General features: G+C 34.6%; 4 protein-coding genes across 8 annotated transcripts in view; 2 read left to right on the top strand and 2 right to left on the bottom strand.

Annotated features, from left to right (window-relative positions):
* Positions 1 to 24,963: 24,963 nt before the first annotated feature.
* LOC130230045 (ermin-like) lies at positions 24,964 to 33,417 on the bottom strand. The gene is made up of 2 exons (XM_056458990.1): positions 33,301 to 33,417; positions 24,964 to 27,633 (listed from the first exon to the last, which is right to left on the bottom strand). The coding sequence occupies exon 2, from the start codon at positions 27,614 to 27,616 to the stop codon at positions 27,248 to 27,250; it is 369 nt and encodes a 122-aa protein (XP_056314965.1). The 5' UTR covers positions 27,617 to 27,633; positions 33,301 to 33,417; the 3' UTR covers positions 24,964 to 27,247.
* A 4,366-nt stretch (positions 33,418 to 37,783) lies between these two features.
* On the bottom strand, positions 37,784 to 45,891 carry si:dkey-276j7.2 (cytohesin-interacting protein). Its single transcript, XM_056459368.1, has 8 exons — positions 45,718 to 45,891; positions 44,354 to 44,394; positions 44,213 to 44,267; positions 43,954 to 44,020; positions 43,743 to 43,833; positions 41,153 to 41,219; positions 40,861 to 40,927; positions 37,784 to 38,143 (listed from the first exon to the last, which is right to left on the bottom strand). Exons 1-8 carry the CDS (start codon positions 45,889 to 45,891, stop codon positions 38,067 to 38,069), a joined length of 639 nt encoding a protein of 212 aa, XP_056315343.1. The 3' UTR covers positions 37,784 to 38,066.
* Positions 45,892 to 48,040: 2,149 nt separating this feature from the next.
* On the top strand, positions 48,041 to 65,756 carry c6h7orf57 (chromosome 6 C7orf57 homolog). 2 transcript variants are annotated; one of them, XM_056459629.1, is made up of 8 exons: positions 48,041 to 48,102; positions 48,607 to 48,680; positions 48,841 to 49,017; positions 52,313 to 52,400; positions 55,718 to 55,832; positions 58,777 to 58,859; positions 61,412 to 61,515; positions 64,876 to 65,756. In XM_056459629.1, the coding sequence occupies exons 2-8, from the start codon at positions 48,644 to 48,646 to the stop codon at positions 64,926 to 64,928; spliced, it is 657 nt and encodes a 218-aa protein (XP_056315604.1). In that variant the 5' UTR covers positions 48,041 to 48,102; positions 48,607 to 48,643; the 3' UTR covers positions 64,929 to 65,756. The 2 variants fall into 2 exon arrangements, with proteins under 2 accessions (XP_056315604.1, XP_056315603.1); XM_056459628.1 differs by having other exon boundaries at positions 55,715 to 55,832.
* A 2,992-nt stretch (positions 65,757 to 68,748) lies between these two features.
* Positions 68,749 to 72,089, top strand: part of pkp4 (plakophilin 4) — a 96,850-nt gene continuing 93,509 nt past the window's right edge. For 2 of the 4 annotated variants that reach the window (XM_056459622.1, XM_056459621.1), the window contains exon 1: positions 68,749 to 69,178. The gene's annotated coding sequence lies outside the window, so the exon portion shown is untranslated. The remainder of the gene's footprint in view (positions 69,179 to 72,089) is intronic. The other 2 variants (XM_056459626.1, XM_056459623.1) reach the window with 1 other exon arrangement.

Here is a 72,089-nt window from a genome sequence, read left to right as displayed (position 1 = left end):
TGGAGTTTTTGACCAGTCTGTATTTGGCATGGGACGATAACCGGTTTCAAGGTTTAGCGCGGTTTGGAAAAGTCAAGATTTTAAAACCGCGATAAATTTCTGCTATACCGTTCCTAAGGTATATGTAAAGATTTTTTTATGTGTTGTAAAGAAATCTGTGTTTTTTAAACTAATGAACGTAGCAGAAGTCAAAGATTGGGTTTAGTTATTAAGCCGGACATGTTTACTGTAATAGTACCAAAATGTTATAAATGTCAATTGTAAATTGAAAAATTGTAAAATGAAATACTGTATATTGTGTTCAATGTGGAAAAAATGTGTCGTTTTTTTACTGAGACATTTAAAAAGAACTTGTTTTAGAGCAGTAATCACAATACCGTGAAACCGTGATATTTTTATCCAAGGTTATCATTCCATCAGAATCTGCGTAGTCTGTATAGACTGGAGTATTATTCAACATTTTGTCTCATGTACTGTATTGTGCCACTTTGACATCTTTTCATTAACTGTACACTGTATTTGCATATCTTCTACTTGCATTTGAAACAACCAATGAAGCATTGGAAGGGAATTGTAGAGAATCGCCACTGTAAGACTTATTTGTATGTTGTTTGTTTTATTCTCTTGGCATCACATCAGCAATCCATCCAAAACTACTCATATTTGTACAGTATACTCATTCTCCTAAGATTTTCTCAGTTCTTCTTTAACTGAAAGGCTCCCAGTTTGTCTCCTTAGTGAACACCAGTACACAATCTTTAGGTGTTTTATATTATTAAGTTCCTCTGTATTTTCACCTGCAGCACAGAGACTGAGAATGATAATGTGCTGAAGGCTCCACATTCTGTTCTCAAGGCCTAATATTTTATTGCATCTCATTTCTTAAGAAAAGATGCTGATGCATTGTACATAATACTGCCTTTATATAGTACTGGTCTTAGCATTGTGCAGTATATTATTTTTAAGGATTGTTGACTTTTGTCGCCATTTGTCTGTTATTTTCTTTATGTGTGCATAATTTCCGTCCAAACTGCAAGCATTGACCACGTTTATAATAAATTTTTTGTTCAAATCTCAAGTCAAGGCAAATAACTGAGAAAGCATCAATCTGAGACCGCATTTTTTATGATGTCATCATGTAGACTTCTTACAAAGTATTTTGCAGTATTTTAAAAATACAAAAATACAAGACACAAAAAGTATTTTGAGACCGATTATAAACCCATTTTCAGAAACTATTCTGCATATGAAATTGTTAAATACATCAATATACAAATACAAAAACAGAAGAAGCTCTGTGAAAATAGCAGCGTTTGGACGCCATTTTAGCTTTCTCTGCTTTAACATTACAGCGCCTCTGGCCACACCCCTTCGCTGCACTGGGTATATGCGTGTAACCTGAAGGGTTCATCATCGCATTAACTCTGATGTATTTCTTTGTAGTCCCCAAACTTCATTCGCTGTAGGCTTTGCTAATCTAACTCTGTAAAAGCCAATGTCTCCCTTTGCATTGAACTTTAAGCTTATTACATTCCGAAATGTTGTTTATGTTCACACAGCTACATTACACATCAACTGAAGTTTAAAATATGAAATCGTAGTGGACCACCTCTTTAAAGTCCCAGTGAAATAAAAAATTTGCTTAGTAGCAATATGTTAGTCTTAAAGTAATCTATAATCTAGTGTGGTCCAATAAAGTGACAGAATTCACATTTAGAAGTTATAAACATTCAAAGCTTTAGGTTTGTCACTTCCTCAAATGAATCAACACATTTTGTTACATCATACTTCAGTTTCTCATTTAATCTTCTGACCAATCAAATGCTCTCTAGTATTTGATGCACCCGCCCCCTTCAAGACGCTATATAGAGGTGTAATTCTTTGTGCCAGAAATTTTTTCTTTTTTTGCATTGAATATAGTTTTGAAAACTCGTAAATCACACCATATAATATCCCATAATCTCCTTCTCGGTGTCTCCTTCACTCCCATTCAGGATTCTGGCTTCGTTTCAAATGTATAGGAGAAAGGGGAAACTTTATTACCAAGGGTCTGATTAACCCCATAATTGGCTGGTTTCAAATCTGCCAAGCCAGTCATATCCAGGGAATATGGGCATTAGCATGATTTAATTAGGTTTTATAAAGGGGATTTGGGGGTGGGCTGCTCAGGATTATATCCTGGTAGAGAGAGGTGAGCCGGGGGCTGATTAGGAGGAACGAGTGCTAACTCACTATCCATTACAGAGCACATTTCCTTACATTGTGTGTACGGAGAAAGGCCAAAAATACAACAATAAGACTGCAGGGCACAAAGACACATTTTACACATCTGTGTTGCCACATATTCCTACATGATCAAGAAGTCATGACAACATATGTTTTTAGTTAATTGCAACTTATTAAGTTAATCATGTTCCAACTTAAAGGTGCTGTATGTAAGTTTTTGACTCTTCTAAAGCATAAAAATACCGTAATATGTTTGCTGACATTTAAGAAACATGCTTAGTGAACATACTTGTTTATCTGAAAAACAATGCTGAAGTCAGTTATTCTGATTTGAAAATGTGCATTATGTGCTGAAACTGGTTTCTTTGTTTTGGATCTTTTACCCTGCCCACTGCCACTGTAGCCAATTATATTTTAGCACCCCAGGTTGCCTTTGCTGGAAAACCGCGTATTTCATTCGTTCAGTCAGAAATCTTTGGCTCTCAATGCATGTGTCGTGACTGAAATGCGACCTCCGGTGGACAGAAGCAGACTCCGAGATGAGACAGATTCAGAGTTCCACATGAGGTTATTAATTAGCAAATAATATAAATATTACGAATGTAAACATTAGGTGAGCAGGTTACATTGTAACCCCATGTCCTAACTAAATGCTACCTGATGAGATTTGCAGTGATCAGCTATTCAGATATTTGCACCAGACAAAACATGACAGAAATTTAAATACAGCCATTCAGAAGAATATGCACTCACTCACGAAATGGTAAGGTTTATAATCTTATTAATTCATATTAAACCTCTTTAAAATTATTAAATGTAGATGCTGAATCGCTGATATGTGTTGGCTTTGAGTCTCAAGTTCAATATTTTAACCAAGTTTATTTTATTTTTAAGATCTGAGGTGAACTATCTGCTGCTGCTTTCAGTAGTATGGCAATAAATATCATGTAAAATGACATTCAAACTCACATTGTTAGCATTTAACACTGAATAAAGCACATGAGGTGTACCTGAGGTAAACAGCACTGTCAGTTTATGCTGTTGTTCAGTTGCAAGAAATAGAAGCCGTTTCTAATATATAAATTCAAGGTGTTGGTTAAAACAAAACTCCTTTTAATATGGAAAATGTTCCTTCTAACGCGTGCCATTGCTTTTATTTAGAACACGATTTAAATCAGCCTTAGGCTCAATAGTAAGGCACACACATTCCTGTTGCTCCTTAATCTGGCAACCTTGCATGTGTTTTGATCCAGGAATGCACTTTCAATTTTATGATTTACGCAAGCTGTTTTAACTCAGTTTAATATAATATTAGTTCGAATGAGTCATAAGGTTAATTTGATTTAGCTTAAAAATTTAAGGCAACCAGTATTTTTTACAGTGTATGGATACTCAAATTCTGAATCAAATGATAATTTATTATTGATTAGAAATGTAACAAAGATAATGGTTAATTTTATTTCTTAATGTTATTATCCTGTTTTGCTGTTTTAGATTCTTTTTGTGGTCTATATCCTGCTTTGATTGATTTCTAACCCAGTGCTTCAGTAGTCTTCACTTTTTGAATGAAAAGGTGCATCTACACAAACAAGCGCTTGCTAATAGGTCTCTCATCCTTTTGATAACAGCTCTTGAGCACACTTGTTAATTGCCGCCATGCTTTCAATGCTAAAACCTTCCCTTTTTTAATATGTTATATGTTTAAAAACATGCAGCTGTTCTTTCTTACAGCGTTTTCCCAAACAGATTGGGCTCAATTCGAAATATTTGAACAGACATATATTAAATCAGTGAAAGGTTATGCTGAACTGATGAAAATGATTGGCACATTTTATTATGTAAGGCCAATGTGTACAGTTTAAAAATTCGACTAATTGAGTCGTCCATAATCCCACAATGCCTTAATTTTCGAGTCCAGAACAACAGGTCATTGTTTCCTGTGGGAAATGTCCATTACGTCTATATTAACATCCTCATTAACCTGATCTCTGTGCAAGATCACCTCCCCCATAAGGCCAATTAAACCACACACACACACACACACACACACACGCACGCGCACACACACACACACACACTTGTTGGAATCAACTGTGTGGCAATCGTCAAAGGAGTTCAAATTAAATATTAAACTTCAGAGTCCATTAAATAATCATTATTAATAGCTGCTGTTATTTTATTTGTCAAAAAATGTAAAAATTATAATAAAGAAGAAAAAAAATGCATTTCTTTAACAGCATTTCAACCAAAAACTGTGATTCTACATTGATGCAGCGAATAAAATTTTTAAACCAAATAAAAATAAATAAAAATAATAAAAATAAAAAGAATATTTTTTTAATTAACCATTCCCAATGTCATTCATTACTGCACACATACTTATTAATATTAATAATAACACTAATAATGATCATTTTAAACCAAGAATTTAGGAATAATAATTTATAAGAAATTCACTTCACTTTTATATAACAATACATGCAATACATAACTGAACAAATCTGAAATATTAATTATAAAAGATGAATTGCTGTTTAAAACATTGAAAATTAACATTTTAAAATTATCTTTGAGCAAATATAACTTGTCTTGGAAATTATAACTCGTATATTATATAGGTGTGTGTGTGGGATTGCCTTAGTGTCCCACCAGTGACGATATACAGCCATATCGCACTGCTACGAGTGTGATATTGCATTTATACAACAGTTCGATGGCATAATCGTGCATATAAAAAAGAAAATCAAACACGGACAGTCTAAAAACCCTTTTGTATTAGAAACTACTTTCTTCTGCCATTCATTTACTTCTGCAGCTGATGTCAGAACAACAGAAGCTGTTACTAATTCACCAACGTCACTTTAGAGCTAGTGTTTGAAGCTCACATTTTAAGATCATAAGGAGGAACGGCATGAAATACCATCAGTCTAAAGACATTACCCAGTATTTGCCTATTGCAATTGGGATATCACAATAATTAACCCCAAAAAGCCAAAGCAAAGCAAACACTACCAGAAACATTTCCAGACTATGGTATAAATACAGCACTACAACATTCAAAAGAGAGAGAGATTGACTTAGTTGTCGACTTAGAAGTCACTTACCTGTTTCAATATGATTTGATCCGCTGTAGTACTTATTATGCGGTCTCTGTCGACATCTTGTGGCGCAACGTCACCCGTCTTTGCTCTGCTCAGTATGACAGACTGATGGATGGCGATGCGCTGTCTCTCAGAAATTATAAATATTTAAAAATGGGCACTATCCTTATAAATAAACTAGATAGTTGCAATCTAAACAACTACATTCACGCGTAAAAAATTCTCAAAAGTACATTATGTTGTCCAACAGCTGCAATATTTGCAAACTGTATTAATCTGCTGTCACTCAATGTGGGCGGAGAAATACAGAAGGGTGATGAGACTGTAGGAGTTCTGATATTACAGAATATTGCACTGCTATAAGCCAAATCAAATCAAATTCGAGAACCAGACAAAACTTTTGTGCATATATATATATATATATATATATATATATATACTGCGCAACACTTGGAATATACTGAATACACAATCAAATTGCTGTAGAAACAATATTCAGTTAATTTCTGTTAGTTCATTTCACAAATACAAAGAAATAACATGCTGGATATTTTTAAAGTAAAAACTAAAATAGTATTTTATTATAAACATACTTTTATTATAAACATATGGTGCGCAGTAATATTTTAATTATAGGGTTTATGTCTAATTACACACACTATATATATTGTAACTAAACCCTGCACATTATTCATTCATTCTCTTAATAATTACCTCCAGAATTGTTAGGCTCTGCCTTTCTACAAAATTACGAGCACAAAAGCCTGGAGCTGCCATAGCAACCTGCAAATACACACATTTAAGAGACTTATTACACCAGTTTTCTCTTGCCGGCTTTGACTTGCTCAGAATGTGAAGGGTTTTTATCAAGCCTTTGCCAACAGCAGCATCAAAACAAAAATACACATGACTCTCTTTGCATGTTCGTGGCCTATTAGACATGTAAACTTTTTGTGAGTCTGTAGTTACAATTCACTGTTTTGTATATTTATGTGGCATCTCCTATTAAAGAAATTAGCTAATTTAAAGCCTGGCAAAATATCATGCTATAAGAGAAAACAAAAAGTGGTGTATATTATTAGGTCAAATAAACACCTTGTTATGAAAAGGTGGATATTACAAACAGGACTGTATGAGAGGTAATTAAAAGGAAAATGACAGAGAAATGAGAGGTCCAGGATGGGTCTGTCCCTTAGGTCCTTCATGAAGGACAGAAGATGATTTAATACTGAAGGACTGAGGGGTTTAAATGCCACCCAGAGGCCCAAGCAGAGATGAGCTTGGTTGTGTGTAAATATGGTAAATACCACTTCCCCGACTCTCAAACAAATATCCCTCTAAAACTGACAACGAAATTGAGGCCTGTCAATTGGGGAGATGATTTGGAAAAAAAGAATGAAGCAAACTTTGCATTTTACTTATTGCAGCAATACAGGTTTTGGCTGCGATATAAAAGTTTTACAGAGAGAAATATGAATAAAAATCAGAAAAGAAGGATAAAATCACAGGTGAGAAACAAAGGCTCAATCCCAATTCAATTTTTTCCCCAATTCAGCTGGTGTCTGGTAAGCGCACTGGTGCTATTGTCCTGTGGCTGCCATCACATCATCCAAGTTAAACTGCACACTGGTGGAGGTGAGGAGAGAACCCCTTACATGATTGTAAAGCACTTTGGGTGTATGGCCATACATGATAAATGTGATGTACAAATGCACATTACTTTAATGGCATTTCCCACTATAGGATTTCCTGGTTTTCTTTCTTTCCCGGTTTCCGTGGAAGCACCTGCTGGACTTTTTTAGAGATTTTCTACTGATCACAGAACTGGGCATCTTTGACAAGATATGGATGACAATCACAGCTTTTGCTTAATTATGATTGCGATGTCATCTACCACTAAAAAAAAACCTAGCGATCTCCATAAATTATGATTAATTATTAGAAATATTAATATTTATAAAGTAAATATAATGTGATAGTAAATGTTCTTGTCTTTCAGACAAAACTACATGATTCACACACAGTGAGAGTGTGATAAATGTGATTTTAAAGACTTTATTTTCTAAAAATCTACAGTGCCAATTGTGCCAAATACCATTAGGGCCCATCTGAGTTTGCTGAAGAGATGATGCCACCCATTGCTCCAAGATCTGTGCTCAGGCTTGTTTGAACTGAGGAAAAAGTCTTTATCTGTATGCTGATGTCAAAGTCAGGGTCAGGTTTTTCCAACATTCATTGAATATTTCTAAAGAGGGCATCTTTATTTCAGATCTAATCTAGATGCATAACCAAAATATGTCAAAGCTTAGTTTAAAAAATATTTAAATGCCATAATCTAATCAAATTAATCATTTAATATCATGATATACAGTGCATCTGGAAAGTAATCATATCACTTCACTTTTTCCACATTTTTTTATCTTACAGCCTTATTCTAAAATGCATTTAATTAATTTATATCCTCAAAATTCTACACACAATACCCCACAATAACAATGTGAAAAAAAATATTTTTTGAAATTGTTGCAAATTTATTAAAAATAAAAAACCCTGAAAAAACACATGTACAAAAGTATTCACAGCCTTTGCTCAATACTTTGTTGATGCACCTTTGGCAGCAGTTACAGCCTTAATCTTATTATGAATAGAATATGATGCCACAAGCTTGGCACACCTGTCTTTGGGAATTTTTGCCCATTCCTCTTTGCAATACATCTCAAGCTCTATCAGGTTGGATGGGAAGCAATGGTATACAGCCATTTTCAGATCATTCCAGAGATGTTCAATAGGATTTAGGTCTGGGCTCTGGCTGGGCCACTCAAGGACATTCAGCGAATTGTTGTGAAGCCACTCCATTGATATATTGGCGGTGTGCTTTGGGTCATTGTCCTGCTGGAAGATGAACCGTTGCCTCAGTCAAGAGCTCTCTGAAGCAGGTTTGCATTCAGAATGTCTCTGTAAATTGCTGCATTCATCTTTCCCTCCATCCTGACTAGTCTTCCAGTTCCTGCTGCTGAAAAACATCCCCACAACATGATGCTGCCACCACCATGCTTCACTGTAGGGATGGTATTAGCCTGGTGATGAGCAGTGCCTGGTTTTCTCCAAATGTAACACCTGGCATTCACTCTAAAGAGTAAAATTTTTTCTTATGGTCTGAGAGTCCTTCAGATGCCTTTTGGCAAATTACAGGTGGGGAGTGGCTTCTGTCTGGCCACTCTACCATACAGGCCTGATTGCTGGATTGCTGCACAGATGGTTGTGCTTCTGTAAGGTTCTCCTCTCTCCACAGAACGCTGGAACTGAACTCCAATTAAGCTGCTGAAACATCTCAAGAATGATCAGTGGAAACAGAATGTACCTGAGCTCAATTTAGAGCTTCACGGCAAAGGCTGTGAATACTTATGTACATGTGATTTTTCAGGTTTTTTATTTTTAATAAATTTTTAATACAATTTTTTAATAAAAACCTTTTTCACATTGTCATTATGGGGTATTGTGTGTAGAATTTTGAGGAAATTATTGAATTTAATCCATTTTGGAATAAGGCTGTAACATAAAAAAATTTGGAAAAAGTGAAGCGCTATGAATACTTTCCAGATGCACTATACAATCCCTGAAATGAACGCTAATATATTATGCTAAAAAATATTTCCTTTTGAGGCCAGTTGGTCATTCTTAATGCCATTTATTTAAACAGCCTTTGAGAGAATACTGACAGACCAATAATCAGTTTCATCCTGGTCTAACGTGAACCTTTTCTCTCTCAAAGACAGAGATTTTAAATCAAATTTTAATTTTTGAGAGGTGATATTAGATGATAATCCATCTTCTTACAGCACATTGAAAACTAATTAGAGAATGTGAGAGGAATGATGCTGCTGGAATGGTGGGATTTATCTTAAGAGCGAGACATTGACCATTGAAGTACAGTTCCCAATCAACCCAGAGTCATCTGTAATCCTGAACCGGATCACTCGTCAGGTTCTGCCGTCAGCCAAAATTATGAAAACAGCAAGACGGTTGGCGAAGCGATGATTAACTCTTGATTTGATGATGATCAGATTGCTTTTGTGATGTGAGACAGCTTTGTCTGGAAGCAGACGGAACAGAGAAGTTACAGAAGAATGCTTATGAATGAAGAAACATTGAATCCAGCAGCCACAAAGCTGGCCTGAATGAGGTGGTCCTCCAAAGTCTGATATCTTTCGCTTCTCACACTGCTATATTTTCTATTACTTTTTTGTAGCACATGAGAATTCACTATTCCCATCTTTCAAAAATAAAATTCCCACCATTCCTTGAGCTGAATCTTTTGTCTGTCTCTCTAGTGTCTCGTTTTGTTTGTTTCTCACCCATTCTCTGTGTGTGTGTGTGTGGGGAAAGTGACTTTAAACAGTAGGCTCTCTGTGTTTTAGCATCTCTTTTGTCACTATTTTTCCCTGACCGTTTCTCTGCCTCCAGGCACACAGTTCATAATACTCTACAGTCCCTTAGACAGCAGTGGGAACACTACTGAAATATTGTCATGATTTCGATTTCGAATAGGAATAATTGTACACCCACAAAGGTGTGGAGAATATAACCACATTGTGTGCGAAAAGGAGAGAATCTGTGGGCTTGGGAACCATTACATTATGAAAAGAATTGAGCAACACATGCCTGTTTTTCTATGATGGGAACTTTTATTTGACTACTAATGTCTGTTGACAGTTAGACTAATATTTAATGCAGAAATGGGACATATTAAACGTTTTATAAGAATGAATAATTGTTAATGCATCTATTATGAATATTCAGATGCAGTCAGTGTGGTGTTTTTTTTTTTTTTAAAGCCAACAAAGCAAAGTTGAGATAGGCTTTTTCCCCTATGGTCTTCTTTTGTGGCAATACAGCATCCTTTTTTAGTCTTTTTTCTTTTGAATGACAGATACAAGTCCTGTACAGTGGCCAGCGAGATTTTGAGCCATTGTTCTTGCAGAATAGTGGCCAGGTCACTAAGTTATGCTGGTGGAGGAAACCAGTTTCCTGACTGGCTCAATAATATTTAGGTCAGGTGATTGTGGAGGCCATGGGAGATGTTCAACTTCTCTTTCATGTTCATCAGATCACTCTGCCACCAGTCTTGCTGTGCGCATTGGTGCATATACATGACCCTAGTTGCATTCCAGATGTAAAAGCTACGTTGCATGGTGATTTATATAAGATTCGATCAAAAACACACACACACAAAATTGTCTACATAAAATTGTTCTGTATCATCAGCCAGAAAGTTGTAGTTCAAGTAGACTGCAGGCTGGATGCAAGGGGTCAGAATGATTTTCTGAGCCTCGATTCCCAATCCGGAAGTTTACAGTGGTTAGGCAGGGGGCAACAATAATCCTCTCAGAGTCTTCAGATGTCTGATTTAGTTGGCTGAACCAAACCACACAGAAATAGACGTGCACAAGACAGACTCAACTGTGGTAGAGTATGTTGAGCTTCCTCAGCTAGAAAAGGAAATACTGTATACTCTGATAGGCTTTTTTCACTATGGAGTCAATATGATTGTCCCACTTCATATTGTACAACACTGATGCTCACGAAGCATCATAACCTTGCAGTTAAACATCTCTTCCAGAAGATGCTTTTAATGTTGTTGTGTTTCTATCATTAAATCAGAATCAGAAAGGGCTTTATTGCCAGGTATGTTTACACATACGAGGAATTTGTTTTCGTGACAGAGCTTCTACAGTGCAACAGGATAACAGAGACAGGTCAAAAAACAGATAATAAATATATATATTTTTTAAAAATAGACCACAGGGAAAGCACTCACTGCAAGCCTCACAAATACCTCTTTCCAAAAGCCAACTAGCTGTCCCAGGACACAACAAATCTACACTGTAATTTTTTTTTTTTTGTAAAATGTACTGTAAAAAAGGCAGCTGTGGTTGCCAGTATTTTACAATTAAAAATATGGTGCAAATTATAAAATATATGTCTAATTTTTATATTAAACTACCATATTTCATGAATTTATAGTGTTAATACACCAATGTTTTGAAGTACTACATCTAAACTTCATATCTTTTGTTACACAGACAAAACTAAACACTAAAAAAGCATATGGTGATGAGAAAGTACATAACGAGCCAATGCTCATATCAAACCACTTTTCCCTCAAGCAGAGAAACATGCTAATATATAGAAGGTGCTCACAAATATGATAATGGTAACAGAAATAAAATTAATCAAATGCAATCAAGATGCTAAATAAAACTCTAATGTACATAACTGGCAGAAAAAAAATATTTAAAAAACATAGTAAGATCAACATAAAAGCATGAAAAGGGATGTGTTATGCAGGGAATTCTGGTAAAGTCAATTTATGGTCACTCACCGTATATATTACGGAAACTTACTGCTAACTAGGTTACGTATTTTTATAGTAACATTTTTAAACATCTTTAGCATTGAATCACAGGTATTTTTTATGGGGCCAACCTTGCTTAGCTTCAATGGGTGACCCTTCTTAACGAGTGTTGTGGCTGCAACACTGAGATCCTAGACAAGATTTTTTTTCTCAGATTGTCAAATGGGATAAATCAGAGATAAACAGACCTAAACTACTGGAGTGTAAAGCCGGCTTAGCCACAGTGATTTATGACCTCAGGTAAAAAGTGGTGCAAACCCGGCTTCTTAATTAAAGTGCGAAACATTCCTATATATGGTGTTAAAAGCAGTATTTAGACCAAAGGTAACCCAAGGTTAAGTTGCAGAATAAAAACACTCTATTATTTAACTGGAACATGACTTTTATTTTGTCCTTTTCTCTGAGGTCCGATTATAGTTATCAGGATTTTCCAACGCTATCTCACGGCAATTCTTAACTTTTTGATTTAGTGGCTAATTCGTATGAAATCGTACAATCTCATTCGTGCATTTTAGTACTTATTTGCTGATCCCCCCAATGATAGTTGCGTTTAGGGGTGGGGTTTGGTGCCATACCTCCTTTTAAAATCGTACATTTTCGTATGACTGAAATCGTACAAATTCATACAAATTAGCCACTAAACTGACAAAACGTAAAATAGTTACGTTTCCTCGTAAGTTCGAGCTGGATTTTCACAACATGAATGAAAAGTTATAGGGTAATTACAGTCCTGTTAATAATGCACTGTTTGAAAAGGTGTAGACTCAGAAGTAAACTCCCCTCTGTTATGATTGGTTAACAGTTTTGCATATTTAAACATTTTCACAAGTTCTACAGTTGTAACAAAAGGACAGCTGTGTGCCCCCAATATGAGACTCTCGCATGAATGTTTGACAGCCTACATCCTGCACTGATGTGATTTAGGTTTGCATAAATACTGAATACATAATAAAATGAATAGTGCAATAGTGGCCACATAATAAAACAGTTACTCACACTTGTGTGGTTTAAAATTATGGTAGGATTCAATATTGTCACAGCATTGTATTTTTTCCAATCTTTTTGAAAATTCTTAATTGCACGTTGATTGTAAATGAATCTGCTCTAAAATGTATGGGACCAATGTCTTACGTATGCTGTTTGAAGCTTCATTCAAAATAAAGTTCATCTACACTGTAAAAATATCTGTTAATTAACAGTTTCTGTATTTTGTCACAAATTGCATTACGGGACCTTGATCTCTGATCTGTGTTCGACTTTTGATGTTGAAAATACAACTCTACAGTTTAACAAAGTGACTAGTTTGAAATAATATTGTATATATAAGAAATAATATAGAGAGAAATTAGTCTGTAAAATAACAGAAAATGTAGGAGTTTATTACAAGATTTTTGTACCATAATATACAACTCCAACCCAGACAGTATATCACTTTAAACTATTAAAAATGTTCATAAAAGTCCTTTTTTCAAGGTTAAAAGTTGTTGGAAAAAAGATCAAGGTCCTATAATGCAATTCAAAAGCATAAATAAATGGGGGAAAATAAAAACATGAATCGCAAAATATAGAAAGCTGCTTATTTACAGATATTTTTAGTGTACTTTTTAGTAATATTGAGATTGTAAAGAAGGTGACTTGGCACTGAACTCTTGTTGTCTTTAGATCCATCTTGATTGTTTGGTTTCTACGTAGATTATATATTCAAAAGGCGGCAACACCAAAGCTTCAAAAATGCAAATTTATTAAATTAAAAAGGCTGACACAAAGCGTGTAACGTTTCGAGCACACGGCTCTTCATCAGACAGTGTTCATCACAGTAAGGTGCTTCTTTTTGTACACTTCCAGATCACATGATCTCCTATTATCTTACAACTAGAAAAAACGAAGAAAAAAAACCCCATATTTTTAAAAATTTTTGAAATACAGAAGCTCTCTCCCCCCGCTTTAACTTATCTTATTATTTACTACTGTTGGTGAGCAGGGCTTAACAGGACGTGATGTAGTAGTTGGTGCTAGCCTTCTTCATGGAGGTGGGCTTTAGCCACATTATTGTGCAATAAAGTGGCACATTCCTCCATTTCGGCAAAGTTGTTTCAGTATAAGCTATTTTAAGACTAACGAGAATTTTCTGAAACAGGATGTTTTTATAATACTATAAACCATGATATGTCAAAAGGTCAATGGAATTTTATTCATTCATTCATTCATTTTCCTTCGGCTTAGTCCCTTTATTCATCAGGGGCCGCCACAGTGGAATGAACCGCCAATGAACTGTTATATTTGGTCATTGAAAAGACTTAAAATACACACTTAAAATCACAAATTCCAGGATTCATTTTCTGATATGCATAAACTTACTAAAAAAAAAAAAAAAAAACACCCCAACCCCAGGCTGTAAGTATACAATACAGTGATAATCAAAGCAACTTTTTAGTTACAATACATTGCTTTGGGGATAAGAATTCCCCATGAAGTGACAAAAGAAAGGGCCCCAAATCTTTTGAAATTGTCCAATGTTACCTTTTAAAAGATATGTGGTTCGTTCCAGGTGCAGAGTAGATATCAATTCCTCAAACCATAGTTTAGCAGTTGGAGGATTACCATTTTTCCAGTACAATAATAACAGCTTTTTGGCTGTTATCAAACAATATGTAAGGAATTTCGGTCACACTTTATTTTGATGGTCCATTTTCTGAATTTAAGTTACATTGCATCTACATGCCAACTAATTCTCATTACATTACAAGTAGACTGTTAGGTTGGGGTTGGGCTTATGGTTAGGGTTCGGGTTAGTTTCTTATAGTCAGTTAAATGTCTGTAAAGAAGCAGAATTAAGCAGACAGTTTGCTTATACTGAAATGGACCATCAAAATAAAGTGTTATCGGAATTTCTGTTGTGCATTGCTCACTGAATTTGTATAATCACAATATCCTAATATAATAAGCACTGGGTCAAGATCTACAGTTGAAGTTAGAATTATTAGCCCCCCTTAATTATTAGCCCCTTGTTTATTTTTTCCCCAATTTCTGTTTAACAGAGAGAAGATTTTTTATGTTTAGAAACACATTTATAAACATAATAGTTTTAATAACTCATCTCTAATAACTGATTTATTTTATCTTCGCCATGATGACAGTACATAATATTTTACTAGATATTTTTTCAGGACACTTCTATACAGCTTAAAAAAATTATCTTAAAGAGGCTAATAATTTTGTACTTAAAATAGTGTTTAAAAAAATTAAAAACTGCTTTAATTCTAGCCAAAATAAAACAAATAAGACTTTCTTAAAAAGAAAAAAAAAATTATCAGACATACTGTAAACATTTCCTTGCTCTGTTAATAGGGGGGTTAATAATTCTGACTTCAACTGTACATGTAGATCAAGAACATCTGAAAGCACTTTAAAAACCTCATCCCAGAATCCCTGTATTTTATAGCAGAATACAAAACTATGAGCTAAATCGCCTTCTTCTGATTTTCACTTATCACAAATAGGAGATATATTGGGCAAAATCCTATGTAATGTCTTTTTGAGAAGTGTAGTCTATAGGACCTTGAACTGGATGAGGCATAATCTACACTGTAACACCCAACAGTCAACTTTATCAAATGAAATGAGTGTAGTTCACTCAAAATTTACTGAAAGTTCATTCTACTCATTTGAAAAGAGTTTTGAACTCAGTGTTGAAGATAATGAGTTAATTAAATGCCTCATTACTGCAACTTAAATGGAGTAAGTTCACAGTACTCATATAGATTAGTTTTTAACTCAAATGGTTTGTTGCAATCGGTTTCCTCAAATGGTTTGAGTTGCCTTAACTTAATGGGTTTTACAGTACTCAGTTGGTTTGAGTTCTCTTCATTTATCGGGTTTTACTGTGCTCAAATTGCTTCATTTACTCAAATGGATTAAGTTCACAAAACTCATTAGGATTAGTTTTTGAACTCAAATGGTTTGCTGCAATCGGTTTCCTCAGATGGTTTGAGTTACCTTTACTCTTTAGGTTTTACAGTGCACCGTAAAATATCCTCTAAGCTATTCTGCCAAATCTCTTCTGAAATTTCGATTGCATACACTACGGGCAATTTCGTTTATTCAATTCACCTATAGCGCATGTCTTTGGACTGTGGGGGAAACCGGAGCACCCAGAGAAAACCCATGCCAACAATGGGAGAACATGCAAAATCCACACAGAAATGCCAACTGACCCAGTCGGGACTCGAACCAACAACCTTCTTCATGTGAGAAGGAAATGTCAAGGGAATTTCGATTTGACTTATTCACCAACAAAAAGTTAATTGAGTGCTCATTAAATGGTTAATATGTTTATTTAGTAAACACCCTGTTGGCTGATTTTAGATTTGACGATAGCTTTGTTGGATTTGTCCCACTCTCACTCTCTCAACTGAGTATATCTCTGACTTCACACTCCGTGACCTTGACTTGAGCCAGTCATCTTATACTGGTCTTGGATTTCCACAAAGCAGGATGGCTGCACCGGGGAGATTAATGAATTAGAAATTAAAATGCTGTCCTCTGGGAAACCCGTCTTGCTCCCTGCATAAACTCTTCTCCACCCCCCACGTCGGGCGGTCCGCTGTCCACGCTCCTCACAGCAGTTATCAAACACCTGTGCATTGTGTGGCCAGTACAATCACACTTCCTCTCCGTTCAACCTCTCCCTCCTGGATGGAGACGGACGACTTTGGTGGTCGTTTGTTGGGAGAGGCCATCCTTATTTTATGCACCGAGGACGGCCATCTCTTCAGACCGTCCCTGGTTTGGTGATAAGAATGGATATAAACCAGAGTGCAGCAGTTCATGGGCATCACAATGGATGCCTGTCACTCACAGCTTAAGGAGACCCCAAAGGACCACTCATCAGGAAAACCTCCTGTGACCCTCCGCTACCCTGGGGTCACCCTTTATAAATCCCCTCCCCCAATCTCGTTCTCTTTATACATATGTATAGATATCTCTATTTCTTTGTTTCTGTTTTTTTTTTTACTCACACATCTTTATATTATGGTAAATTATACATTAGAGAAGTCTACAGTTAAATTGCCTAATTGTGAGCAAATCTATTTGTTTGTTTAACATTCTATAATCAAAAAGATATTCAGTAAAAGCAATAATAATGTATTTTCCAGTCTGTATGTCTTTAATTTTGGAATAACTTTGGACAATATTTTTGATATATACTGATATATAATCAACAGAAAATATTTTGTAAAAATATATTTTCATGATAATAGAGATGTGTATAATATCAGCGTTTTATCCTCCCTCTTGACTTAAATTACAGACATAAATACACCCTTTTAATAATACCAATAAAATAAAGAAAAAATATATAATAAGAATTCATAATAAATAATTTCATATTAATATTATGAAAAATACATATTCAAAATATAATTTTATACAGGCGTGAAATAATAAGTGTGCATGTGTATAACCATTTTTATCCTCTTTAACCAGCAAAAAACTCTCCTTTTACATAATAGTAAATATAATAATCATGATTGATTTCATATTCATATAATGAAAAATATATGTATTATTCAAAATATAATTCTTTATAGATTTGGAATAAAAAGAGTGTGTATATAACCATTTTTATCCCCTCTTTTAACATGCAAAATGGCTAATTTTTGATAATAGTAAATATAATAATAAATCAAATCATAAATAATAAGAAGAAATCATTTCATATTAATATAATGTAAATATATATTCACAATACAATTTCATACAGGCTTGGAATAAAAGTGTGTGTTTGTGTGTATAACCATTATTTATCCTCTCTTTTAACTTAAAATACAATCATAAATACCCCCTTTTAATAATAGAAATAATAGAAAGATTAATAATAGAAAGGGAAATATATAATAATAAATCATATAAGAAATAATAATAAAAAATAATTTCATATTAATATAGTGAAAAATATACGCTTAAAATATAATTCCATTCAGGCTTGGAAAAATAAGTTTGTGTATATAACCATTTTTATCCTCTCCTTTAACTTAAATTACAGGCATAAATACCCCTTTTAATTATAGTAATAATAGAAAAGGAAATATATAATATTAAATCATATAAGAAATAATAAGAAAAAATAATTTCATATAATATATATAAAAAAAATATATATATATATATATATATATATATATATATATATATAATTTAAAATATAATTTTAGGTTTGGAATAATAAGTGTGTGTATATAACCATTTTTATCCTCTCTTTTAACCTAAATTACAGGCATAAATACCCCCCTTTAATAATAGTAGTAATAGAAAGGGAAACATATAACAAGAAATCATATAATAAGTAATAATAAGAACTAATTTCATATTAATATAGTAAAAATATAAATATTTAAAATATATAGTTCCAAACAGGCTTGGAATTATAAGCGTGTGGGTGTGTAACTATTTTTTATCCTCTCTTTTAACCTAAATTACAAACATAAATTTAAACAAAAATTTCATACATGCTTGAAATAATTTGTGTCTCTATAATCATTTTTATCCTCTTTTTTTAACAGGCAAAATACCTTCTTTTTGATAAATAAAATAAGAAATCATTTCATATAATGTAAAATATGTATATTTAAAATATAATTCCATACAATAAAAGAAAGGGAAAAATATAATAATAATTCATATAATAAATATTAGGAAGAAATAATTTCATATTCATATAATACAAAATATATATTATTTAAAATATAATTCCATACAAGCTTGAAATAATAAGTGTGTGTATAACCATTTTTATCCTCTCTTTTAACTTAAATTACATGCAAAAAATGCCTTTTTGACAATAGTAAATATATTAATTAATAAATCATAAAATAATAATAAATTCATACTTCATATTCATACTAATAACTTCATATTCACACTGTAAAAATTATATGATCAATTAGTCATGACAGCATATGTTTTAGTGCATTGTAACTTAAACCAAGTTAATTATGCTCTAACTTAATTTGATAAGTTATTAGTCAGTTCAACTTAATATAAGTTTATTGGACTCATAGGATTTTTTTACAGTGCATAATGAAAAAATAGATATATTATTTAAAAATAATTCCATACAGGCTTGGAATATTGTGTGTGTGTGTGTGTGTGTGTGTGTGTGTGTGTGTGTGTGTGTGTGTGTGTGTGTGTGCGTGTGTGTGTGTGTGTGTGTGTGTGTGTGTGCATATAAACATTTTTATCCTTAAAATAAATACCCCATTTTGATAATAGTAAATAATACTTTACAGCTTTTAATAATTAATATGAACTTTTTTTTAAATGTAAAGTCAAAATTTATCAGAACGTGACCAAAAATTAAGCTTAAGATGTCATAAAGTCGTTTGGAACCCATTTGGTTTAGTGCGCCACAAAAAACAACTGCACCAAGCAAAAAGAGCTCTGTATTATTCTAATGGCTGTTCTCTCTCAGAATTCCCCCTAAACGATCAGAGACGTCATCAGCTGTTGTGCGTGTTCACGTCCGTTGTGACGCCACTGGATGTGACCTGAAGAGAGACGGGCCAGAGGAACAGAGCAGTGGCCTCTTCTGACACCCGGCCGGTGTTTACCACCAGACGCAAGCTTCTCTATTGGCCTCAAACTCCAGCGAACCACTGAAAAGTTTCCAGCGGAGCCTGAACACTCGCATGCTTTGTGAAGGGAGCACTTTGATAAGCTGCTCTTTTTTTCTCTCATTGTCTCTGCGTCTTGAATATTTTCCACAGCAGCTCTCTTCCATCCTTCACAAAGCTGTCATTGTGGAGGTTTATGGCGTGAGGGGGATCATGAATGTCCTCCGTAGAGTCAGGCCACAGTGGGCCGCTCTCACAGCACACAAACACTGACGATTGAATCGCGCTTCACTCGCAAAAATCAGCATTTATTCTGTCCACCAGACGCGCTGAAGATGCTGAACGTGTCGGTATCTGTGGAGTCATTTGTACAGGGTGGAATGAGGAGGGATTTACTGTGTACAGATCTCAAATGGTTTCTACACACTATTTTGCTGTCGTATCGTGTTTTTACTTTCACTGTATTTCATGTGGCGGCCCAAAAATGTGTTAGATGTTTAAAGAGAGACACTGCAGGCAAAAACACTTTCTTTCAGTGCATGTAATTTTGAGATGGTGGTTTTTTTGTGAAGTGCTTTTTCAGTCTAATGCAAAGAGAACTTCTAAAAGTGTATTTTAATTGTTTCTTTTTATTGCTGTTCATCAATTTGTGTTTGTACATAAAATGATAACGTAAATTCTCAAAATTAGTTTTTTTTCTTCATAAATCTCCTCTTCGATAACACTTATATTACATACAACATCATATTCATATCTGCATTCTGAAGGGGGATACATTCATTCATTCACCACAGCGGAATGAACCGCCAACTTATCCAGCATATGTTTTTACGCAGCGGATGCCCTTCCAGCTGCAACCCATCACTGGGAAACACCCATACACTCCCATTCACACACACAAACTCTACGGACAATTTTTAGCTTACCCAATTCGCCTATACCACACATCTTTTGACTGTAGGGGAAAACGGAGCACCCTGAGGAAACCCATGCGGAGAACATGCAAACTCTACACAAAAATGCCAACCGACCCTGCCGAGGCTCGAACCAGCAACCTTTTTGCTGTGAGGCGACAGCGCTATACCCACTGTGCTACCACATTAGAAAAGTTTTTTTTTTTTTTTAAATGATGGCTGTTCATAGTATTTTCTGAATTATGCAGTAATAAAAGATGTCCAGAATCCCCTCTTTAAAAATCCTTATTCTAATATATCAATCAATCAATCAATAAGAATTTTGAACCTGATGTTCAGATTTTGGTGTAAAAATTCATTTAAAAAGTGGTGCAAATTTCATTAAATAATGTGTCATCATTAAATATGAAAGTTGAGTAATATGGAATATTAAAATCTTTAACTTTATTTCAGGTTTTTTCCCTCTCTTTTTTTGTTAACAATATTGACCCTGACTACAATAACTATAGACATTTCAATGTGGCCTGAGAAGGTCATGTTTGAGCTTTTTTTATTAAATTTTTTATTTATTAATTTAATTTTAATTAAGATATGACTCAAAATGTATGTGTTAGTTGGCATGGTGGCTCAGTAGTTAGCACTGTCGCCTCTTAGCAAGAAGGTCACTGGTTCGAGTCCCAGCTGGGCCAGTTGGCATTTCTGTGTGGAGTTTGCATGTTCTCCCCGTGTTTGCGTGTGTTTGCTACGGTTTCCCCAACAGTCCAATGACATGCAGTATAGGTGAACTGGCCGTAGTTTATGAGTGTGAATGTGAGCGTGTATGGGTGTTTCACTGTTCTGGGTTGCGGCTGGAGGGGCATCCGCTGCGTAAAAAATACAGTTGAAATCAGAATTATTAGCCCCCCTTTGAATTTTATTTTATTTTTTAAATATTTCCAAATGATGTTCATCAGAGCAAGGAAATTTTCACAGTATGTCTGATAATATTTTTTCTTCTGGAGAAAGTCTTATTGGTTTTATTTTGGCTAGAATAAAAGCAATTTTAAATTTTTTAATTTTCTAAATTATTAGCCCTTTTAAGCTATATAGAAACCATCATTATTCAATAACTTGCCTAATTACCCAAACCTGCCTAGTTAACCTAATTAACCTAGTAAGCCTTTAAATGTCACTTTAAGCTGTATAGAAGTGTCTTGAAAAATATCTAATCGAATATTATTTACTGTCATCATGGCAAAGATAAAATAAATCAGTTATTAGAAATGAGTTATTAAAACTATTATGTTTAGAAATGTGTTGAAAAAAATCTCTCCATCAAACAAATTGGGGAAAAAAGTTAACAGGGTGCTAATAATTCAGGGGGGCTAAAAACTCGGACTTCAACTATATGTCGGAATAGATGACAGTTCATTCCGCTGTGGCGACCTCTGAAATAGAGACTAAGACGAAGGAAAATGAATGAATGAATGTCTATGGTAATCGTTCTAAAATACATTAATTCTATATTTGGTTTTAGTCAGCAATAATGACCCTGACAACAATGTCATAACAAAAAACAAACTGAAAATTACATGTTTTAATTAAATGTTGTAAACGAATCTGATTTTTTAAAATTTAAATACTGTCATTTAACAGATAGAGGACTATGCAGAAGACATCGGCAAGAAAATCAAGGCAAAAACTAGTGTAATTTTGTTATAAATTTGATTGTTTTGTTTTTACTGTAATAAGTTCATTATAAAATATTAAAAAATACTCTATTAGTTAATGTAAAGCAATTCCTTCCAGTAATTTTTAAACATTATTAAATAAATTAGGAAATTACTCCACCTATATTTACTTTTGGCCCACTAGCATCAATCAAAATTAGTTTTTGGCCCTTCATAAGAAAAAGTTTGAGCACCCCTGGTCTGTAGAAATATATTGATAATGGCCCAAAATATCCCATTAAGCATTTTAAAAAAAATGATGATGAGTTGTTGTTTTTTTGTCAGCGATAGTGACCCTGGTCGATAACATGGCCGAAAAAAGTCCATGGTGAGCTTTTTTTTTTTTAAAGCCAATTTAATCCTGTTGTAATCAAACTATTTAGCCTAATGTGTATTTTAGTGTGTCTTTGGTTTGATTGTAAGAAAAATACATCATGCTCCAATTTAAAAGAAGAAGTTGTAATCCATGCATGGCGTGTTTTCTTTTAATCTGACGCAAAACCAATAGACAAGCGACTGGTCCGTACTGCGTAAACATGCCTGAAACAGGCAAAGAGAGCCAGAGGAAGTCAGAACGAGCTGCGTAAATGCCTGAGGCCAATGGTGGCATTTCAGCCCACCGTGATGCAACCTGCTTTCTGGGGAGACAGAAAGAGTGAGAGCCACAAAACCAGAAATAAAGAGGAAACGGCAGAAAAAAGGGATGGAGAGAGGGAGAATAAAAAGCCGCTTCACTGTGTCGGGAAAGGTCAGTCATGACCCTAAACCACAGGGGACGTGTGTTGCCCAGGAAGTGCCTCTCGACCCCCGGCCCAGAGAGAGCGAAGCACAACAGTCACAAACCTCCCATTGCCTTGCCAACATGACATTTGCCACCATTCAAATGAGGCCCGGAGCTCAATGAAACAAACCAGGCCAAAACGCCTGCCTCGCTTTGCCTAAATAAACCCTACGGCTGAATTATCCACCTTTATCCTACGCCCCATAATGCTTTGCATGAATTATTGGAGTAAGTCCTGTTAAACTGTAAACAATTGCTGAAGTGTTTTTAAAAACTGAACAATGAGGTGCTCCTCACTGTTTATCTGTGAAAAAATAAAAAGCAACTTACATTAAATTATTATTAATTAAATTAAATTGATATTAATTTCTGGGCTGCACGGTGGCGCAGTGGGTAGCACAATCGCCTCACACCAAGAAAGTTGCTGGTTTAAGCCCTGCTTGGGTCAGTTGGCGTTTCTGTGTAGATTTTACATGTTCTCCCTATGTTTGCGTGGGTTTCCTCCAGGTGCTCTGGTTACCCCCACAGTCCAAAGACATGCGGCATAGATGAATTGGTTAAGCTAAATTGTCCATAGTGTATGTGTGTGAATGAATGGGTTGCAGCTGGAAAAGCATGCGCTGTGTAAAAACTTATGCTGGATACGTTGGTGCTTCATTCCGCTGTGTCGACCCCTGATGAATAAAGGCACTAAGCCGAAAAAAATGAATGAATGAGACCACGAATGACCTCAAAACAAATCTTTCCACGGCAATATTACAAACATGTTGAAGAGAAACATAATATGGATGAACAATTCATAAACGTTGGCCACATATGAAACTATTTAAAATCAAAACAAAGCACAAAACCATCTCACTTGTGTATTAATCCACAAATAAATTATTTAATGACATAAAATGATTAGTTTCAATTCTTTTGAATGGAAGTTTCCCAAACCGGAAGTGAAACCTATCATTTATAAGTAGTCGGAGAAAAAACATTCAAGTCACCTGGTAGGCCTACATTACGTGGCTGGAGGAATAGGGAGGAATGGAGGTGATGTTCATAAACCTCCTGTAAATAAAATGCAATTAGTGGCATTTGTATAGTAAAGTTCAAGCATTGATGAAGCTAACAGAGGGAACGACAACAAACCCACACAGACTCCCAATAAGACATTAGAAACACAGATGCATAAATAAAAAGAGTCCGTCGGGTCATAAACAACCAAATTAGACTAATTACTGCAGTCCCTATCTCATTACATCGATTATACTTACATTAGATGCCACATAACGATAATTAGCAAGGCAATGGTGAACAGTTTGTTGATTCCTCTTATATGCTAACTGAGCTGCGGTCGAAGTTTTGAGTTCATTATCTAGCTTGTCATTTTATTATGATTGTATTATGCTAGATTGGTTTATAAAGATTGTCTGTTTTAAATTATCCGTGTGATTTTCAGTATTTTGTTTATCAATTATGTTTTAATTCCTATATGCAACAGTACACAAAACAGTAAGAATAGTAGACTACTTAAGCAGTCACGTGATCACGGATAAATACTGAAATCCAAAAGCGATGCAAGTTACAAAGGTAGACAGTCCTGTCGTGTAAACCACTTTCCTAACCTTTCAGATTAACACAAAACAAAACAATGTTGCCATCTAGTGGTTAAGAATTTAATATTATATTATATTATATTATATTATATTATATTATATTATATTATATTATATTATATTTATATTATATTATATTATATTATATTATATTATATTATATTATATTATATTATATTATATTATATTATTGTGTTTTCTTATCTAGGTTTAAACAGATGTATACAATGTTGCCAGCTAGTGGTGAGGAAATATAAATTTACACTATGTTCAATATCTAACTAAATATATACAATGTTGCCATCTAGTGGACATCAGTAGGCTAAATTTAAAAACACTTAAAAAATAATAAGATACAAAGCCATGCTTATTGAACATCTTTTATTAGTCCTCTATAAATGGAAAAAAATCAGTTTGTTCAGTCACAGTGAGAGAAAAGCATACAGACTTGAACAGATTATGCAGTTATTGATATCTTAGATATCAATAAAGTTGTCATAGGCATTAGTTGAATTTTATGATCACAGATTATGCAGATCTGAATGTGAAAATGATAAAAAGTCTATATGACTAATATGTCTATTATTGTATTTTAACATATTTGAGAATATAGACAGAAATTATGTAATCGCAACATTATTTGTAGATTTAAACCAGAATACAAAAATGCCCTTCATACTCGTTAAAGCCTACTGTAACTGTAAGCTCTCCCAGTAATTCGTTAATGGAAAGTTGGCACTACTGCCTGCATTCAAACAGATTGCATGTTAGCCGGAGAAGCCTTTGTGAATGTAAAATCTCATTTGTAGACAAATTATTTTTCCAGCTTGCTGCCAGATAAGAATTTGCTTAAATTTCATCGGGGATGACCCAGCAAATGTTCTGGAAACTTCGAAAAACTTTCAGGCAAGGCTCTCACCAAGTTACAAACGTCTTTATTTTTTTTTAAATGGTTGAGAGTTTTTAGAGCTTAATAATGCTCTCAAAATGCTAGGACAAAAACATTGTTTATGCTATACATTGTTCATTTAACGTTAAGTCCAGCCAGCGTGTGTTAAATATTTCAGATTTTTTTTAGAAAACATTAAAAAGCAAAATTTTCAGATAGTTCACTTAATGATGTTTCCTTAGTGGCTTTTGCTAACTTTAAAGATTGGTAACATTACAAAAATAGTACATGAACAATGACTTACTATTATTTAGACTAAATATTACTTTATTATGAATTAATGATGAGTTAAGGCAACTAACCTTGACTACAACATGAGTCACCTGAGTTCGTGTGTAAATAATGGCTACCTAAATTACTTGTTAGTACATGTTTGTTAATTAAAAAATAAACTTTTGATGTAGACAGTTACATACTTAAACACTTTAGTATTGTTTTTCAATGTAAACATGTACTAGAAGGACACACACAACTGTTTTAACATAGGAGTTCATGAGTAATTAAGAATGAGTTAATAATAATGTGCACCTCAAAGTAAAGTCATGACATAAAGACACATTAACTGTATGTTCTTTACATATAGCTAAAACTTACTTACTTACTTACCTACGTAATTACTCACTGACTTACTTACTTACTTACTTACTTACTTACTTACTTACTTACTTACTTACTTACTTACTTACTTACTTACTTACTTACTTACTTACTTACTTACTTACTTACTTACTCCCAGGGTCATTTATATTATAGTTGATATTTAACTGCACCATGTTGGCGTTTCATAACATCAAAGGTGGTTGCCCTATATAGCTAAAACTAAAGATAATTAATAAACTCATGAACTCTTGTGTTTAACATGTTCATTTTGATGTAGACTGAACACTTTAGTATTGTTTTTCAATGAAAACATGCACTAGACAGACAGTTAAGAATGAGTTAATGATAATGTGCCCCTCCAAGTAAAGTCATGACATAAAGATACATTAATTGTGAGTTCTCTACATATAGCTAAAACTTACTTACTTACTCCCAGGGCCATTTATATTGAAATTGATATTTAGCCGCACCATGTTGGTGTTTCGTAACATCTCATTTTTACAAAGTTGGTCCCCCTATATAGCTAAAACTAAAGATAATTAATAAACTCATGAACTCTTGTGTTTAACATGTTCATTTTGGATGTAGACTGAACAATTTTCTATTGTTTTTTAATGTAAACATGCACTAGGGAAACATTTAATAATGAGTTAATGATAAAGTGCCCCTCCAAGTAAAGTCATGACATAAAAATACATTAACTCTATGTTCTTTACATATAGCTAAAACTAAAGATAATTAATAGTCATGAACTCTTCTGTTTAAAATGTTCATTTTGATGTAGACTGAACCATTTTCTGTTGTTTTTCAATGAAAACATGCACTAGACAGACAGTTAAGAATGAGTTAATGATAATGTGCCCCTCCAAGTAAAGTCATGACATAAAGATTCATTAACAGGTCATGACTTCATGCTGGTTACATTTAGCTAAAACTAAAGTGTTAATTAATATATTAATTATCAAACATACAATAACAAGTAATTAAAGTAGCCATTATTCACACATGAACTCATGTGACTTGATGATTTGGTTCATCGTTAGCGCATACCTTAATATAATGGAGCAACATTTAATTTACATATTACTACATCATTATTTATGTACTGTTATTGTAAAGCGTAACTCAAAGATTACTACTGATTTATTAAAAAAAGTGATACAGATTAGAACATTGAAAGGAATCTGTCATAAAATACTGTTCATGTGATTGTGTGTGAGCACGTGTTACAGCTGTTAACTATTACGTTAAATAGAGGTTTATTATCCACATACTGAAGCAACCACATGAAAACATTCATGATTTCTTACAGGTCTCTGGTGACCTTCATCACTGTTATACATCCAGAATGGACTCAAACTCATCTATTCTCTGTTTGGTATTTCCTCTCTTGATCTTCCTGTAACATACGGTGTTGTATCTGCAAGGAGGACGGTTGTTTTCATCCTTCTCGTATCTCTGGCCTAACATCTCAACAGAAGCGAAACCATCCTGATTTATTTCATCCAATCCATCGTCTTCCTCTTCCTCCTTTGCGTCTTCCTCTTCATCTTTATCTGCATTGTTTTCATATATTCCTTCTTCATTATTATCAGAATCGTTCTTGTTTACGTTCTCCAGATCTTCAGATGTTGTCGTCTCTTTAGGTGCTTCATTCGTCTGCTCTTTTTCAGCATCTATTTTGGCCTTGTCGTTGTGCTCCATTGATGTCACTTCCTGTCCTTGGAAGAGTTGTTGAAAATTATGTAAGAAAGGACACACATGTTAAATTTGAATGTCAATGCATTTACCATAAACAAAGAGACTTTTTTAAACTGACAGGAATAGTAAATGTGATATATAGGGACAGTTTCACAGATAGCTTTAAATTAAACCAGGAGTATAGGCTTTGATCTGTTAACAATTTTCTTTAGAATTTACAGTAACTTACTGGCAGCAGTTTGCCAGTAATTTACTGCAAATATGTTACAGAAAAAATACTGTATTTACATTTACAGCACCATTTATTGCATTTATTATATGCATTTACAGTATTGTATGTATATCTTTACTGTAAAGCAGTGGTTCTCAAAGTGGGGATCGGGACCCCCCAGAGGGGTCGCGGGACAATGAAGGGGGGGTCGCCTGGTGATTCCTAAAAATCTATTTACTCTTATTAAACCATAACAATTACCATATTTTATTCATGACCTATTGAAGAGAGAAAAGTTTCATTTATAGTTACTATATACAATATAGTTACTATATAGTAGTTTATGGTTAGTAGTTCTATTGGATTGCGACCCCAATAGCATTATATTAAAGACACAGCAATAGCATCAGATGCAGCAGACTGATTTTATAACACCAGGTTAAACATTCTGGCACATTTACAACACTGACATACATTTACAAAAAATTAAACGAAGAATAGACTTGGGTTTATTGGTGTGTGTGTGTGGCATTGCATGCAAGCTTTCTGTGTTTTTAACAACCTCTGAGGATATTGGTGGTCGCGAGTCACTGGCATTGTGATTTTGGGGGTCGCGGGCTAAAAAGTTTGGGAACCCCTGCTGTAAAGCATACAGTAATTTTCACAATGCAACTATAATACAGTAACATACCATTTACCATACCAGTACCAGTAATACACTGCATACCAGTCCTACAGTAAAATACAGTTGATATTAGAGTTAAATACTTTGTAGTTTACAAAAATCGTTAACAGTGTAAAATAATTAATCATGGCTTTAAAAGTGGCATTTTAAAACACAGATTAAGTACATTATTATTATTATTAACACCTAGACTATGGAGTTCTGAATTAAAATAAACTTGATTCATTTAAAATCAGAGCAGATTTGAGGTTGCCAACATGGAATGAACCAAGAAAAGATTAGAATTGTATGCAACTGAGAAGCTAAAGGCACTTGCAGCTGAAAAGATGGTGTGGTCAAAGAAATTTTGTGAACATGAGATGGTCTTTTATGGCAAATAGTTTCAAGGCATTTTGTTATTGAAAATAAACTGCACACATCAGCTCTTGAATCAAAGAAAAGTGTTGCCTGGAAATCTATTTGTAATGTGTTTAACATTTTGACACCTATGTGGTTGGAATGTTTAATGGGTCATGTGATCAGCTGTTGAATTCAAATCTGCTTTCAAACAAATAACATTTACTTTCAAGCAATATTCTATCATGATCTTCTCTTTCAAACTGATTACACACACTGTAAAAATGGCAACGGTAAAACGGTAAAAAACTGTAAAAATGCTACAGTAAAATCTGTAACCTGGTTAACAGTATGTTTCCTTAATATATTCGGCGAATAACCGTAAATTGACTTTCCCAGAATTCCCTGCATGGCACATCACTTTTTATGCTTTTTGTTGACATTACTATGGATCTTTTTAGTTGTTTTCCCATCAGTGATGTACATTAGAGATTTGTGTTAAATCTAATGGTGATAAACAATGTTTATTTCATGACTTTAATTTTATTTGTGTTACCATACTGGTGTTTAGGAGCTGTGTGAATGACACTGAGCATTTCTATACATTGATACATTTTTCTGCATGTGGAAAAAGTTGTTTGTGATGAGCTGTGGTTCAACATGTAACTTTCTCATCACCACCTGCACATGGCTGTGTTAACGTGTCTAACTTTGTAACAAAAGATGTGTAGATGTTGGTAATTCAAAATGCAGACATATTACATCTATAAATTAATGAAATACGGTAGTTTACTGTAAAAATTAGAAATTACTTTTACAATTTGTACAATTTGTATTTTTAACAGTAAAATACTGACAACCACAGCTGTTTTTTACCGTCAATTTTCATTCATTCATTCATTTTCTTTTTGGCTTAGTCTCTTTATTAATCCGTGGTCGCCACAGTGGAATGAACTGCCAACTTATCCAGCACGTTTTTACGCAGCAGATGCCCTTCCAGCCACAACCCATCTCTGGGAAACATCCACACACACACTAATTCATTCACACTCATACGCAACGGACAATTTAGCCTACCCAATTCACCTGTACCGCATGTCTTTGGACTGTGGGGGAAACCGGAGCGCCCGGAGGAAACCCACGCGAACGCAGAGAGAACATGCAAACTCCACACAGAAACGCCAACTGACCCAGCCGAGGCTCGAACCAGCGACCTTCTTGCTGTGAGGCGACAGCACTACTGTTTGAAAACAGTAACTGTGGAGTGCATACACCTAGGACACTTATGTAAAACGAATTCTTTCAGATTCTGTATTCCTTAAAATCTGAAGTAGAGGGACACTTATTTTATTTTCAAGATCTGAGGTAAACTATCTGCTGCTGCTTTCAGTAGTATGGCAATAAATGTCATGTAAAATGGCATTTAAACTCACATTGTTAGCATTGAACACTGAATAAAGCACATGAGGTGTACCTGAGGTAAACAGCACTGTCAGTTTATGCTGTTGTTCAGCTGCAAGAAATAGGAGAATTTATAAATTCGAGGTGTTGGTCAGAACAAAAACTTCTTTAAATATGGAAAATGTTCCTTTTATCACGTGCCCCTGCTTTTATTTAGATCTTGATTTAAATCAGCCATCAGACTTGCTCCTGTTGGTCAATCTGGCAACCTGCACTTGTGTTTGTTTTGATCCAGGAATATTATACCTAGTTCAACCACTGGGTGTCAAGCCTATATACCTTTAAGCCCCTTTAAGGAACTTGTAAAATGTGCCTATTAAAAAAAAAAGTGCAGTGTTCCTTTAATAGGGATATGTTTTCCGTCTATGCAACCTATGACTCGTAAATACCCATATTCATAGCATATGACCAGATAGCGTGGGTTGTAGCATCAGAGAAGTTCTGGTAAATTAGTATGGTCTTAAATCACAAATGGCCCTGCATAATCTGTGTATGGCTTTACTTTTTGGTTCACTGACACCATATAAATCCCCAGTTTCTTGAAGAAAGGCATCACATGCCAATAATGTTAATGTTATGAGCACCCCTTTTGGGGTCACAGATGAAACCCTGGGCTCTGGAAGTGAAATAATCTGCAATGAATTTACTTTATGCATGCACAAACAATCTCAAAAACATATTTCATCAAAATGTTACAAATGGTTCACTTCTGTCGCTAAGAACTTGTCTAGCTGGTGGTACGCTGTCTTCATTGACTTAGTTCACCCAAAAATTAAAATTCTGTCATATTTTACTCTCACTCATTTAATTTTAAATATTGATAAGTTTAGTTCTTCTGTTAAACACAAAAGAAGATCTTTTGAAGAATGCTGATAGCTGGCACCCTTCAACTTCCATCAACCCAGGGCTCATTCTGATTACATACAGCTATATACAGTACATTTCTGGAGAGAGCAAAATACGTCCCAGGAGCAGTTGTTTTTTGCAGTTTTTGTTTTTGCGAATCCACCAGAAGCAGCTGTGTATGCTTTTTCAGATCTCAAATTTCTCTTGCATGTGCCATTTGTGCCTGCTCTTCTCACGTAAATCCACCAGAGGCCGCTGTCAACTGACTGACTGACTGACTGACCAACCAACCGATACCCCCACCCCCACCCTCCCCTTTCCCTAAACCCAACCAATAGTGTTTTAAAAAGCACAGACTGACCCGCCCACCCACTTCCTTAAACTCAACTTATAGTGTTTGCAAGAGCAATCCAAAAAAAAAGGAAATCCCTTGTGGCAACCTGATTTTTACCATGTTTTCAGATTTTACCACATTCTCACAGTGATTTACTTGTTTATTTTATTTTTTAGCTTTTGCTTTTATCTATCTGGAACCGTTCTTCACCGGACTTGAACTTTATTGTTGTGGTCAACTCCGCTCAGCATCTCAAGTCCGCCGACATACATGTCAATCTACCTTACAAACTGGTAACAGCAGAAAAGCCGTCCATACGGAGGTAAGCAGTGAACTGGCAAGCGAGAAAAAGAAAGGCGTCATACCACCCCATATTGTTTGTTTTAAAGATTAAATACAGCCATACGTAGCTCTGGCTACATAATTCAAGATCTCCAGAATGTATATAGGGCTACGTTTTCAAAATAAGCCTATGTTGACTTCTATAGTAGGAAAATAAATTACAATGAAAGTCAATGGGTACCAGCTACCAGCATTTTTCAAAATATCTTCTTTTTTGGTCAACAAAGGAAAGAAACTCAAATAAGTTTTGAACAAGTGAGGGGTGAGTAAAGGATGAGTTGGAGAATGGAGAGAGTTCCAGAGCCTTGGGGACACAGCACAGAAGGCCCACTCATCTTTAGTCATCAGACGAGTTCTGGTGAATGGCTGAAGGTCTTTGCTAGAAGACCTCAGAGAGCAGCCACAGGATTGACCATATGTAAGATCTTGTGTATATATGGGGGCCTGACTATGCAGAGCTCTATATTTAATTACCAGAATTTAAAATTTTACTCTAAAACTAATAGGAAGCCAATGAATTTTCATTTTTGGGTGAACTTCCCCTTTAAACCTCAATGTGGTTTTGAAGTATTGTAGCTCTATTTTTTCTCCAAGAAATCAGCTAATTAAAATATGGCTAGACCAACTCCGATGACAGAGAAAAAATATTTCAGTTAATCTAGTTTAAAGGGTCATTTTAGTCTAGGACTAGGCTTAATCTCGCTTTCCGAAAACCACCCCATAGAACACAGTACCATCTAGAGTACAGCACACTGTAAGTGGACATTAAATACACATACACTCAAGAAATTACATTTGAAGTTTGTTCAAACTACTTATTAAAAACTATTTTTTTCACTTAAACTAATAAGATAACTCAATGCCTACATGTTGTCCCTACACAAATCTATTTTTTACACTGCATTGTAAAACAAAGAGTAACCGTTGTTCCTGCGCAATATTGGTATTCAGCTTTCGATTAACACAATGGCTTGTCGTGTCTATATCAGGAAAGGGCTTTTGTTGAAGAGACTTGACAAATGATGCAAAGTTGTTTTGAGGAATTTTAATTTAATTTGACTAAACAAAGTGGCCCACTGCTGTAATGGAGCCGCAAGCACACAATTCTTCCTGTATGTTCTGACAACGAGAGACCTTGCATAACAGATTTGGGAAATCGTGCCATGCTGTTACATAAACGTATACAAATCTCATTTAACCACGTCTAGATATCTTTCAGAGTACATTTGGAAAGTATTATTGCTTTACTTGCTTGATTTATCTTAGCAGTAGGTTAGAAATATCAAGATGAGTCTTATCTCATCATAAAACAACAAATAAACCAATCAGCCAAACCACCTGAATGTTAAAAGTTAACTCCATCAAAAACCAGTGACCAGTCTATGGTGGAGATTTGCATTGTCAGAACAAATGCAGGAACTAAAAACCACACAATGCAAACTGTAAAATCTCTACTCAGCAGCATATCTTACCTTGTTCTTGTCGGCTCAGTGCTTCTCTATAAGGTTTCTTTGTGGCTGCCTTTGTGATTTGAGAAGAACAGATGACCCTGAAGGAGAAGATGCTCAGCAGTTTCTGGTGGTGACCGGTCTGTGCATGACTGTGTCTTTCTGTCCCTCCCTTTACAGCTCAGTGAACTCTGGCTGGCGTTGGGTGACGCAGTCTCATTCTCATTCCCAGTGGCAGAGCTGAGACTCTCATCCTCATTGTTTGGAGAAATGTGTTGTTTGGCTTCGACGTCTTGGTCTGAGCATGGGATTAAAGGATTGATGGGCTCTTCGGCAGGTTGGAGATTCATTCGGAGCACATTCAAACTTTGGAAAAGGAGAGATTTATTGCTATTTTTCTACTGCCAAGTTAGTAATACTCACTGAACATTTTATACATAGCTAATACCTCTTTTGACTTAAGTCTCAAGTGTTTTGCTTCATACATCACGCAATTGCTGGCAGGTGCTCATTCATGATGCAAATCTTCATACCAGCCCATCCAAAAGCTGCTCTATTGGACCGAGATCTAGTGACTGAGGAGGTCATTTGAGTTTAGTGAACTTACTCATGTAATGTTGAAAAAAAAAATTTTTTGAGATGATTTGAACTTTGCAACATGGCATTCTGCTGAAAATAGCATAGAATGGCTTTACTGTGGTTTTAAATGTGAGTGTAGCCTCTGTTGCCTATTCTTTGCTGATAAGAGTGACACCCAGTGGTCTTCTGGTGCTGTTGCTCATCTGCTTCAATGTTCAACGTTTGTGAATTCAGATACTCTTCTTCAAACCATGGCTGTAATAAGTTTTTTTTGTGTGTGTGTGTGTGTTTGTTGCTCGTCCATCAGATGAACCCAACATAGGTTCATTCTGAAAATGTAGCCCTATATACATTTCTGTAGATCGTGAATTATGTAGCCAAAGGAATGTATGGCTGCATTTCATCTTTAAAATGAATGTTACGAGGTAGTATGATGCTGTTCCTTTTCGAGCTTACCAGCTGACTGCTTACCACCATGTGGACAGCTTTCCTGCTGTTACCAGTTTATCCAGTGGCTCGCCGTGTATGTTGAAGGACTTGAGATGCAGAGTTGACTAGGATGATGAGATTCAAGTCCGGCGAAGAACAGTTCCAGAAAGCAGGTAAGACAATAACAGAAGCCTAAAATAAAATAAAACAAGTAATTAACAGGGTGAGAATGTGGTAAAATCTGAAAAGATGGAAAATTTGTTTTTCTGGATTGCTTTTGAAAACACTGTCAGTTGGGTTTAGGGAAGTGGGTGGGCGCTGGTCAATCGGTGCTTTTGAAAACACTATTGGTTGGGTTTATAAAAGAAGGAGGATTGGTCGGTCAGTAAGTCAATCGACAGCGCCCTCCGGTGCATTTACGAGGAAACAGCAGGCCCAAATGGCACTCGCAAAAAAAAAGTAAGATCTCAAAACGTGTACGCCGCAGCCTCTGGTGGATTTGTGAATACAAAAACTGCAAAAAACAAACCTCCTGTTACATATTTGGCGCTCTCCAGAAATGTATGAAGGGGTACATAATTAGAATGGGCCTGGATTGTGTTGCTTATCTGCTTCAATGTTTGACATTTTGTAAATTCAGATGCTTTTCTTCAGACCTTGGCTGTAACAACTTTTTATTAATATATATTTTTTTGTGGTTGTTGCTCTTCCTCTTCATCAACAAGGCATTATCACCCACAGATCTGTCATTCACTGCATATCTTGTCTATTGGATTTTTCTTTCTAAACTGTAGAGATGGGCAGCACAGTGGCACAGTGGGTAGCACAATCGCCTTACAGCATGTAGGTCGCTGGTTCAAGCCCTGGCTGGGTCAGTTGGCATTTCTGTGTGAATTTTGCATGTCCCCCCCCCCCCGCCCGTGTTCGCGCGGGTTTCCTCCAGGTGTTGCGGTTTCCCCTACAAGTCCAAAAAAACATGTGGTATAGGATATTTGGGTAAGCTAAATTGTCCATAGTGTATGTGTGAATGAGTATCTATGGATTTTTCCCAGTAATGCGTTACAGCTGGAAGGGTATCTGCTGCTTAAAAAACATATGTTGATAAGTTGGTGGTATATTCCGCTGTGGCGACCCTAGATTAATAAAGGGACTAAGCTGAAAAGAAAATGAATAAATACACTGTAGAGATGGCTGTGAAAATTCCAGTTGATCAGTGGTTTTTGAAATAACTAAATTAGCCCATATGGTGTTCAACAGCCATACCACTTCTTAAGTTACTTCAATCAGTTATCTTCCAAGATCTGACACTCAGTTCGAAATGCAGCAGATTGTCTTGACCACATCCACATGAATGACCCCTTGAAGTGGTGTTCGTAGTAAAGTGGCCAGTGAGTCTTATTATTAGAGCACATTTTTTGACAGGTGGATATTAGTTTTCCACTGTTATCCTCAGGTCATTTTTACAAATTTAAGTGGATTGACCCTAAAACAATTAAGTTGTCCCCCCAAAAAATAAGAATTGTGTTGTTTTAACTGATGAAAAAAAGTAGTTTGAACAAACAGCAAAAGTCATTTTTGAGTGTACCTAATAGGATGTGTAATTAAAAGGCAATGTAAAGATACTTTAAAGAAAGTACTCTTTCAGGAATGTTTCCTAACATATGGTATAAGTACATGTTTAAAAAGTGCGTTTTGTAACAGTGTCAAATTAAAGATTCAACCAGACTCATTCTGAATACGTACCGATATATACATTTCTGGAGAGCCCCAAATACATCCCAGGGGCTACATTTTTTTGCAGTTATTGTTTTGACAAATCCACTAGAGGTCCCTGTGTAGTCTTTTTGAGATCTCAAATTTCACTTGCGAGTGCCATTTCTGCCTGCTCTTCTCGCATAAATCCACCAGAGGCCGCTGTCTACTGACTGACTTACTGACTGACCGAACAACTGCTTACTGCTTACTGGAACTGTTCTTCATCGGACCCGAACCTAGCTGTCTCAGTTAACATTGCTCTACATCACAAGTCCGCCGATGTGCGCGGCGAGCCACTGAACAAACTGGTTACAGCGGAAAAGACATCCATAGGTAAGCGGTCAGCTGGTAGTACGAAAAGGAATGGTGTCATACTGCCCCATAGTGTTCATTATAAAGATGAAATGCAGTCATAAGTGTTTCTGGCTACATAAATCACGATCTCTAGAAATGCATATGGGCCACGGTTTTAGAATGAGCCTATGTTGTAATGATTTTAGTTCATTCACATTGTATGACATTACTTGCACTTACAGTAGTAAATTATATATAATCATGTAATGACACTAAACCAAATCCTCATAGTAATGGTAACCCTAAAGTAACTATACTGTCTATATATATATATAAAGTTGAAGTCAGAATTATTAATTTATTTTTCCCTAATTTCTGTTTCTCAACACATTTCTAAACATAATAGTTTTAATAACTCATCTCTAATAACTGATTTATTTTATCTTTGTCATGATGACAGTAAATAATATTTGACTAGATATTTTTCAAGACACTTCTATACAGCTTAAAGTGACATTTAAAGGCTTAACTAGGTTAATTAGGTTAACTAGGCAGGTTAGGGTAATTAGGCAAGTTATTGTATAACGATGGTTTATTCTGTAGACTATCGAAAAAAAAGTCAAAGAGGGGAGGGGGGGGGGGGGGGCTAATAATTCTGACCAACTGTATATATTTATAGACATACAAGTCCTAAGTTATGTCAACTGCATTAAATGTATTATTTAAATTATAATGCTTCTTATTTAATTACCTCACCAAAAGAAGTAAATTGAGTATAAACTTGACTATATATATTTCTATAAATCAAGATTCTTTTTAAAGCTAAGCTTAACAATTTTAATATTGTAACTAAAAATGTTTAAGAAGCAAAACTGTCAATTAAGCCTTATGAAAGTGATGATAAAGCCTTTGAGACAGGATGTGCCATAAATGACGTGTCATTTCCTGCCAGGCTTGAGATCTGTGAGCTGAATGAGAGATACGTCTGTCATTTTACCACCGACTCTGATGATATCTGGAAAACTAACACGATTAGTAGAAACAAACAGCAAACAAATCAACTTATGCAAAGCACAATCAGCAAGATTAAGTGTGCTGTGAGAAAGTGCCAGATAAGAACCAGCCTGTGCCACAACATCAGCTTAGTACATCAGTTTATTTTAAATATAAAAACAACCTAATAACAATGTTACACAATTCTATATATAAATACACAGAACAAATGTTTGTGGACTATAAATTATATAAACTCACAATAAAAACGACAAAATGACATCAATACAGCAGAGATAATACAAAAGTTCACTGTATCCAAAATAAATAATAAATAATTCCATTTTATAAATCAGTCTTTGGCTTTTCGTAATACAAAATTACCTTGTGATTAAAATAAATATTTAAATAAATCCATATTATACATCAGTCTTTAGCTTTTCATTTAGTCTTTCAAACCATGACAGAAAGTACAGGCTCTTGTCTATTCACTGTAAAAAACAATTAGTTGATGACTTTAAAAAGCAAGTAAACGCAAAGTCTTAAATCTATTAAGTAAATGTGCATAATTATAAAAATTAAGTCAGCTTACAGTTCCTAGTCACAACATGTTAACTAATTGCATTTCCTGGTCATATGGCCAAGATTAGTTTCTTGAATTCACAAAAGTCCTGTTAAAGTCCAGGTGCTCACAGAGTAGAAAATCAACCTTTATTTGTTTTAATCAAGTGTGAGTAGAGTCAATCTGTTCTTTCAGAAAGTGCAGTAGAAGATCCTGTAGAAAGTACATCATTCTGCTGAATGTGATTCATGGCATCTGAAAACAGACGGGTTTCATTTAATTACATCATAAAAGATCAATGAAATCAATGACAAAATTTGTTTTGTGGCTTGCAATCATTTTTGACACCAAGACTGTCATGATCACCAGCGATCTAGCATTTGCAGATCGCTGGAGAACTTTAAATCTGACACTTTTAAATGACGCTACAGATCCCATCATAAACTTCCCTTAAGCGTTGTCCTTGTCTTGCCTTCCTGTGTTTTTGACATTTTCTTTGTTAATTGTTTTATGTTGTTTTGCCACCTGACCGCTTGCCTGCTTTTGACTATGATCTTGGATTTTCCATATGTTTCTGTTTGCCCCTGTTTTGACCGTTGCCTGCCTGACAAATCTGTTTAATAAACTGCATGTGGATCCTCATTGCCGTTGTCCAGCATCTCATCATTACAAAGGCAGTCGAAGTGGTGATATATTAAAATAATTCAATTAAATTGTTATTAATTTTACAACTATAAATGAAATTCTAGTTGTAATCTAGTATCTAATTTACTGAAAAAAAATTTAATTGGTCTGTTCTTACATGATTATTCAGAACGTTTCAATATTTTGCACAGACAAATAACAAATTCTAGCCAGCAAAATCATGTTTATTACAAAGATTTTTGGAACTTTTTGAGGTCTAGAAACATTGTATTTACTTTTATACTAAGATTATGATCCTTATTTTTACTTTTATTTTGTTCCACTGACAATTTCAATATAAAAGTAGTGTTTGAACTACAAAAAAAACACATTAGTTTGATTTTTAGGACTTTTCAAATTCAGTATATTCAAGCTGCTTTTTCAAACTCATTTAAAATCATCAGCTGAATCATCACAATTCTTGAGTTTTTTGGGGGGAACAACTTAATAGTTTTATGTTCAATGCACTTAAATTTGTAAAACAAAATCAACTTTACTTAATTGATTCGTGTTGGGACACAGTGTTTACAGTGTTTATACAGTGGGGAAAATAGTTACTGAACACGTCACCATTTTTCTCAGAAAACATATTTCTGAAGGTGCCTTTGGATTGAAATATTCACCAGATGTTGGTAACAACCAAATAAATCTTAATATGCAAAGAAAACAAATCTATTTTGTTTACAAATTAAGTTATCCGTAATAAAATTAAATGACGCAGAGAAAAAGGATTGAACACATGAAGAAAGGGAGGTGTAGAAAGGCAGTGAAAGCCCAAACAGCAAATCTCTCAGTAGTTACTTAGCAAATCTATGCCCTTCGTCATTGTAAATTAATATCAGCTGCTTCAATCCAACATCTACATTAGCAGGATGATGAAGATGAGCAGGGTGGACATTTCAGCAAGACAAGGATCCAAAACACAGCCAAGGAAACTCTCAAATGCTTTCAGAGAAATAAAATCAAGCTGTAGAATGGCCCAGCTAATCACCTGACTTGAATCCAATAAAAAATAAAAAAAAAAGATCAGATTTGATTGACGAGACCCACAGAACCATCAAGACTTTTACACTCTGTTGAAGCCAAGATCAAGATCCAGTCATGCACCACACACATATACACCTGTTCCTGATCCCGTTTGATTACATTCACAGCTGAAGCTGCTCATGGACTGATTACTGGACTATTTATACAGCACACAAACACACAGAAGTTACTGAGTCTTGTTATATGTTACTGTGAACATTGCGACGCGTTACCCTTGACTAGTCTTGCCATGTACCGATCTTTGCTTTGTTTTGTTTGTTTATTCATATCTGCTGCCAGCCTTTGACCATCCGCCTGCTTATTGACTACGATTCTGAATTGCCTGTATATATCTGTTTGCTCCTGTGTTGACTGTTGCTCTCCTGACCATTCTCCACATGATAAACCTGCATTTGAATCTGCACTTCCTTTGTCAGCGTCCCGTTCACATTACAGTATTGTTTGAGTCTTTACCAAAATCTGGTTCAATTCCATGTCAACAGCTCCTTTAGAAACATTATTCCCAGGAAAAAACATGACGTGTTCAATACTTATTTTCCCTGCTGTATCAAACCTATCCAAGAAAATGACAACCCTATTTCTTTAAATAAATAAACAAATAAATAAGTTTACAGCTTGATTTTTAGCTTTAGGTTTAAAATAAATAAAATAAAACGTAAAACTTTAATATAAATAAAATGTATTTATATTAAAATAAATAATTGAAGTTTAAAAGTTTACTGAGGCCACTTAGTGGACTCTGAACACATTTGAAAATCACTGATTTAGTGTTAGCTTTCTAATTTATTATTAAAGAAATTACTACTACTACAACTACAACTAATGATAATAGTAATAATAGTACTAGTAGCATAAAATAGGCTGGTATTCTCTGTAATAATACTAAAAATGTATGTAATTTCTGTTCTGACCTAATCTTTGAAACAACAATTGATGTATTCATACTGAAACCATTTCAAACGTTATTGTTATCACACACACTCTTAAGTTGACCTGACAAAACACTTTTGCAGCACAGACTCTCTGAAGTTTGATTTCAGAACAGTGTTAAGAACTGTCAGCAAAGTCTGTTCCTGTAAATGTGATATAAGCACACATACACACATACTGCCACATGGTGCCCACACACACACACATATCTTTTGTTGGCATCTTGAGGGCAGAGTGTGGCTTTATGGGGAAATTATGTGTCTGTGTTGTGGGTTTCTGATATCACACACACACACATACTGAACACACACCTCCTCTGAGACGCACTTCCTCTCTGTTGAGTGTCTGGAGCTCAGCGCTTTTCTCTGCAAACTCACGCTGTTGTGTGGGGAAACACAGAGGAAGAGAAAAAAAAACTGGTTTGTTCACAATTCACACTCTTCCCCAATACAACATCATTTACTGTAAACAACTGCTGATGTTCAAGATACACACAACAGAGACGTGACAGGAATCATTATGATGTGTAATAAAATACATAATTTGTGCACAAAAATGAGACTAGTGTTAAGTTATGATGTTTCTATATATTAAAAAAGTTACCTGAAGAACATAAAGTCTGATAAGCAACTGTCTCTGCTTTTCTGTAGAGCTTCTGACAATCTCCAGCCTACAGTCCGCAAACCAGAACAAAATGTTATGTTTAAAATGATTATCAAGTAGAGAGGAATTAAGTATTACTAAAACTTCTAATAGAAATGATTTGTTTAGTGTCGCTTTTGTAATGATCTGTATTGTGTCGTTAGACAACAATCAATGGAGTAACTTTGGTAACACAGGTTCGGCAAATAAATAAATAAATAAATAATTAAATAAATAAGTATTTCATATTCTTTTTTACTTCAAACATGAAACTATAATAATAATAATAATAATAATAATAACAATATTAATAATAATAATAATAATAATAATAATAATAATAATAATAATAATAATAACATTAATAATAATAATAATAATAATAATAATAATAATAATAATAATAATAATAATATTAATAATAATAATAATATTAATAATAATAATAATAATAATAATAATACATGCCTGTCAAATCTTAAATACAGACGACCATAAATTACAACAATAATAATAAGTAATATTTTTTCACCACAAAGGATAAATAAATAAAGTAACCCAACTAACAGGCTGTTTCTGTAGCATTTTACATATTTATTCTTTATTAAAAATGCAGCATATAACTATGTATATATATATATATATATATATATATATATATATATATATATATATATATATATATATATATATATATATATATATATATATATATATATAAAACTAAATATATATATATATACACTGTAAAAAAAATACCTAATTTTACAGAAAATATCTCTAAATGTTTTACAGTATTTTTTTGTAATTTCAAATTAAATTCAAAACTTAGTAAAACGACAAACAATCTTTCTAAATTAACAGTTTGACTGTCATTTTACGTACTTTATCATTAAAAACAAATTACTGACGTTTTTGTTTTTTATACAAGGAAATTACTGTATTATTTATACAGTATTTTACTGTTATTTTAAATTATATTCAAAAGTCCGTAAAAATTACAAACAATATTTGTAAATTAACAGCTTGACTGTTATTTTATGTACTATAAAATTAATGACAAATTACAGGAATTTTCATGTTTTATACAATATAATTGCCGTATTATTTAGTGTTTTTTCCAGTTTTTTTGAAGTACATTTAAAATTACGTAAAATTTAAGTAATAAATTGTAATTACTTGCTCTGTAAAAAAAAAATTTAAATCTTAAAAAAAAGGTCAAATGACTGGCAGCTACGGCTGCCAAACAAAAACCATAAAATTATGGTAAAATTTCTTTGTTGAAATAAAGTGCAAAAAATAATAAATCTACAGATATTTTCATTAAAATGTTTACAGAAAAACACTGTTATTTTACAGACTTTTCCTAGATTATTACGATCAAATCCGTTCAATAAATAAAATAAATAAATTCCGCTCACATGCACCTGCTCCGGATTCCGCTAATTGCACACACACAGTCGGAGGATCGTTATGAACTGATTAAATGGACTTTAAAAGCAGCACAGACGCACGCACCAATTGCTAAGTCTTGTTATGCTGTTACTGTGAACATTATGATGCGTTTCTTTCTTTTGCTGTGCTTCGTTTGTTAATTGTTTATGTGGTTTGCTGCTTGGACTGACCATTTGGCTGTTATTTGACCATGACTCTGGATTCCCTGCATACATCTGTTTGCCCCTGTGTTGACTGTTGCTTGCCTGACCATCTCTGTGTAATAAACCTGCATTTGGATCTGCACAACTTTGTCAGCATCCCCTTCACATTAAAGTTCCATTTCATTTAAGATTTGTAACTGAATTATTCCATATAACTTAAACATCTACATGTTTTACATAAACTATTCAATAAAATGTAACAACTGTAATCTTAAAGTTGTGAGAATTTTAATCAGTTGTATGTCGTTTGTTGTTTTTCCAGATGTTTTTGATCCAAAATAAAACTGTTAAATTACGACCATGAGCATAGCTTGACATTTTATTAAAGGTGTTTAATTGTTATGGTTGAGAGATAAAATTCTTTTAAATAAAATTTTTTCTCTTGAAATTTTAGTGCAGTCACTTTATTGATGGTGTTCGATCATAAAAATCTAGGAAAAGTTTGTGAAATAACAGTGTTTCTCTGTAAAACTCTTAGTGTGTAACTTTTTTGAACAGATTTGATCGTAATAATCTAGGAAAAGTCTGTAAAATAACAGTGTTTTTTTGTAAACATTTTAATAAAAATATCTGTAGATTTATTATTTTTTGCACTTTATTTCAATAAAGAAATTTTACCGTAATATTATGGTTTTTGTTTGGCAGCCGTAGCTGCCAGTCATTTGACCTTTTTTTTACGATATTTTTTTTTTACAGTGTATATATATATATATATATATATATATATATATATATATATATATATATATATATAATCTTTTTAAAATAAAATAATATAAGTGCAGAAGTCTTGTAATAACCTCTCAGTAACACTCCATTTCAATGAGTGCCCTATAAAGGGTTATTGCTAAACAAATCAAAAATATACTTAAGTCGATCATGTTGTGTCTTACATTAAGATGGACGTCTTCTGAAGCAGATCCTTGAGCTGCTGATGAGTGAATCCAGCAATGGACACACTGTTAACCGCAATAATAACATCACCTGAGATCCCACACACACACACACACACACACACACACACACACACACACACACAGATGTTTCAGCACTGAGTGATTATAAATGACACTGAAATTTAACAGAAAGAGAGCAGAAGCTCACCGGTCATTAACCCACAGCTCTCCGCAAGACTGTCCTCCTTCACAAAACACATACACGAGCCCAGATCCTGCACAGAGACACAAGACCTAATCAATTCATCATACAAAATCCAATTATCCCTGACAGATAATAAGCCTTCAGGCAGGAGCGCAACGCTTGGATGAATGAATGAATGAATGAATGAACGGAGGAAAGAGGATGGGGAGAGAGAGAGAGAGAGAGAGTGTGTGTGTGTGTTTTGCATGAGTAAAGAGGTTACCTGGATGTCAAAGCCAAAAGTTTCATTTTCTGTTCTTCGTAATATTACACTTTTCCTGTTAACAAAGAAACATGAGTAAGAACGAGACTAAGGTAAACAGACTAAATCTGGGTTAACATTAATCTGTAATCAGTACTTTACCTTATGCACTGCTCTGATGTCTTATCTTGAGTTTGCAGAACCTAAAAGATAACATTTCTCAATTTTAATTAATAAAATTTTTACCATGTTATGGCACAATCCTTCAAGTAAATGAGTCATTTTAATTAAGAACCTGTACACTTCAGGGTTAGCATATGGGTTTGGTTAAGTGTCATTGCATGCAATTATTAATTTTTTTTCCAATTATTTACATACAAGTATTAGTACTAATATATGCATCGCACAACAAAATATGAGAATAGAAAAAGATGGATACAAAGAATTTTCTATATGCATATTCTAATTAAAAACCCAATGCTTCAGGCATAGACATTTACAGTTATATTGAATTAACCAATGTACAAAGACATATTTAATGTAATTATGCACATATAAAAATTGATTAGGTAAAAAAACGAGTAAACCAGTTGCTTTTAAAGTGATTAGTCGACTTTACTTTTAAAAGGGTGTAAACCCTTTACTTTTAAAGCGTTTAGTTGACTTTACTTAAAAAATGTGAGTAAGCCCGTTGCTTTAAAAAAGTGAGTAAACCCTTTACTTTAAAAACAATTAGTTGACTTTAAAAAAGTGAGTAAACCCTTTCCTTTAAAAGCAATTAATTGACTTTTCTTTTAAGAAGTGAGTAAACTCTTTACTTTTGAAAGAGATTAGTTGACTTTACTTTAAAAAAAAGTGAGTAAACCCTTTACTGATAAAGAGATTAAGTGACTTCACTTAAAAAGTGTGAGTAAACCCGTTGCTTTTAAAGAAATTAGTTGACTTAACTTTATAAAAGTGAGTAAACCCTTAATTTTAAAGAGATTCTTTGGCTTTACTTTAAAAAGTGAGTAAACTTTGCTTTAAAATTATTAAGTAAATGAACTATTTAAAATTAAGTCAACTTAACAGTTCCAAGTTACAACTTTTTAAGGAAATGTTTACTCACTTTTAAAGTAAAGCAATCACTATATAATTTACTCTTCAACAAGAACACAGAAAAGAAATGTATTTAAATCCTAAGTTAACTATAACATCCATATTACCATTAGACTATCGACTACTAATAAATATCAAATAAAAAATATTAGAATTGTTAGAAAATTAAGAAATGTCATACACTGTAAAAAAGTCTTGCTGCTCTAATTTTTTAGTTGAATCAAATGAACTTTTCTAGTCATATCAACTTCACAACATTAATCAAATTCATTACAAATATTAAGTTAAACTTTGTATAATATAAAAAATATAGTTGAAACCTGATTAACTTATTAAAATGAATTAAAGTAACATAAAAATATTTTTTGTCGTGGCTTTTTATCACTACATTTTTTACAGTGCAAAATCAACGAGAAAAAGTCACTTACCTTTCTTGTAAGGGGTTTTCCGTCTTTGTTTTTGGTGGTTTTACAGTCACTAGTGTTCCTTTGTATTTTATGTCCAGTGTTTAGCAGGTTATTTGTGGCGCAGCCGCTTTTGCTCAGTAGTTTTCTGATGTATTGTACAGAAGCGCTCATCTTCAGTGTTTGTGTGGTCGACATCTCCGTCTGCAGTTCAGAGCGACGATGCTCCGGAATTTTACACGCGCGCGGCTGTCAGTGGAAGTGACGTCATCACGGTGAAGTCCCCGGGGGCTTCACTCTGCAAACTTTTCATATTACTGGAAGTCTGACAGCGCAAGATTATGAAGAATTATGTTTTCATAGTCAACATTACCTATAACTTTGCAACTCGTTTAAAAACTAAATGTACATTAGGAACTAAATAACATTTAGAGAATTGTGAATAAATTAATTAGATGAAAACACACTAAATTGTAGGCCACATTTTTGGCTCGTATTTACTAAGATTTTTAAACCTTTAACATTTAATCGATACATTTAAAATGAGCAGGAAATATATTTAAAAATTACTTTAAATAAAAAAGAAAACGAAAAAAAAAAGACAATAGTGGGCCTATTGTAATGAACTGTAAGTATTTTGTGATTTATTTTTTTATAAATTAAACTGCAAAACTCTCAATTATTTGCAGTGTTTGTAAAGCAATAATGTAAACCTGCCAGCAAATTATCTGTTTTTCTTTTGTTGAAATTGTTAAATTTTTTAAATCCATTTATCAATCTATTGTTTTATTGTATATTAATCTCTTAAATTATTCTGTGTCAATTAAACAACAAAGAAAAGAGGGAATAATTCACTCATTTGATTTCATTTAATGTTTTATTTCTTTGTGAATGTTTGTTAAATAGATGTCAATTGTTTTATTTCTTGTATTAGCAGTACTGTTTGCTATTTGCGTTGTTGTTTTTATTTTCTAATAACACCAAGAATAACAAATCTGTAGCTGTTTATGCTGTTTATACTTATTATTATAAAATAATTGGAGGAAAATGTGTATTGTGGTGCAACAGTAATTGTTTTGTAATTGCATCGCTACCCTTTGAATTGTAATCGGATGAAACTGAATCATTAATTCATTCATTCATTCATTTTTTCTTCGGCTTAGTCCCTTTATCAGTCAGGAGTCGCCACAGTGGATTGAACCACCAACTTATCCAGCATATGTTTTACACAGCAGATGCCTTTCCAGCTGCAACCATGTACAGGGTAACAATTCAATTCACATATAAACAACAAAGAAAATTGTGAGTAATTAATTAATTGTATGTTATTATAGGTGAAAATAGTTTCTTAATATTTCTTATGTGAATGCTTGTTAAAAAGATCAAAAAGGGTGTTTTTACTTGTATTTGCTGTACTGTTTGCTTAATTCATTGATGTTTTTATTTTCTTATGACATAAGAAATAACATCGAATTTTACTCTAGTTGTTTATAAAATTTGGTATAAAGGGATTGTCTAGTAATGTTGCAGCAGAAATCGAGACTCATCAGACCAGGCAACATTTTTCCAATCTTCTATTTTCCAATTTTGGTGAGCCTGTGTGAATTGTAGCCTCAGTTTCCTGTTCTTAGCAGACAGAAGTGGCACCCGGTGTAGTCTTCTGCTGTTGTAACCCATCCGCCTCAAGGTTTGACGTGTTGTGTGTTCAGAGATGCCCTTCTGCATACCTCAGTTGTAACGAGTGGTTATTTGAGTTACTGTTGCCTTTATATCAGCTCGAACCAGTCTGGCCATTCTCCTCTGACCTCTGGCATCTGCCGCTCACTGGATATTTTCTGTTTTTCCGACCATTCTCTGTAAACCCTAGAGAAGGTTGTGCGTGAAAGTCCCAGTAGATCAGCAGTTTCTGAAATACTCAGACCAGCTGTCTGGCACCAACAAACATGCGACATTTAAAGTCACTTAATTCACCTTTCTTCCCCATTCTGATGATCGGTTTAAACTGCAGCAGATAATTTTGACCATGTCTACATGTCTAAATGCATTGAGTTGCTGCCATGTGATTGGCTGATTAGAAATTTGCGTTAAGGAGCAGTTGGACAGGTGTACCTAATAAAATGGCCGGTGAGTGTACATACATACATACATACATAAAAGACATCCTAATCTATTTTTAAAAAATGAATACAATTACTAAAACACAACAAATGCACAATTACTTAAACTACACTTAAAATTCAACATAAAAGTACTATAATGATCCTTCGTTTGTTTGTGGAGGGTGTGGAGAAAGAGTATTCCCTGTCCAGTAGGTGGCAGGAAAGGCGTTTCCCAGCCAAATGCGCAGCTCAGACTGATGAAGAAGAGCAGAATCTAGGCGTCCCCCTTCTCAGCGCTGCTTTACACGACGTAAGCTTTGTCTTTTCCACATCTTTCAGTAGCATCATTAATACAAATAGCCATACACTTAAAATGTTCGAATACCTCACTAAAATGTGCTTTTATAAGTAATGTCTGCGATTTTCACTTTTAAAATCTGTGCTAATGCTCGACTCGCCTTATATTGAAGGTGCTTGTGGTCCTGATGCTGCTTTTGTTACTAGGCGACCAGGTTGACTCGCCAGCTAACCCATAAACAAGAAAAACCCTCAGAGAGGTTTCTAAAATAACACCAGTGTTTCGAAATACAGTATATGTTCGCGTTATTTGTTCGCGTTGTTGGCTTTAAAAGCTGTAAATACGCGAATGACTTGACAATAAAGAAATGACTGGTGCCCAATATGTCGAGTTGACACTGACAGTAATTCGCGATTTAATTTGATGATATAAGAACGCATCGAAGCACAACAGTTCAGCTGACCTTCCGTTTTAATAAATGTGAAGCACTCAACTTTACTCTTTGTGGAATTGCAGAGCTACCAAACCACCGCTGACCACTGAAACACCAGTCATGGCCGCCGAGCCCAACTATCGCCGGACGAAACCGGGTAATGGCTCTTCAGAGAAACACAGTACCCTATTGTCTTCTTTACAAGCTCACTGCATGCCTGAATTACTTACAAATAATGACACATATATGTTGCTCTTGAAAGATATTTTTGGTTCAAATCTTTGCATAATAAGGCAGATATTTAAACTGAATTGTAGGTGTAAAACAAGCTCAGAATGCTAGTTCAAATGGAGCAGTTGGACCCTCGTCCCAGATCCCAGGTTTGTCTGCAACTGCAGAGACCACTCCCGAAGAAAGGACTAAAGGACGCCGTGTGGGGATTCAGGCCACAGACTCGGATTATGTGAAACTTGCAAAACAAGGAGGACAGAGGGGTAAATGTGTCACACTTTTGTAAAATGTCTACTTTTAATTAGTCTTTTTACTATGTTAGTTATAAAATAGTGCCCTATGTAATCTTACTGTTTAGGAAACGTACTAAGTGAATCTGAGGTAGTGATTAAATATCTTGAAACTTTAAATGTAATCTTTGCAAGTATTCTGTGAGTGTTGTGTAGTTAAATGTTGAAATTGTGGTTTACCACAATTAAAACCCTTTACAGTACGTAGTTGATGTTAGTTAGTGTATTTATTAACATGAACATACAGTGAACAAGATTTGTACATGTTTTAATCATAGTTCAACATTTTCTAATGCATTATTAAAACCCAATGTCGTGCTTGTTAACATTATTTATTGCATGGTAAGTTAGCGTGAACTAATAATGAAAAACATATGTTAACAATCATGAATAAATACATTAATAGATGTATTCTTTGTATTTACATTACATTAACTAACATTAACTACGTGTACAGTGAAGTGCTCAATATTAAGGACTGCCTGATGGCCCTGGGTAGGTGTGTGAGACGCTCGGAACAGTAGACAAGATCGTTACTGGCCTAATCAGCCTTGTCACTAAGACCCCATTTACACTTATATGTTTTAGTTTTAAAAACGCACAAGTTTTGCTACGGTTACGCCATCTGTCCACACTACGCCGGAGTTTTCGAGCACCGAAAATGAAGCATTTTGGAAATGCTGAAGAGGCTGTTTTCATTTTAAACCGCTGCTGCTGCTTCGTGTTAGTATGGATGAGGGAAAAATTGGGGCTTTTTCCTCAATATTAAGTAGCCTACACACAGTTCAGTCTTGCATCCTTACCTTGTAAGTTCAGACTTCGGAAATTTGATATGGAAAACAAACTCCTGAGGACACGTCAGGTAAATCTTCTAAGGGAACTGTGTACTTTATAACCTCATTCGCATCACCCTGGGTAGGTTGTTTCACTTTCTTAACAATAAAATGAAAACTTAATATAAGGAACTGACTATTTTCATTTTGATATTAACAACTTAACAGACACCAAAAATGTTGAGGCGTCGTGTATCTGCATATTTATATCACCATCATCTTCACTGTATGTAGTTATATACAATATATAATATAAAACAGCTTATATTATAACTGCCTCATTTCACTTTCATTGAAAATACAAAGCATACCCTGTCTCTTTTGCTGAATATCAGTTTTAATAATCAATAACGGCCATTATAAAAGTACAAATAAGTACAATAAGTTTATACATTATAGGAAAATAAATGCAAGCAATCAGTCAAATGTGCAGAATCAGTGTCTGCAGTTACATTAAATAATATATTAATTTATCTTTGCGCTCAGCCAAAACACGTTACCTAAGAACAATTAATAGATTCAAAAGACCAAAGTCGGGGAATATGTCGTTTAAATATAGAAAACAAGATGAATTAAATATCACGTTTAACAAATATCGTGAGATTAGATCCTTGATGAACTGTGATCCTTGATGCACAGCTTTCATCACTGCCGTGCATGCCAGAGTGTGTGTGTGGTCACATGATGTGCATTTTCAGCAGTGTAGTGTGGACGGAGAGTTGTTCAGAAACGCTAAATGAAACGCCAGTGTGGACGCGGATCGTTTTTATTCTAAAACGCCATTTTTAAAACTAAAATGTATTGGTGTAAATGGGGCCTGTGATTATTATCAATTATCAATTGCGTGCAAATACTTAGAATTAATAGCAGTTTGGGCTTTTAAGCCCTTAAATGCCATCTTCTCTGTGAAGTTGTAAACCCTATATTGCTATTCAGTTCCTCATATCTAATTGGATGTACGTAATTCTTTTCGTAACCTGGTAACAACCAGTACAGCGAAGAGACGGCAAGATGGCGGCAACATCAAATTACGAGGCTAAAAGAAAACGTCTGTTTCTAACGTCTTGAAGCAGACATTTATGTGGGTACAACACGACGGGAAAAAAATAAAGTGATATTTTGCATAGTTTGCCGTCAGTTTGGCAAGTCAGACATTTTTTGTTTTGCAATAAAATACCTGCACAATTTCCATACAGCTATTTTTGTTTGCATAACACTTAGAATTTTGCTCTTTATACATTTATTAAAATTTTTTAAATATTTAAATTCTAGTTTCACAGACGTTATTTTTCACACATTATTTAAAATATGTGGCTAAGAAATAGTGATTGACTTCTTTTTTGGTGGGCCAAGTAAAAACATTTGGCAGGGCATTAGGCCAGTAGAAAAAATCTTTAGCGTTGAATCCTGCAGTGTTACTGAAATTATGATATTTATTTCAGAATAGTATTAAATTATATATTAATATAATATTAATGCATTTAATTGTTTAAATAGTATAGTTTATTATTATGCACTGTAAAAATGCTGGGTTGTTTCAACCCAAATATGGACAAACCAATGGGTTACATTTTTAATTTATTTTAAGTGTAAATTTGAGTTTGAAGTTTGCACTGCGTGCTCGTTGTTTCAGCAAAATGTCTTCCTTTCAGCAAAATGCCTTCCTCAGTGTGTGACCTCTCACTCCACCCTTTTATTTCACAGTCAATTACATTACGTCATTAGTTGGACGGCCACTTAATAATTAAGAACAATCTCATTTTCATTTCAATGAACCATTTTAACCACACAAGAAATATTTACCTTCACCTTTAAAAACATTATTTCACAGGAAAATAGCATATCAATTATCACCTATTCATGTCTACGTCAACACAATGAAATTCAGACAGTCCAAAACATTAAAAATACATTTTCATGTCATTATTTGTATCATTACATGCTCAAAATCCATGATTCACAGTATTATAGCTAAACAACAAACTGTTAAAGTATCACAGAAAGGTCCAATTCCTCATTCATTCCTCTTGGTGTAAGTGATTTTAATTTATGAATCCAGAATGCTTCTCTTTGTAATAATCTTTTATTCAGGTGACCTCTTCTTTGTAATAATCTTTTATTCAGGTGACCTCCTCTATGTGACTCGAATACTTCCTCAACTGCTATGCATTTTAGTTGTTTAACGTCATGTCCAAAATCTATAAATGTCTTGATACTGCCGAAGTTATATCTTGTCGTCATTGACTTAATTTATGTTTACTAATTCGCTGTTGAAATTTGAACCTAGTTGTTGGGTTTGTTTATATTTTACCCAAATTTAGGTTGAAACAACCCAGCATTTTTACAGTGAAGTTTACTATAGGCAGTAACTGATTTGATTTGACAAAAACATACCCAAAAATCACAGCCCTGCATATATTTTAATGTCTCCATAGGTTTGCTGTGGCATGAGGACCCTGTGGAACCAATAACCAACAGTTCCTATAAACCGTCTAATTGGTTCTCTGGCTCACCTGATGACAGGTGAGAATTTGTTTGCTTATGAGATGCTGTTTTGTCTAAAATGTAATAAATGAGGCCACTGAAGGCCTCAGAAATACATCATTAGGATTCAAAAAAATCATTATTGTATTGCAATTGGGTATATGCACATCAAGTGTTTTGCAGCCACTGATAAACATCTGGTGAACGGTTCAATTTTATAAGGTTCCTTATACAGCATCAATATTTTAATGTAATTAAAATATAATCGGTTAATTAAACTTAAGCATTTAAACCATTTAAACCATTTAAACGCAAGTGGCGTCAGGAGCAGCAGACGAGACCTAAGGCTCCAATGAATTTACTAGTAGTAAAATATATTTCCATTATTTTAAAGACAAGGAACGAAACAATGTAATTTAATACAGTGCTTTTTGTGCGGTCTGAGACCCACTTTATATTATAAATCAATCAGGCAGTGAAGATCATTGATTTTTAAAGAAACCGGATCTTAACCATGGTGACATTGTAATGGGATGACAGTTCACAGGAGGCACTCAAGCTAGCTTACTGAAAATTAAAAGCCAGTGTGCATGTACCCCATTGGCCGAGAGACATAAGGTATGGATGTGCTCGGTAGTTCAGGATCTAACATGGCAGGTCATAATTATTCTGGCCCATATTAACACTGTGACATGGAGTAACTACATTTAAACTAAAAATGATAATGGTGTTTTGAATAGAAGAGTGTGAATATTTGCTATTCTCCACATTATATTTGATTACGTTCAAAAATTATTATTCAAAGGGTAATCATTTGATTATACAACGTTTCTCAATAGATCACAGTGTATCTTTTCCTCCAGTTCTTTTGAAAGTGACTAGACTAATAACCGCAGCATAGTTATTTGTTGTTCTTTATGTTTGTTATTACACATTTTAACACAAATGCAAATAACAAAAAGTAGAGTAGTGAAATTTAACTGCTTTTATGACATCAACAATTCTGCATCAGTGCAAAAAACAAAATAACATATTTATTCAAATAATTTCCTAAAAACACAGGAAAGAAATTACTGTGTTTTCAATATAGTAATTCATTATAAATGAATTGGAGGAAATTTATATTGTGATGCAACAGTAATTTTTTATAATTAAATCGCAACCTTCTGTATTGTAATCGAATGAAACGGAATCATAAGGCAAAACATTGAATAAAAAATATATATGTATATATAAAGAAATTCTATCTATTTAACAGAAGTATTTCTGTGTATTATCAGTTTATAATTACTAATTCACTGTTTTATTGTTTTGTTAATGTTAATGGCACAAACTACAGCGAATGTATTATACTCAGACGTAATGCATGGATCTAATATAATGTTACACAATAGGTTTTCCCCAAACCTACATTCACTTAAAAGGGGGGTCCACTATGATATCATATTTTAAACTTTAGTTGTTGTGTAACGTAGCTGTGAACATAAATAACATCTCTGAGTGTAATACGCTCAAAGTTCAATGCAAAGTTTACAAAGTTAGCTTAGCAAAGCTTACAGTGAACGAATTTAGAGACTACAAAAAATACATCCGGTTAATGAGATCATAAACGCTTCAGGTTATGCCCATTCACCCCATGCATACACCCTGTGCAGCGAAGGGGTGTGGCCAGAGGCGCTGTAATGTTATAGCAGAGAAGGCTAAAATGCTGTCCAAATGCTGCCATTTCCACAGAGCTTGTTCTGTTTCTATATTTGGGCTTTCAAAGGACACGACACAAAGAGAGAAATGCTTACGTTTTAATTTTAATTATATTCCAGAGAATTATATTAAATATATAGCTAGCATTTGACAAAGGACAGCGTCCAGAATCTTTCTCAGTTCAGTGCTTAAAATTTAATTTTAATTAAATGTAGAGCTGCGCATTGTTGGATTTGCTCTTCAGTGTTTGGACTCTCAGTAGTGATTTTTAAACCACACTGAACTGAGCTAAACTGAACTGAACTTAAACACTAAAAACTGAACTACACTGTTCCAATTTACTATGACCTTTTATGTGAAGCTGCTTTGACACAATCTACATTGTAAAAGCGCTACACAAATAAAGGTTTGAATTGAACTGAATTATATTCCAGAGAATTATAAGAAATATATAGCTAGCATTTGACAAAGGACAGCTTGCAGAATCTTTCTCAGTTCAGGGCTGGATTCGGCTAAAAACTCCAACCAACGAAGCTGTGGATTGTGAGACACAACCTGTGTTTTTATTTGTTAAAATGGATCAATTATTTTATAGCGTTAATGGTATGTTGTAACAAGGACGTAAATAAGTATGTAAACAATGAAAAATGCTGTTTGGCACCGCTAACAATTTAGCTACAAATTCATATTTATCAGTTAAACTGCTGTAAACACCCACAATCTTCAGCAGCGCATGCAGTGTCTCTCTATGCGGCCGCTTTCCCTGCGTTCTACATCTCAAATAACTAACTCAAAAGATATGTGAACATTTTATATTACTTACACATGCTTCTTCCAAAAATATGTATAAGACACTTGTCAGATTTTAATTTAGGGTGCTCTTCATTTTTGTCTGATTCAGCTACTGTTTACACAGCGCTAAAGCGCGAGCTTTTAGGGGTGTGACATTGTGATGTGGAGCCCATCCGTGAATCACAGCAAATTATGTAAGCTGTCCAATCAGAGCCTCTTAAGGAGGCCTAGGAAATATGACAGTCATTTTCATGTTAGCTGAGTAGCTATATATGATCAAAGTAAGATATATGAAAAAATAACGTGATTTTTTTTTACAAATAAAGCATGAGCACACATTACTTTGCATCTTATAAACACAACAAAGCCTTAAAAATACACTGTGGACCACCCCTTTAAAACACAATCGACTATGTTTACATAAATACAGATGTTATAAAATAATACAATGAGAGGCTTTCTGATCATGCACTCCAGGTTTGTGTAAGTTAGCTCAAGTAATACATTCAAATCCTTTTTTTGTTTTGGCATATTGTATTTGACAACATCTGGCGCACACACACACACACAGCTTATTATTTCATTTGTGTTCTTTTTGTAAAAAATAGTTGAGAAATAGTTCTCAACTATGAATTATAATAAAAACACTTTATAAGTCAAAACATTACATTTTATGACGGGTCTATTTCATTATGTTTTTAAAAATTGATTATTTAGGGTTTTTATATGCTTCTATGCTGAATCATTCATATCAGCATCGTGATGCGAATTTAAGGATTATATTTCCACATATTTCACCCCAATCCATCTGGCATGGTGGTGTAAAACCGGGGTTCAATCATGTGATCTTATGCTTGCAGCAGAAGTAAAGCTACTAGTCCTGATGGAATGAGCAAGAGTGAATCTAAAGGGGCATTACAGCGACTGGAGCCCCCTTTTGGAACTGATAACGGTTCAGCCTGGGATTCTGGTGACAAGGTGAATGGATTAGCACAGACTGTTGACCGCCATCGCTCATTTAAACCTCCCATACTTCCTCCTCCTCCTTCAACGTATTATAAACAATCTTTCAGTTGCCATCTTGCCAGCTTTTTTTTTGCAATGCATCTTTAAAAACTGTGTTAGTTAAGAAGTTTCACCATTTGATTCATCTGAAAGAATCATTCCCATATGCATGCTGCCATTTTTATTGTCCTTTTTTGTGTGGTTTTGTTTTTTTATTTTTCACTGGTTAACACGGAGACTTACGGAGCCAGATCAGTCTCAAAAATAATACATTTACAAAATGAAATTCATACATGCACAGTACAATTCACATTTACAAAGTCTAATTTGTAAATTTGTTAAATTTATAAATATTTTCTCCAAATTAAGTAGATTTCGTATTTATGAATCTTGTTTTACATTTACGAATTGGATTTGTGTATTTATGAATTCTATTTTGAATGATTGGATTTGCGCATTTACGAATCCTGTTTTGAAACATTGGATTTGTGTATTTACAAATTCTGTTTTAAACTTACGAATTGGATTTGTGTATTTACGAATGCCGTTTTAAATTTACGAATTGGATTTGTGTATTTACGAATCCCGTTTTAAATTTATGAATGGGATTTGTGTATTTACGAATCCTGTTTTGAATTTACGACTTGGATTTGTGTATTTATAAATCTTGTTTTAAATTTCCGAATTATGTTTGTGTATTTTTGCATCATGTTTTGAATTTACGAATTGGACTTGTGTGTTTTCGAATCATGTTTTGAACTTACGAATTACATTCTGTGAACGGGAATTGTGTTTTGGATCTATGAATTGTATTTTTTGTAAATGTATTATTTTTGAGACTGATCTGGCTCCATAGAGACTTCTTTTAAAGGTTTTCTCTCACAAGACAACAACAAAGACATGATTTTTTTATTTTTAAATTAATGTTAATTTTGTCAGAAAATGGCTTGAAGCAAACATAAACTTTATAGGTGATGAGGAGTGGTGTAACGAAATCCTGTGTTCCCTGCGCTTTTTTAAATGCACTAGAAGTTCTAGACCAATGACTCTCAATATGCTTTTTTGGAAGAATGCTGCCGTTTTCAGCTGTTTTGGTGTATGCTTGCCATGTCAGTCAGCATAGTGGGAATGTGTTGATGACATGACCTGTCTGTTTGAACAGAGGCATTCAAATCCACTTCTTGACAGGCAGGTATAGGACAATCTATTGTAATGTTTTGAACCAAACATTGTCATTGGAAAAAAGTTTTTTTTTGGTCCTAGATATTCCCCAGGTGATATATATTCAAAGCACTTAACTTCAAGTCCGCATGAATGGAAGCTGCAACTATTTTTTCAGGTATTGTGACGTTGATCATAAATGGAATATGAAACCAGGCAACAGTGGGCGTGGCTTGTTTTTTCTACTGCGAGCTGATTGGATGTAGTAAGGTAGACATTTCATTCAAAAAGATCGGAAAAGTTGTTCAGGAGAGTTTTTACAACCTAACAGACTCCTTCTCCTTACCATTTCTGTTTGTTGTCAAAACTGACAGTTGGAGGGTCGTGGTTAAGTATGTTAGCCACACCCAATACCTCAGCCTTAATCTGAGAAGTGCATTTTCAGATTTTAATTTTAGATTACAAGGGCAAATTTAGCGACATGCATAAATGATTCGTTCACCATAAACCTAGCAATGTGAGTTAAAAAAAAAATCATATGGTTAGTTTTGATTTTATTTGTACTTTAATGAGTGGGCATCACAATGGCTAAGTGGTTGGCACAGAAAGAAGGTCGCTGGGTCGAGTCCCAGCTCGACCAGAAGGCATTTCTTTGAGTTTGCATGTTCTCCCCATGTTCACATTGGTTTCTTCCAGGTGCTTCAGTTCCCCCCCCTTCAAAAAAATAGATAAACTAAATTGGCCATAGTTTGTTAATGAGAAAGTGTGTGGGTGTTTCCCAGCACTGAGGGTTGTACTAGGCTAGTAGGGCATCTGCTGGTAAAACATATGCCAGAGAAATTGGCAGTTCATTCCACGGTGGCGACCACTGATAAAGCAGGGAACAAGCTGAAAGAAAGAGAGTGAATTTATAATGAGTTTGTCAATGACTCTATGAAATTGCAGGTTGCCAGATTGACGACACCAACAGGAGTGAGCATGCCTGACAGTCGAGCCTTACAATGTATACTGCTCGACTAATGTTTACATTTGTAATATTTCTATTATTTGCTCATTTAAAGCCACCTCATGGGGATTTTTGGGGAAGTCTGAATCTGCTTCTCATATTGGAAGCTGCAATTTTGTCCTTCCGACATCTTATTTATGGCTGCGCCTACATATATTGAGGCAGCCTTTATGACATGCTGTGATTTTCGTCAAGGCAACCAAGGGTGCGGAATTGTAATTGGGTAAACTGGCAGTGGGTGGAGTTACACAGACCAAAACAAAGACAGACAATCTGACATTTTCCAAAAAGAAACACTGACAGTATTGTTTTTCAGTACAAGTTTGTTCACGTAGGATTTATTTTTTAAATCTGCACAGATTTATTGGTATTTTTACTCTTCAAAAACATAAATACAGCATCTTTGACTGTAAAGAGAACAGTTTTTTGTTCAAATCACTGTCTCAAAAGACTGTTGCTCTACTGTATATCCTGTAACATTAGATCTGTGGTTCTCACTCCATGCATCATGTTCATCATATAAACAGGAAACTGAATCATCTTATTGCATTATTAGTCATTTATTATTCTTCCCTTTGCTTCTCTTCTTTCATTTAATTCATGATGTTTTTGCTTCTTTTTATTGCTGGATGCAGTTATTGATTGTGAATGTTGAATGAATAGCGTGTCATGAAACTCTTTCATAATTGGCATTTTGTACTTTTATATTGAATTGTGTATAACTCCCATACATCTTATTGTCTTGTGCAGAATGTCAGCTATACTGCAGCAGAGATGGAGAAACTCTCCTTAAGCCAGAAGGACATCGATGAGGCCAACAAGTTCAAAAAGATGTATGCTCCCCATTTTACATTCTTATCTATGGTCTCAAAAATAATACATTTACAAAAGAAAGTTCATACACGCACCGCACAATTAGGATTTTAAAAATCCAATTTGTATATTTATGAATCATGTTTTAAACTTACGAATTAAATTTGTGTATTTATGAATCGTGTTTTGAACTTACGAATTGTATTTGTGTATTTATGAATCGTGTTTTAAACTTACGAATTAAATTTGTGTATTTATGAATCGTGTTTTAAACTTACGAATTAGATTTGTGTATTTATGAATCATGTTTTAAACTTATGAATTAGATTTGTGTATTTATGAATCATGTTTTGAACTTACGAATTAGATTTGTGTATTTATGAATCGTGTTTTGAACTTACGAATTAGATTTGTGTATTTATGAATCATGTTTTAAACTTACGAATTAGATTTGTGTATTTATGAATCGTGTTTTAAACTTACGAATTAGATTTGTGTATTTATGAATCGTGTTTTGAACTTACGAATTAGATTTGTGTATTTATGAATCGTGTTTTAAACTTACGAATTAGATTTATGTATTTATGAATCGTGTTTTAAACTTACAAATTAGATTTGTGTATTTGTGAATCATGTTTTAAACTTACGAATTAGATTTGTGTATTTATGAATCATGTTTTAAACTTACGAATTAGATTTGTGTATTTATGAATCGTGTTTTGAACTTACGAATTAGATTTGTGTATTTATGAATCATGTTTTAAACTTACGAATTAGATTTGTGTATTTATGAATCGTGTTTTAAACTTACGAATTAGATTTGTGTATTTATGAATCGTGTTTTGAACTTACGAATTAGATTTGTGTATTTATGAATCATGTTTTAAACTTACGAATTAGATTTGTGTATTTATGAATCGTGTTTTGAACTTACGAATTAGATTTGTGTATTTATGAATCGTGTTTTGAACTTACGAATTAGATTTGTGTATTTATAAATCATGTTTTAAACTTACGAATTAGATTTGTATATTTATGAATCATGTTTTAAACTTACGAATTAAATTTGTGTATTTATGAATCGTGTTTTAAACTTACGAATTAGATTTGTGTATTTATGAATCGTGTTTTAAACTTACGAATTAGATTTGTGTATTTATGAATCATGTTTTAAACTTACGAATTAGATTTGTGTATTTATGAATCATGTTTTAAACTTACGAATTAGATTTGTGTATTTATGAATCGTGTTTTAAACTTACGAATTAGATTTATGTATTTATGAATCGTGTTTTAAACTTACGAATTAGATTTGTGTATTTGTGAATCATGTTTTAAACTTACGAATTAGATTTGTGTATTTATGAATCATGTTTTAAACTTAAGAATTAGATTTGTGTATTTATGAATCGTGTTTTAAACTTACGAATTAGATTTGTGTATTTATGAATCATGTTTTAAACTTACGAATTAGATTTGTGTATTTATGAATCGTGTTTTGAACTTACGAATTAGATTTGTGTATTTATGAATCGTGTTTTAAACTTACGAATTAGATTTGTGTATTTATGAATCGTGTTTTAAACTTACGAATTAGATTTGTGTATTTATGAATCGTGTTTTAAACTTACGAATTAGATTTGTGTATTTATGAATCATGTTTTAAACTTACGAATTAGATTTGTGTATTTATGAATCATGTTTTAAACTTAAGAATTAGATTTGTGTATTTATGAATCGTGTTTTAAACTTACGAATTAGATTTATGTATTTATGAATCGTGTTTTAAACTTACGAATTAGATTTGTGTATTTATGAATCATGTTTTAAACTTACGAATTAGATTTGTGTATTTATGAATCATGTTTTAAACTTAAGAATTAGATTTGTGTATTTATGAATCGTGTTTTAAACTTACGAATTAGATTTGTGTATTTATGAATCATGTTTTAAACTTACGAATTAGATTTGTGTATTTATGAATCGTGTTTTGAACTTACGAATTAGATTTGTGTATTTATGAATCGTGTTTTAAACTTACGAATTAGATTTGTGTATTTATGAATCGTGTTTTAAACTTACGAATTAGATTTGTGTATTTATGAATCGTGTTTTGAACTTACGAATTAGATTTGTGTATTTATGAATCGTGTTTTAAACTTACGAATTAGATTTGTGTATTTATAAATCATGTTTTAAACTTACGAATTAGATTTGTGTATTTATGAATCGTGTTTTAAACTTACGAATTAGATTTGTGTATTTATGAATCGTGTTTTAAACTTACGAATTAGATTTGTGTATTTATGAATCGTGTTTTAAACTTACGAATTAGATTTGTGTATTTATGAATCGTGTTTTAAACTTACGAATTAGATTTGTGTATTTATGAATCGTGTTTTAAACTTACAAATTGTATATATGTGAATTTTATCTTATAAATGTGTTATTTTTGAGACTGATCTGGCTCCATACTTATCTCCTGTGTTATGTTTCAAATTCAACTCTTTAATTGAACTGTTTAAATACTTCTGATTTATATAAATATTTAATAATTGTCTCTGTGTTACAGTTCCCATGATAAGAAGGAGACAGCTCCGATCAACATGTCCAAACTTTTAAGCTTCGGTTACGCTCAGGATGAAAATAAATCTCCCAATGATGATGATACTTCAAGTGAGACTTCTTGCTTTTGTTTTTTATTATGACACGATGAGTGGTTTATATTAACCAGGCAGTGCCCCTATTATGCTTTCATTTAGTGCAAAAAAAGATTGCAGAGATTTAAAGATCAAAGTCTTTGATGAATGGAGTTAGTGTTTCCCAAAACAAAGATCCAATTCTGCACTGCTTAAAATGAATCATCAGTAATTCCAAGTTTACTTCTTGCATAAACCTACAAAGGATTTTGACAAATTTGGATAATTCCAATTATTTATGTTTTGAATTTATTATTAAATTGTAATGCACAACTATGTACATGTCAAACAGTTCATACAATTGGCCTAAACAACTCAATGCTTTACAGCAGATTCATTTTACATACAGCTGAGAGTCTTTAATGTGATTTTCCTTTACACTATTTACTCACCCATAAGTGCTTCCAAACCTTTATGTGTTTTTTATTCAGTTGAACACAAAAGAAGATATTTTGAAGAAAGCTGAAAACCTGTAACTGTTAACTTCAAACAAATACTACTAAATACTACTAAATACTAAATACTAAGTCAATGCTTACAGGTTTCTGGTTTTCTTAGAAATATACATATTTTTGTGTTTAACAGAAGAAAAAATCTCATAAAGGTTTGAGAAAAGGGTGAGTGAAAGAAAAGGGTGAGTAAATCTTGACAGAATAATTTTTTTGTGAACTATCCCTGTAACTGAAGACTCACTCTGCTTGGATAGTTTGAATCAGTGAGTTTTTAACTAGACTCTCTCTGATCAGGATCATTTGAATCAGTGAGTCATTAACTGTAGACTCACTGTGATCTGATTATTTGAATCAGTGATTTGTTAACTGTGGTCTCACTGTGACTCAATTTGACCCAAATCATTTAAATCAGCGAGTCATCAACTGTAGACTCACTCTGCCATGATCATTTGAATTAGTGAGTTCTTAACTGTAGAATCACTGTGACTCACTTTGACCCAAATCATTTGAATCAGTGAGTCATTAACTGTAGTCTCACTCTGACCTGATCATTTGAATAAGTGATTTGTTAGGATCATTTGGATTAATGAGTTGTTACCTGAAGACTCACTGTGACTCACTTTGACCCAAATCATTTGAATCAGTAAGTCATTAACTGTAGACTCAATCTGCCATGATCATTTGAATTAGTGAGTTGTTAACTGTAGACTCAAAGTGACTCACTTTGACCCAAATCATTTGAATCAGTGAGTCATTAACTGTAGACTCACTCTGACCTGATCATTTGAATCAGTGAGTTATTAACTGTGGACTCACTTTGACCCAAATCATTTGAATCAGTGACTCATTAACTGTAGATTCACTCTGACCTGATCATTTGAATTAGTGGTTTGTTAGGATTATTTGTATTAATGAGTTGTTACCTGAAGACTCACTGTGACTCACTTTGACCCAAATCATTTGAATCACTGAGTCATTAACTGTATACTCACTCTGACCTGATCATTTGAATCAGTGATTTGTTAGTATCATTTGGATTAATGAGTTGTTACCTGAAGATTCACTGTGACTCACTTTGACCCAAATCATTTGAATCAGTAAGTCATTAACTGTAGACTCAATCTGCCATGATCATTTGAATTAGTGAGTTGTTAACTGTAGACTCAAAGTGACTCACTTTGACCCAAATCATTTGAATCAGTGAGTCATTAACTGTAGACTCCCTCTGGCCAGATCATTTGAATCAGTGAGTTATTAACTGTGGACTCACTTTGACCCAAATCATTTGAATCAGTGACTCATTAACTGTTGACTCACTCTGACCTGATCATTTGAATCAGTGATTTGTTAGGATTATTTGGATTAATGAGTTGTTACCTGAAGACTCACTGTGACTCACTTTGACCCAAATCATTTGAATCACTGAGTCATTAACTGTATACTCACTCTGACCTGATCATTTGAATCAGTGATTTGTTAGGATTATTTGAATTAGTGAGTTGTTAACTGTAGACTCACTCTGGCTGGATCATTTAAATCAGTGAGTTTTTTTCACTGTAGACTCACTCTGATAGGATTATTTGAATCAGTGAGTCATTTAGTGTAGACTCACTGTGATGGGATCATTTGAATCAGTGAGTCATTAACTGTAGACTCACTCAAATGGAATAATTTGAATCAGTGAGTGATTAACTGTAGACTTACTCTAATAGGAACATTTAAATCAGTGAGTCATTAACTGTAGACTCACTCTAATGGCATCATTTGAATTAGTGAGTTGTTTACTGTAGACTTACTCTAAGGGGAACATATGAATCGGTGAGTCATTAACTGTAGACTTGCTATTATTGGATTATTTGAGTCATTTATTGTAAATTGACTCGAGTGCGGATGCTCAGCTCGGGACATCTGGCCAATCAGAGAAGAGAATCGTTTGCTGTGTGGTGTTGATGCTGCAATTTTTTTGACCATGGATTGATGTAAATCTATCATAAGAGACAAAACAAAGAATCTTAACAGTAGTATAATGGCTATAAATACACACTCACTGGCCACTTTATTAGGTACACCTTACTACTATCAGGTTGGACCCCTTTTGCCTTCAGAACTGCCTTAATCTTTTGTGGCATAGATTCAACAATGTACTGGAAATATTCCTCAGAGATTTTGGTCCATCTTGAAATGATAGTATCACACAGTTGCTGCAGATTTGTCAGCTGAACATCCATGATGCGAATCTCCTTTTCCATCACATCCCAAAACGCGCTCTATTGGATTGAGATCTGGGGACTGTGGAGGCCATTTTAGTACAGTCAACTCATTGTCATGTTCAAGAAACCAGACTGAGATGGCGCGTTATCCTGCTGAAAGTAGTCATCAGAAGATGGTACACTGTGGTCATACAGGGATGGATATGTTCAGGAATAATACTCAGGTAGGCTGTGGCGTTGACACGATGCTCAATTAGTACTAATGGGCCCAAAGTGTGGCAAGAAAATATCCCCCACACCACTACGCCACCATCACCAGCCTGTACCTGATTTGAGTTACTCTTGAAATGGTTGTGTGTGAAAATCCCAGTAGATCAGCTGTTTCTGAAATACTTAGACCAGCCTGTCTCAATCCACGCTCAAAGTCACTTAAAACACCTTTTTTCCCTATTCTGATGCTTGGTTTGAACTGCAGCAGATCGTCTTGACCATGTCTACATGCCTAAATGCATTGAGTTGCTGCCATTTGATTGGCTGATTAGAGATTTGTGTTAACGAGCAGCTGGACAGGTGTACCTAATAAAGTGGCCGGTTAGTGTATATGGCTATAAATATAAAGCATGTCAAATTCTACATATGATTAAAAACCTAATTTGTATGCATTTGCTATTTTAGGCATGACCTCTGAGCAGACCAGCACCATCGCACCAGAGGATGACTTGGAATAAAGTCGATGTGCCCCAAAACCCTGCTTCATGGATTGTTGTTCTCTCGTATCCACTAACTCCTTTGCATAGACCACCCACTTTCTGCTTTATGCAAAAAAACACACACTTTTTGGTCATCTGATCATCTTCATTTAGAATCTTAACCTAAATGGCTTGTTTGTGTTATGCTCACATATCTTATGGTGCTTGTGATCAGGAATAAAAACACCCCTGGATTGAAGGAATACTCTTAAAAGTCCCTAAATGAAAACCACAGGGTACACGCACCACAAAATACATGTTAGACGCATTGAGTATCGATGCCAAGGTGAAGCTGACTTATATAATATTCATTCTTCACATCCACATTCATGCTCATGTGCCAAAAGCTTAAGAACACTTAAAACAGCACACATACACACCACATATAGACAGATAGGATGTACTTAAGCCACGTAAAACAGATGTTTCTCACCTCACATTATCAGTAAATATGACAAAACGTGCTATAAGACACTCTTAACAATAAGTGTCTTGTTTGAACACTTCTAAGTGTTATTTTGGCCCAGTAGGTAGCTAGATGAGTACATATGAAGGCCACCTTACTATAAATTATCACATGCAGTAAAGAGTTGACTTTGAGAGCAGGAAGGGGGTTCAGGGAGTTTCAGCGATTGTGAATGTCTGTTGTTGTTAGTATCGATGTGATGGTAAATATTAATATCAGATTGAGTTGTTTTGGCGTTCTGTGCTGTATTATATTCGTTTCTTCCTTCTAAAACAATGTTTACACTTGCTGTCAGTTCATGTCTATAAATGATTACTGAATAAAGTTGCATGAGCATGGAATGTTTGCTGTTTGTGCTCATTGTTTCAAAGTTGAATGCAGTTATTTTCAGGAAAAAATGCACTCTAAAGTACAGTGCATCCGGAAAGTATTCATAGCGCTTCACTTTTTCCACATTTTTTATGTTACAGCCTTATTCCAAAATGCATTAAATTTGTTTATTTCCTCAAAATTCTACACACAATATCCCATAATGACAATGTGAAAAAAGATTTTTTTAAATTGTTGCAAATTTATTAAAAATAAAAAACCTGAAAAATCACATGTAGATAAGTGTTCCCAGCGTTTGCTCAATACTTTTTTGATGCCCCTTTGGCAGCAATTACAGCCTCAAGTCTTTTTGAATATGATGCCACAAGCTTGGCACACCTGTCTTTGGGAATTTTTGCCCAATCCTCTTTGCAGTACCTCTCAAGCTCTATCAGGTTGGATGGGAAGCGACGGTGTACAGTCATTTTCAGATCTCTCCAGACATGTTCAATAGGATTTAGGTCTGGGCTCTGGCTGGGCCACTCATAGACATTCACCAAGTTGTTGTGAAGCCACTCCATTGATATTTTGGTGGTGTGCTTTGGGACAAGAGCACTCTGAAGCAGGTTTTTATTCAGGATGTCTCTGTACATTGCTGCATTCATCTTTCCCTCTATCCTGACTAGTCGTCCAGTTCCTGTTGCTGAAAAACATCCCCACAGCATGATGCTGCCACCACCATGCTGTAGGGATGGTATTAGCCTGGTGATGAGCGGTGCCTGGTTTTTCCCAAACGTAATGCCTGGCATTCACTCCAAAGAGTTCAATTTTAGTCTCATCAGACCAGAGAATTTTGTTTCTTATGGTCTGAGAGTCCTTCAGATGCCTTTTGGCAAATTCCAGGTAGGAAGTGGCTTCCGTCTGGCCACTCTACCATACAGGCCTGATTGGTGGATTGCTGCACAGATGGTTGTCCTTTTGTAAGGTTCTCCTCTCTCCACAGAAGAATGCTGGAGCTCAAACAGGGTGACCATCGGGTTATTGATCACCTCCCTGATCACTCAACTTAGATGGCTGGCCAGCTCTAGGAAGAGTCCTGGTGGTTCCAAACGTCTTCCACTTATGGATGATGGAGGCCACTGTGCTCATTGGAACTTTCAGAGCAGCAGAAATTTTTCTGTAACCTTCCCTAGCTTTGTCCCCAATACTGTCTCGGAGGTCTACAGACAATTCCTTTGTCTTCATGCTTGGTTTGTGCTTTGACATGCACTGTCAACCCTGGGACCTTATATAGACAGGTGTGTGCCTTTTCAAATCATGTCCAATCAACTGAATTTACCACAGGTGAACTCCAATTAAGCTGCTGAAACTTCTCAAGAATGATCACAGCAAAGTATATATATAAAATAAGTAAATATAAAATAGTTTTATTTTTAATAAACTTTCAACAATTTCAAAAAAATCTTTTTTTCACATTGTCATTATGGAGTATTATGTGTAGAATTTTGAGGAAATAAATGAATTTAATCCATTTTGGAATAAGGCTGTAACATAAAAAAACGTGGAAAAAATGAAGCGCTATGAATACTTTTCGGATGTACTGTATATTTCAGATATGTACAAGTGGCTGAATGATAATAAATTAAGGAAATAATAGGTAAAAACAACAAACTTAATATTTATATTTAATACAATTAATTAGACATTATGCTAGCATTCAAGTTTTTCATCTCTGTTTCTGAAAGTCTTATGCTCACACTGCGTTTATTTGGTTGAAACCATAAGAGGGATGGTAAATATGATTTTTGAAACTCAGAATGTTTAAACACTCATAAGTGATGGTAATCTAACTGTTAATTGAAGGAGCTTCTATAATAGCTCCAGGTTCAGTCCTGAGTAGCAGTGAGCCAGAACTGCGAAGTTACTGACAGTCATACTCAATCATTATACCACCCTTGACTTGGGCATTTAGCTTTCAGACTCTGTAATTAGTCTACAGTGAGTCACATGGATGTTCAACATCTGCTAAACACCAGATGTGGACTTTCTACAGCTGGAAAGGAATGAACATCCCTTAAATAAATGACCTTTTTTTTTTTTTTTTTTTTTGGAAATTATTTGGAATCTATAGCTTAGCAAATGTGTGGCAAGCCACTTTAACATTTCATCCAAAAAATGCTAGTGTCTTTGTCATGCTGTTTATTTTTTTTATGATAGATAAAAATTGACAAAGCAGTTGGTTTTCATTACTGCTAGTTCTTTAGCTTAATAAATATGTAGGATACTAGTGTTTATTTATTAGGTACTAGTATCTAATATTTAATGCTGTTATATAATTCGTAGCATGACAAATACATGTAGGGTCTATGCATGTAGCCTACTAGTAAGATCATATCCTAAATGTTAAAACAGCTTGCTATAACGTGTGCATATTTTGTGTAAATCCAACTGGATTTGGAATGAAGGTATAAACAGTGGGCAGAGACGCTTGAAATCACCATTAGTCCCACGGGTTCTCATAACAGCTCTGAATGCTGGACTTTGAATGGCTTCTAATAGGTCCGAGGCTCGGTATGTACGACTATTTGGCAAAACATGAGAGGAGGCTTTCCTTGAAGCTAAAAGATGAGGTCCAAAATCCTGATGGGTAAAGCAGAGGGTGTCCTGAACTCAGCTCAAAACGGCTTCGGTGCTCCATCTGTCAGGAGTATTTTGCTTACCCTGCACCTTTTTAACTATTACGTAATGTGAGGGATATTTCCAAGAATATCCTGATTTTCTATGTTTTCTTATTAACAAAAAAATCTTTATGTGATAAAATGACTATTATTTGTACACTGAAACATGTTCTCATTCGACAGAAGTAAGCCTAGATCGTTCCCAGAGGGAAATGCCCTTTATCCACACGATGGCAATGTTGCCTAATATTCGCGTTGAAAGAAAGCCTTTGGAAAATCGTATTTTTATTGTCGTACAAAATATTTATGATGCGCCGGCGAGTCTTCCCCAAAGTTGTGTGGACTTTGTGTAACCCCAGTCCTCTTAAATCAGACCAATAAAAGACTAAACGCATACATCAACCAATTCAAAGTAACGAATTTGTGGGCGTTTATGCGCACTACGAGCAGATGGTCACTCATGTGACCATTTAAGGGGTTGTTGTTTTCGCGGTGTAACCGTATTTTCCACGTACTTCGACGGGAACTCCGTTTTTTCCGAATCAACTCCCGTTCGACTACATGGCAACACATTTAAATGCCCTGAAACGGCATCTCTCTATGTGGAGCGTCTACGTCACGCGCTCTGACCCTCTTGCCCATGGAAGCGCGCGAGACCCAGCCGGAGCCGCCCGTTCATCGCCTGAAAACACCTTTGGAAAGAATGTCATCCTGGGTTTCTCTTACCAATGGATTTAATCGTTTCCACGACTAATTCGCATTTCGGCGTTTTTGCGGTAAGTCCTGGTGAATTCGCGTCGCTTCAATGGAGCGTTTCTAACATCTGGCGCGCGCTGGCGGCGGGAATTCATCGCTTCTTGTGATTTATCGGCAGATCTCGCCGTCAGTCCTTTTCAAAACTGAGCTGTAATAGACGCTATGTTCACCGCACAAGCGGAGAAACTGTTTGCATTCCCGTCGAAGCTCATTTCATCTGTCTTCCTTCCTTCCTTGCTTGCTTCCTTCCTTCCTTCCTTCCTAGCAGCGATGAACTGTGCAGAAAATATGCAATAGTACAATAGTTATGCTTACATAATTGATAACTGGTGGCCTTGTTCAATGCATGAAGCTGAATAACTTGAGCAGGTGTACCTATAATCGACATACCTACACCTCCCATCATCATCATCATCATCTCTGGTCCATCATCTGTCCCTGCATGGCGCATTTACTACATCTGGTCATCATCTCCTAACCTGGGCAGTGCATTGCACGTTACATTAGTTAGTTGCATTCATTTCCATCCTGCTACATGTGCTACAGCCCAGTATCCCACAGCATTCACTGTGAGGTAGGCTGGTCTCCATTATAACCGCTAGATGCTGTCACCGGGACCACCTTTTAGACACTTTTCTTTATGCATAATTAAGCAACATCTCTCTCAGAATAACTCCTGCTCTGATCATTCAAGCTCAGAATCTATCTCCAGCAGAAGAAGTCTTTCTCTGTTTGGACTGTAATGGGAGTGTGGTTGCAGTTTCAGCTGCCTCATCATATTGACCAGAGTTTAGATTGAATGCAGGTTTGCTGCTGTGCACCATGTAATTGCTGCTGTGCGGTGATTTGCTTTGAGCAGTCCACAATTACAGTATGTAAAGATTGCAGGGACAATGCATCATGATGCAGTAAGACGTGTTCCTCGGGGACTCGGCTGTCTTTACACTGCATTGGCATGTTATGTGCTTTTTCAGGGAGTTTGGTGTGTGCGCTTAAAATGGCCAAGGCCGACTTTTGGTATTCGCTGGAAGCGATAGAATGATCTCTCTGACAGACCTGTGCATGTGGTGGTGCGCTGCAATGTCAGATGACTCCAATAAGTAACAATTTATTACTGTTTCTCACTCATCATGGTGAATAGGATGGCTTGCTGGTTTCTTCGCCTCTAGTCTCTCCTCTATATAAACCCTGGGCTCTGACTGACAGGAGACTCTCGGTAAATCCGGTGTGGAGGTGGGTGGGGATTTTAAAGACTTCTAAAGTGGATTTCGGATTTTATTCTTGTAAATGCCAGCACAGAGGGGCCCTGCCATTTATGAAGTTTTTAAGCTTTAAATCTTTGGATTATGTATGGATGTTTTGCACATTAGTGATGGCAAGACTGATTCGCTTTTGTGAACTGGTTTTCTTGGGCAGTTCATTTGAATAAAGAGTGCAATCGTGCAGTGTCATCACTCATATGTATTTCACTAAGTCCAATAAGGACTGCACTCTAACACAATGTTGGGTGGAATTATGGACGAAGTCTACCGTTTTATGCTTACTCAGTAAAAAAACAAACAAACTGGTGATAAACTATATTAAATCAATATAAAAACAACAAACTAGTCATAAACTATAGCTTTACAAATTTAATCTGCATGTTTTAATCACTTAAAGGGGTGGTCCACAGTGTATTTTTGAGGCTTGGTTGTGTATAAGATGCAAAGCAATGTGTGCTCATGCTTCATTTGTAGAAAATCACATTATTTTTTCATATATCTTACTTTAATTATATACAGCTACTCAGCTAACATAAAAACGACTGTCATGTTTCCTAGTTCCTCTGAAAGGCCCGCCCTCAAGAGGCTCTGATTGGTCAGCTAACATAATGTGCTGTGATTCACAGATTGGCTCCACATCACTACGTCAAGCGCCTACAGGCATGCGCTTTTGCGCTGTGTAAACAGTTACTGTTTCTCAATATGCGTTCTTCAGCAGTCTTGCGTCCTCGTGTTCTCGTGCAACGTAATCATCAGCTGCCAAAGTTCAGTTCCAAAACTCAAGACCGCAAGAACAGAGGACGCGTGAAACGTTCCGGATGTGTTCTTGATGTCGAGGATGCACTGATGCAGACTTGAGCACTAAACTTGCTCTAGAAATCCCAGAAGTCATTGCGACTGGAGGTGGGAAGCACAGCATTTTATATAGGTCTATTATTAAAGTTCAGAGGTATCACTTATTTACCTCAGAAGTTTCCCTAAAAGAAACGGTGAATATAATCATCACCATGAACATCTAAATAAAGGAATAAACACATTAAGGGTATTTATTTGCTGAAATTTGTATTAAAATCTGTTTTATTTATATTGTGCAACGTATATTTATAATGTTTTTATGCATATTATATATTTTGATAAGGGAAAAAGCAAAAAATCGTTGTATGAATGTTGAAATGTTTAAATAAATTTCCATTTAAAAACGCGTGAAGGTCATGTGACCATCAGGAAGAACGCAGCATCTCACTCCTCACAGGACGCGCTCTCTGTTCTCGCGGTGTCCTGAGTTCATTCTTCCGAGGACACCTAGCAAGCACGGTCTCCATAAGAACGCAAGTCCGTTCTCTGCGTTCTTGGAATTGAGAAACAGCCAGTGAGTCAGAGCAGCTGTTAGCACCGTTAGCTGCCTGAATCAGACAGAAAATGAATAGCCCACAGCTGAACCTCATGCCTGCTCTCTAAAATAAAATCTGACAAGTGTCTTTCACATATATTCAGAATAAGCATGTGTAAGTAATATGAAACGTTCACATATCTTTTTTGAGTTTGTTATTTGAGACGTAAAATGCACGGAAAGCGGCAGCAGAGAGACACTGAAAGCGTCCACATAGAAAGACATGTTGGTGAAGGTTGTGTTAATGTGGGTGTTTATGCGAGGATCGAGTTTATATGT

The sequence above is a fragment of the Danio aesculapii genome, chromosome 6, assembly GCF_903798145.1.
Source record: "Danio aesculapii chromosome 6, fDanAes4.1, whole genome shotgun sequence".
In the NCBI taxonomy this organism is placed as follows: Eukaryota; Metazoa; Chordata; class Actinopteri; order Cypriniformes; family Danionidae; genus Danio; species Danio aesculapii.
This window is presented reverse-complemented; position numbering and strand designations above follow the sequence as displayed.

What these genes read in the sequence shown, in the direction of transcription:
- si:dkey-276j7.2 (XM_056459368.1), bottom strand. Translation starts at nt 45,891, where the DNA reads ATGTCGACCACACAAACACTGAAGATGAGCGCTTCTGTACAATACATC. An exon ending in ACATCAGAGCAGTGCATAAG is followed by an intron (nt 44,268 to 44,353) that starts GTAAAGTACTGA and finishes CTTTGTTAACAG; the next exon opens with GAAAAGTGTAATATTACGAA. An exon ending in GAGCTGTGGGTTAATGACCG is followed by an intron (nt 43,834 to 43,953) that starts GTGAGCTTCTGC and finishes GTGGGATCTCAG; the next exon opens with GTGATGTTATTATTGCGGTT.
- LOC130230045 (XM_056458990.1), bottom strand. Translation starts at nt 27,616, where the DNA reads ATGGAGCACAACGACAAGGCCAAAATAGATGCTGAAAAAGAGCAGACG.
- c6h7orf57 (XM_056459628.1), top strand. Translation starts at nt 48,644, where the DNA reads ATGGCCGCCGAGCCCAACTATCGCCGGACGAAACCGG. An exon ending in AAAACAAGGAGGACAGAGGG is followed by an intron (nt 49,018 to 52,312) that starts GTAAATGTGTCA and finishes ATGTCTCCATAG; the next exon opens with GTTTGCTGTGGCATGAGGAC. An exon ending in TCTGGCTCACCTGATGACAG is followed by an intron (nt 52,401 to 55,714) that starts GTGAGAATTTGT and finishes TTATGCTTGCAG; the next exon opens with CAGAAGTAAAGCTACTAGTC.